The sequence below is a fragment of the Carcharhinus amblyrhynchos genome, chromosome 2 (assembly GCF_965287045.1).
Source record: "Carcharhinus amblyrhynchos chromosome 2, sCarAmb.v2.hapA, whole genome shotgun sequence".
In the NCBI taxonomy this organism is placed as follows: domain Eukaryota; kingdom Metazoa; phylum Chordata; class Chondrichthyes; order Carcharhiniformes; family Carcharhinidae; genus Carcharhinus; species Carcharhinus amblyrhynchos.
Genome location: NC_137325.1, coordinates 148,269,739 through 148,334,645, shown reverse-complemented (window position 1 = coordinate 148,334,645; position 64,907 = coordinate 148,269,739). Strand labels below are relative to the sequence as shown.

General features: G+C 50.5%; 1 protein-coding gene across 1 annotated transcript; it reads left to right on the top strand.

The window, feature by feature from the left end:
* Positions 1–4,178: 4,178 nt before the first annotated feature.
* tonsl (tonsoku-like, DNA repair protein) lies at positions 4,179–60,319 on the top strand. The gene is given in 27 exon segments (XM_080214906.1): positions 4,179–4,239; positions 6,022–6,117; positions 7,286–7,428; positions 9,131–9,314; positions 10,127–10,256; positions 12,019–12,190; positions 14,707–14,821; positions 18,376–18,524; positions 23,108–23,260; positions 25,115–25,240; positions 29,443–29,629; positions 30,926–30,984; positions 32,388–32,477; positions 34,050–34,122; positions 37,399–37,562; positions 43,811–43,931; positions 46,643–47,661; positions 48,428–48,534; positions 49,539–49,695; positions 50,068–50,146; positions 52,241–52,548; positions 53,715–53,886; positions 54,559–54,734; positions 54,877–54,963; positions 55,308–55,334; positions 59,599–59,701; positions 60,022–60,319. Coding segments are annotated over 27 exon segments (4,455 nt in total). The 3' UTR covers positions 60,219–60,319.
* Positions 60,320–64,907: the final 4,588 nt, after the last annotated feature.

Genomic DNA, 64,907 nt, shown 5'->3' with positions numbered 1-64,907 from the left:
AATGGTGTTCCACAGGGATCAGTGCTGGAACCTTTGTTGTTCATAGTATATATAAATGATTTGGAGGAAAATGTTGCTGGTCTGATTGGTAAGTTTGCAGACAACACAAAAATTAGTGGGGTTGTAGATAGTGAAGAGGATTGTCATTGGATACAACAGGTTATACATTGGTTGGAGACTTGAGTGGAGAGGTGGCAGATGGAGTTTAATCCAGACAAGTGTGAGGTAATGCGTTTTGGAAAGTCCAATGCATGTAGGAATTATACAGTAAATCGTACTCCAGGTTTCCTCCCATTGTCCAGAGATGTGCAGGCTAAGGGGATTAGTGGGTATGAAGTTAGCTGGGAGAGTCGGTGTGACAAAAACACTAATGGAGAAGGCATACAGCATGCTTGCCTTCATCAACTGGGGTATTGAGTATAAAAATTGGCAGGTCACGCTGCAGCTGTACAGAATCTTAGGCCTCATGAGAATACTGTGTACATTTCTGGTTGCCACACTACCAGAAGGATAGGTGGGTCAGAGAGGGTACAGAAGAGGTTTACCAGGATGTTGCCCTGGTATGGAGGGCATTAGCTATGAGGAGAGGTTGGAGAAACTTGGTTTGCTGTCGATGGAGTGACGGAGGTTGAGAGGTGAGCTGATAGAAGTCTACAAGATTATGAGGGGCATGGACAGAGTGGATAGTCAGAAGCTTTTTCCCAGGGTGGAAAAGTCAAGTTATAGGGGACACAGGTTTAAGATGCGAGGGGAAAAGTTTAGAGGAGATGTGTGAGGCACATTTTTTACACACAGTATGGTGAATGTCTGGGGAAGATGGAGGGAGCAGATACGATAGCGCCATTTACGGGGCATCTAGATGAATACATCAATAGGATGGGAATGGAAGGATATGGATTCTGTAGGTGCGTATGGTTTTAGTCTCGGCAGACATCATGATCGGTGCAGGCTTGGAGAGCTGAAGGGCCTGTTCCTGTGCTGTAATGTTCTTTATTGGAGGCCCGATTTCCTTGAAAAAAACCCAGCCGGATTTAACAAGAATAAGACCAATTCAGTGTAAAGAATTGACAGCATGGCTGATCAGAACAGCAGTCGTGAAGGCATAGTCCGTGAGGAGCTAGAGTTGATGTGTTTTTGGTGAAAGGTGAATCTCTGATTCTGGATAATCACCGCACTGAGTGAACAAGCTGCCAAACTGGAAGTTGATGCAGGTGATGCTGTGTCTTTAATCAAGAAGAAATTAAAACATCTTCCCTTAAGACCAGCAAACAGGCTCTTGAGAGTGTGTTCAGAAGAGATTGTGCCATTGAAGGTTACTTCATCGTCAGGATAGATTTGAGTAGCCAAATAGCGGAGTTACCTCTCCACGCGCTCCAATAAAACTTCTCAGCTCTCTTTGGTTGATCTTGGCTTGATTGGAGTGCTGTAAACAGATTGGCCAATGCAGAGTGAGAGAAGCGATGTATTTCATTGATAGAATCTAGACTTCCATCAGCATCCGTATAGTCACCATTTCACCTTATTGACAAATCGTCCAATATTAACAGCTATTGTTGGGACATAAATATATACCTTCACTCACTGTGACAACGGCCTCTCATCTTGTTGCCTGTTTTGAGCAAGGGGTCAGTGAGAGCGTGCCTCCCATGCTGGAAGCCTCGGGAAAACCTGTATCTGGGGTCACCATTGCAGATGTCAGAGCAGCTTTCTCAAAGTCAACCTGTGAAAAGTGACAGCGCAGATTGGGTACCTGGACGAGCACTCAGATCCTGCGTGGATCAGCTGGCGGGGATATTCACAGACATCTTCAACCTCTCTTTACAACAATCGGAGGTCTTTGTCTGCCTCAAGAAGATGACCATCATCCCGGTACCTAAGAAAAACCAAGCAGCCTTAATGACTGTCGGCCGTGGCTCTGACACCCATCATTATGGAATTCTTCGAAAGGTTAGTCATAGCACGAATCATTTCCAGCCTCCCGGACTACCTGGATCCACTACAGTTTGCCTATCATCGCAACAGGTCCACAAACAGCCATCATCTCCCTGGCCCTGCACTCAACCCTGGATCACCTAGATAACAAGGACACCTATGTCAGGCTCCTATTTATTGACTACAGCTCAGTTTTCGACCCATTATTCCCACGAAACACATCTCCAAACTCCATGCTCTGGGCCTCGGCACCTTCCTCTGCGACTGGATCCTGAACTTCCGAATTCACAGACCACAATCAGTAAGGATCGGCAACAACACCTCCTCCACGATCATCCTCAACACCAGTGCCCCACAAGGCTGTGTTCTCAGCCCCCTACTATACTCCTTATACACCTATGACTGTGCAGACAAGTTCCACTCCAATTTGATTTTCAAGTTTGCTGATGACACCACCGTAGTGGACCAGATCTCAAACAGAGTACAGGAATGAGATAGAGAATCTGGTGAACTGGTGCGACAACAATAATCCCTCCCTCAATGTCAGTAAAACAAAGGAGATTGTCATCGACTTCAGGAAGCATAAAGGAGAACATGTCCCTGTCTACATCAATGGGGATGAAGTAGAAAAGGTCGCTAACTTTAAGTTTTAAGATGTCCAGATCACCAACAACCTGTCCTGGTCCTCCCATGCTGACACTGTAATTAAGGAAGCCCACCTACTTTCTCAGGAGGTTAAGGAAATTTGGCATGTCTGCTACGACTTTCACCAACTTCGTGGAAAGCATTCTTTCTGGTTGTATCACAGCTTGGTATGGTTCCTGCTCTCTCCAAGACTGCAAGGAACTACAAAAGGACCGTGCAAAGATCTCACCCAGTTTCTCAATGCTTTGCTGAGTGGTGTTGGATTTCATCACAACTTCTAGCCACTTAGACTGCGCATTAATTATGACCAAGAACATGTGACCCACAAATGGACCAATGAATGGGTGAATGTAGCCCAATCCATCACGCAAACCAACCTCCCATCCATTGACTCTGTCTATACTTCCCACTGCAACCAGCATAACTAAGGACCCCACCTACCCTGGACATTCTCTGTTCCACCTTCAAAAGTCTAAGGTCACGTACCAACCGAATCAAGAACAGCTTCTTCCCTGCTGCTGTCAGACTTTTGAATGGACCTACCTCGCATTAAGTTGATTTTTCTCTACACCATAGCTATGACTGTAACACTACATTCTGCACCCTCTCCTTTCGTTTTCTCTGAATGGTATGCCTTGTCTGTATAGCGTGCAAGAAACAATACTTTTCACTGTATGTTAATACATGTGACAATAATAAATCAAAGCCAATCTTGTTTATGCCATAAAGTACCAGCAGTCAGAGAGCCACGTTAATACGTTATCGCATTTGTGTTTGCTGCTGGTCACATACCTCTCAGCAGTGTTCCCAACATCGTCTGTTTTCTCAAATAGATATCGTATCTGACATCGTTGCAAGTGTAAATAAACCCCAGGAATGATGCGGTGATGGAGAAGGTGCTAGAACTAGGGGGCACAGTCTCAAAATAAGGGGGGGGGGGTGCAGTTTAGAATGGAGTTGAGGAGGAACTTCTTCACTCAAAGGGTGGTGGATCTCTGGAATTCTCTGTCCGTTGAAGTGGTGGAGGCTGCCTCGCTAAATATATTTAAGTCACGGGTAGATAGGTTTTTGATAGACAGGGCAATTAAGGGTTATGGGGAGAAAGTGGGAAAGTGGAACTGATCCACTTCAGATCAGCCATGATCTTATTGAATGGCGGGGCAGGCTCGAAGGGCTAGATGACCTACTCCTGCTCCTATTTCTTATGTTCTTATGTGTTGGATATTGAAACGGATGTATCCTGATCTAAATCCATGTGAATAAAGAAAGCTGGAGCTGCCAGTCCAGGGAGGATTCTTGTGGGGAATCTGTGATCATTCCCCCTAACTTGTAACAGAAACTGCTGGAGCTATTGCACAAAGGGCAACCAGGCATCATCCAGTTGGAAAAATCTTCCTTGATTTTACTTTTGATGGCCAGATATTGACGCCCATGGAGGAAAAAGCAGCTCAGTGTCAGTCATGTGCTCGTGTGAGGAACTTACCACATGGGAATGACCTGAGGTGCCATGGCAACGCTTACAGACTGATTTTGCTTGTCCATTTGAGGGTCACATGTTCTTGGTCATAATTGATGCGCGCTCTGAGTGGCCAGAAGTTGTGATGAAATCCACCACCACTGAGCAAAGCATTGAGAAACTGGGTGAGATCTTTGCACGGTTTGGTAAGCTGGAACAAAGTAACAAAGGTTCACCGTTTATTTCACGAGTTTGAAGATGATCTCAGAGTGATATCCAACATATCAAAATCACGGTCCTATCATCCAGCTCCTAATGGGCCAGCCGAAAGACTTGTTCAATTCTTAAAACACTCAGTGAAAGCATCTCAAGGCTGAGGATCATTAACCCAATGTATTAATCACTTTCTGACATCCTACAGAAATACTACACGTGACACAGAATTCCCCCACATTGCAGAGAAAGCTGAGAATGACATTTTAATCCTTTCATTCCCCGAGAAACACCAGCGATAGAATAAAACCAATAATCCCAAATTTCCAGGAAACAGAGTACCGAACATTACTTGCTCCAGCAAGGAGAACAAGTGTTGGCGTGGAGCTAGACTGAGAGAAAAGTGGATACCTGTCTCTGTGAGAAATGATCCCATTTTGTATCCGGTTCAAAGTGAGAGTGAACTGGTTTGGAGACACCAGGCTGATCAGTTGCTGGTTCAAGCACTGGGTTGTTAGAATCACCTCGAGGTGAGCCCCTGTCTCCAGCTCTTGATGTTGGGCCTGTCACTACAGACAATCACCTGAGTCTGAAATAACTGATCCTATTGCAGCTGCTGCCCCCATTGGGAATGATATTGAGAGCCCTCCACAGTAATTCTGGAGAATATATCCAAAGTTGGACCCAGTCCAATTCTGCAACAGCACGTGAGGAATTGGTGTCCTGCACATCACTTTTCTCATTGATTGTATTATATAGAGTCATGATGCATAGCCTGATGTTTAGAGTGTTTTTGATGCTATGAACCTTGGTAATTTGTTGTTGTGGCCTTGAGGTAAAGAGGGAGTGATATTTTCTATCTGGGATGGTTATACTGTCCATTTTATGAGAAGAATTATTGGCCTTTCCGGAGGCTTGTAGGCAGTCTAAAACCTCACCCTGTACAGTAACCATCTTTACAATAAACCTGTTTTGCTGTGTTCTGTTCTAGCCCTCACATGGCATCTCTGTGTCACTTTTTATCACACCCCCCCCTCAACATCACACTCTGGAATATAGTCAGTGTAGGGTGGGAACCTGAACTGCCTTCAGTGTTAGCAGATGCTCTCCCTGCTCTTGAAGGAAGCACCATTCGCTCTGTGCCTTGCCCGATGGCAGGAAAACTTTCACCAAGGCTGAGGATTTGATCGGGAAAGAATTAGGAGAGCATTATGGCTCTACATAAGACTGTCTGAGATACAATCCCAGGCTGCAGACACACGGATTTGGGCTGCAGGATTTTGATTTGATTTGATTTATTACAGTCACATATTAGCATACGGTGAAAAGTATTGTTTCTTGCGCGCTCTACAGACTAAACATACCGTTCATAGAGAAGGAAAGGAGAGAGTGCAGAATGTAATCTTACAGTCATAGCTAGGGTGCAGAGAAAGATCAACTTAATGCGAGGTAGGTCCATTCAAAAGTCTGACAGCAGCAGGGAAGAAGCCGTTCTTGAGTCGGTTGGGATGTGACCTCACAGTGATGATGTAAGACAGCAGTGATCAGCGATGGCCTTTTCTGTGATTGACACACAGAGTGTAGCGGGGCTGCATGGTGAGCTCGGCCAGTAGGGGTGTCCAGGAATTGGGTCAGTGTGTTTAGATGCTGGGAGAATACGTGTGGGAGAGAGAGAGAACGCGCTGGTGGTCGTTTCTAAACGTCAGTCAGCAGAATTGAACCCCAATTTTAATCTTGTTTCAGGAATTGATGTTTAATTTTTCTTTCCTCTGCAGATCTTGAGAAAGCCAAGTTAAAAGCTCAGAAAAGCCACGACCTGAGACAGGAGGCGAGTCTCTGTAACCAGCTGGGAGAGGTCCTGGCTAAACATGGTATGTCAGATTTTAGAGTATCGGTGTATCACTGGCAAGTTTGTCCATCCCTAATTACCCCTGGATTGTCTCGCTTTCGGAGAGTATTTAAGAGTCAGCCACATTGCTGTGGCTCTAGACTCACGTGTAGGCCAGACCGGGTAAGGTTGGCAGATTTCCTTCCCTAGAAGGACGTTAGTGACCCAGATGGGTTTTTTCGAAAATAGTTTCATGATCATCGGCATTGTTTCACTCTCTGACGTGCTGGGATTTGAACCCAGGTCCCCAGAGCATTACCCTGGGTCTCTGGATTTCTAACCCAGTTATACTACTAGGCAACTGCTGCCCCACTCACTCCCAGCGTAGGGGTGGATTCAGTGTCTCAGTGTATTACTGTTTGTTCTCTCTCTCCCCTCCCCTCCCCTGCTGCCTCTCTCTTTCCCCTCATCACTCTCTTTTTCTCTCTCTCTCTCCCCCCACTCCCCCCCTCTCCTCCCTCCCCCTCTCTCCCTCCCCCTCTCTCCCTCCCCCTCTCTCCCTCCCCCTCTCTCCCTCCCCCTCTCTCCCTCTCTCTCTCTCCCCTCCCCGCTGCCTCTTTCTTCCCCCCATTACTCACACTCTCTCTCTCTTTTTCTCTCTTTCTCCCTTTCCCCCCTCTTTTTGCTCCATCACTCTCTCCCTCCTGCTCCTCTTTCCCTCCCCTGCTGCCCCTCTCTCTTTCCCCCCTCCCTCTCTCTCTCTCCCCCCGTTGCCTCTGTCTTCCCCCCCCCACTCTCTCTCTCCCCTGTTGCCCCTCTCTTTCCCCCCTCACTCTCTTCCCCCCCCCCGCTGCCCCTCTGTCTTCCCCCCCCACTCTCTCTCTCTCTCCCCTGCTGCCCCTCTCTCTTTCCCCCCTCACTCTCTCTCTCCCTTGTTGACTCTCTCTTTTCCCCCCTCACTCTCTCTCTCTGTCTCTCCCCTGCTGCCTCTCTCTCTCCCCTCCCCTGTTGCCTCTCTTTCCCCCCTCACTCTCTCTCTCCCCTGTTGCCTCTCTTTCTCCCCTCACTCTCTCCCCTGCTGCCTCTCTCTCTCCCCTCCCCGCTGCCTCTCTCTCTCACTCTCTCCCCTGCTGCCTCTCTCTCTCCCTTCCCCACTGCCTGTCTCACTCTCTCCCCCCTGTTGCCTCTCTTTCCCCCCTCACTGTCTCTAGGTGAGTTTCACGAGGCGATCAAGCAGCACAGGCTGGAGTTGCAGTTGTCGGAGGCGGTCAGTGATGTGATTGGCTGTGCGGTTGCTAACCGGAAGATTGGTGAATGCCTGGCAGAGATTGGGAATTACACGGGTGCTCTGAAGGTGAGGAGACAGTGTGGCCAATCAGGGGAATTCTGCCCGGAGTTGGTGAGCTAGCATTGCTGTTACTGCCCTGGGGAGTGGATTGTTCAAACCCAGCTCACATCACCTTGCTGAGCCCTGCAGTCCCAGTGCCACGGAGCAGCCTCCCCCACTGTTCTGCGTCCCAGAACTGCTGTATCGCAGCCCCCTCCACACTCCCACTCAATAACAAGCACTGTTTAAAGTTAAAGTTTGTTCATTAGTCACAAGGCTTACATTAACACTGCAATGAAGTTACTGTGAAAATCCCCTAGTCGCCACACTCCGGTACCTGTTTAGGTACGCTGGGGGAGAATTTAGCACGGCCGATGCACCTAACCTTTCAGACTGTGGGAGGAAACCGGAGGAAACCCACGCAGACACGGGGAGAATGTGCAGACTCCACGCTGACAGTGACCCGAGCCGGGAATCGAACCGGGGTCCCTGGCGCTAAGAGGCAGCAGTGCTAACCCCACTGTGCCACCGCCATTACTGGTATTTTGACAACAACATGCCAAGGAGTTTCACAGGAGTGAATATTAAACAAGTGAACTCATAACAGAAACATTCTCGGGACAGTTGATAAAAAATCTCACTCAAAGATGCAGGGTTCACACTCAGCAAATTGAAAGGGAGAGAGATCTAGACAAGCCCCTCTTGCTTACATTTCCTCTCCTTCCCTCCGCCTACCCTCGCTCTCTTTGTCCCCCTCTTCCCCCCTCCAGCACCCCTCTCTCTCTCTCTCTCTCTCTCTCTGTGTTTGCTGTCAGTGCCGCACATGCGCAGTTGTTCGCAGCTGCAGGGGACAGCATGCAGTCAGCACAGTTTCTGGGGATGGTAAATAACTCAATGCTGCCAGCGTGGTGATAACACTTGACCAATCCCCTCCATCCAGGGCTCCCTCAAAACCTCACCGACCGGCTCACAACAGGACTCTCACTGTCATAGAATCCCTGCAGAGCTGGAGAGGGCCATTCAGCCCATCGAGTCTGCACTGACCACAATCCCACCCAGGCCCTACTCCCATAACCCCAAGCATTTACCCTAGCTAGTCCCCCTGACACTAAGGGGCAATTTTGTACGGCCAATCCACCTAACCCGCACATCTTTGGACTTTGAGATGAAACCAGAACATCTGGAGGAAACCCACGCAGACACGGGGAGAACATGCAAACTCCACACAGACAGTGACCCAAGCCGGGAATCGAACCTGGGTCTCTGGAGCTGTGAGGCAGCAGTGCTAACCACTGTGCCATCATACCACCCCTAGTGTCTTTATAGAAATATATTTAAAGATAAAATATTGAAAGAAGTGGCTAGGGGTGGAGAGAGAGAAAACAGGAGAGACAGACTGGGGGATGGAGTGTCCCAGGTGCCGGGCCACTGGTTGGAGGACTCTGGAAGGATTTGCAATTTCAGACTAGTGTTTAATTGGCTCAGAGGGGCAGACCACCTGATTCATCGCGTTTTTCATTTGTGCAATTGATCATTTTTGGAACAATCGGGCAATACAATAAAATTAATAATTAAAAGCCTGAAGATTGCCAAAAAGAAGCTGTCAGTGTTTACGAGGGTGGATGTGTGTCTCCTGTAAATGGGGCTGGTTGATTGTGCGCCTGTGCTGGATATATTGTGTTGGTGGAGAGGCTGTGTTGGTGACACTGGGTCTGTCTTCCGTCTGCAGCACCAACGCAGGCACCTGGAACTGGCCCGTTCAGTCGACAATGACATTGAGCAGCAGCGAGCCTTGGCTACCATTGGTCGAACGTACCTGTACATCTATGAAACAGACCAATCGTGTGAGTCATTGAAGGAGGCAGAGAATGCGTTCAGGAAAAGCCTGAGCATCGTGGACGAGAGGCTGGAAGGTAGGAGCGGGGTGGGGGTCGGAAATTCCCTTGCTGCTCACTCTCTCTCACACACACGTCAGGGAAGATAGCCTTCCACTTCGATAACACCATTCACCCCTCAGCACTGACCCTCTGACAGTGCGGCGCTCCCTCAGCACTGACCCTCTGACAGTGCGGCACTCCCTCAGCACTGACCCTCTGACAGTGCGGCACTCCCTCAGCACTGACCCTCTGACAGTGCGGCACTCCCTCAGTACTGACCCTCTGACAGTGCGGCACTCCCTCAGCACTGACCCTCTGACAGTGCGGCACTCCCTCAGTACTGACCCTCTGACAGTGCGGCACTCCCTCAGTACTGACCCTCTGACAGTGCGGCACTCCCTCAGCACTGACCCTCTGACAGTGCGGCACTCCCTCAGCACTGACCCTCTGACAGTGCGGCGCTCCCTCGGCCCTGACCCTCTGAGGGTGCGGCGCTCCCTCGGCCCTGACCCTCTGAGGGTGCGGCGCTCCCTCAGTGCTCTGCAGTCTGAGTTACTGACAGTGGTCAGGTGCCAGGGTTTTGCTGATGTGGCCTCTTGCCCTCCCCAGGTGGGAGGAGTATCAGGACAGTCGCGAACAGCAAACTGCCATTGTCTCGGTCTGTGTAGCTGATTCCAGCACGGTGGGGAAGGGGCATGCTTGATAGAATAACACCATTCGGGCTGAGACCATTCAGCCTGCTATACCTGCACTGGCTCTTTGAAATAGTTATCTAATTGGGCCCACTCTGTCTCCATTTCAGCGATAGTCTCTGGATTCATTCAGTTGTTGTCTGTTCTATCTCCCAGGTAAGGTTTCCCGCCATGAGTTGAGTGAGATGCGAGCCAGACTCTACCTCAACCTGGGCTTCCTGTATGACAGCCTGAAGGACCCAGCCAAATGCAACCACTACATTCGCAAGAGTGTCTTCATTGCTGAGTAAGTACAGACTATGGAGCACGTAGCCGACCACAAACGCGCACCACCCACCCCTGCAACTGATTGCAGTGCTGACCAAGCCCCCCTCTCTATGTGGAATGCAGTGCTGACGAGCAGAACCCCCACCCCCATGAACTGCAATGCTGCCTGTCCCCGTCCCCACCCCAGTGTACTGAGTGTACTCACGCAGCCCAATAGACTAGCTGAAGTTATTTGTGGGTATTAGAAATAAGGTAGAACTTTAAGTAAGCTTCATTAATATTTCAATATTTGCGTACAAAAAAAGGATTAAAAGATCAGTTTAGGCTCATGTTAAACACAGGTGCCTGCAAGCCTATAGGTTTGAGTTTCACTTTAAACTTTACCTGCACTGTAATCAGTTTTTATGACCCTTAAAACAAATACAGGGTTAAAAAAGAACTAAACTGCTACTTAGCAACCAGTGAAAAGCAGAGACGCTTGGAACATAGTAACCCAGAAGCAAGAAACCTTTCACAAAACTGCTGGAACTGGGGCAATGCAGAGGGACAGAAACTTCCTCCCAGAAACTAAAATTTCCAGAAACCATGGAATAAAAAAGAAGAATGCCTTAGGAAGGCTGAAGTAAATGGGACAAAGAAGTGGAATCTAACAAGACTCTAATCATTGAAGTTAAAACAAAGGGCAGAGAAAGGGCTCCGAATTAAAATAACAGAGTGGAGATGTCAGTGAATGAGAAGCCAGATATCTGAAGGAACCCACAGGTAGTGACACCTCAATGCAGCTTGTGAAACAGTGGTGTTTGTTTGGCGTGGCTGGTACCTGAGAGGTGGCATGGAAGCTCGAATGTACATGATAATCCAGGGCAGAGGAACACTGAGAGGAGAGTTTGAAATCCTGAGTGTGGATCCTTCGTCAAGACATCCAAGAGAGAACAGCACCATGTACCAACTCAAGGACAGCTTCTTCCCTGTTGCTGTCAGACTTTTGAACAGACCTACCTTGCATTAAGTTGATCTTTCCCTACACCGTAGCTATGACTGTAACACTACATTCCGCACTCTCTCCTTTCCTGCCCTATGTATAATAAACTTTTAGCGCTAAAGAAACAACACTTTTCACTGTATACTAATACATGTGACAATAATAAATAACTAATGAATCCAGTGGGGAATCCAGGAGAAACCTCTTTACTCAGAGAGTGGGGAGAGTGTGGAACTCGCTCCCAGAGGAACTGGGGAGAATGTGGGCCCCGTTTGCGCGGGGAGCGGGGGAGAATGCAGGCCCCGCTCGTGTGAGGAATGGGGTGAGAATGCGGGACCTCACGCGAGGAGTCTGGGGGGAGGAGAATGTGGGACCTGCTCGCGCGGTGGTTGGGGGGGCATGTGGGACCCACTTGCACGGGGAGCGTTGAAGGTGAGTAGTGTCAATACATTGAAGGGTTGAGATGGCGTGGGTGGGAGGAGGTTTTGGTAAAGAATACATAAATACAGAATGGACTCAATGGGCTGAATGGCGCGGGCCTTTTGAACGTTTGCTCCCAGTTTTGCCGTGTGTGGTATTTAGTGAGGCCAGGTTCTGTGATTGTAACACAACCTCATGTTCTATTCAATATGACAACATTTGAGTGACTCCTCTGGATATTCTTACACTCACCATCTTTCCTATCGTCATATACTCAGCCAGCTGTAAGTCTCCTGGTGAAGCTGAGTGAGTGATAGTGATCTGTCCAGTGTGCCTCTCAGAACGAGCATCATTCCAGATATATTGTACTCTCTGACAGGCAGAATCATCTGTATGAGGATCTGTACCGAGCCAATTTCAACCTGGGCAGCATCCACTGGCGCAATGGTGAGCACTCCAAGGCTGTCCGCTGCCTCGAAGCTGCCAAGGAATGTGCCAAGAAAATGAAGGAGAAGTTCCTGGAAAGCGAGTGTTTCAGCAGCATTGGGCAGGTGAGTGACGGGGGGGTAGGTGGAGAGTGACGGGGAGAGTGTGAGGAAGGAGAGTGACGGAGACAGTGTGAGGGAGGAGTGTGTGACGGGGAGAGTGTGAGGGAGGAGAGTGACGGAGAGAGTGCGGAGGGGGGGAGGAGAGTGATGGAGAGAGTGCGGGAGGAGAGTGACGGAGAGTCCGGGGGGTAGAGTGGCGGAGAGAGTGCGAGGGAGGAAAGTGACGGAGAGAGTGCGGTGGGGGGAGGGGAGTGACAGAGAGAGTGCAGGGGAGGAGAGTGCTGGTGAGAGAGTGACGGAGAGTGCGGGGGGGAGAGTGACAGAGAGACTGCGGGGGGAGAGTGATAAGGAGAGTGGAGGAGAGAGTGCGGGGGGGGAGGAGAGTGATGGAGAGGGAGTGTGCACGCAAATACCTAGACAACATTCGACAGGTGAGTGATGGAGAGAGTGAGGGATAGCAGAGTGAAACGAGTGAGCTGCTATGTTGCTGCATTGAGCTGGTTGCTGAATGATGTGGGAAGGGGGAAGTTGTACAGGACATTGGTAAGGCCACATTTGGAATACTGTGTACAGTTCTGGTCATCCTATTATAGAAAGGATATTATTAAACTAGAAAGAGTGCAGAAAAGATTTACTAGGATGCTACTGGGACTTGATGGTTTGAGTTATAAGGAGAGGCTGGATAGACTGGGACTTTTTTCTCTGGAGCGTAGGAGGATGAGGGGTGATCTTATAGAGGTCTATAAAATAATGAGGGGCACAGATCAGCGAGATAGTCAATATCTTTTCCCAAAGGTAGGGGAGTCTAAAACTAGAGGGCATAGGTTTAAGTTGAGAGAGAGAGAGATACAGAAGGGTCCAGAGGGGCAATTTTGTCACACAGAGGGTGATGAGTGTCTGGAACAAGCTGCCAGAGGGTGTAGTAGAGGCAGGTACAATTTTATCTTTTAAAAAGCTTTTGGACAGTTACATGGGTACGATGAGTATAGAGGGATATGGGCCAAATGCAGGCAAGAGGGATTAGATTAGGGGTTTCTTAAAAAAAAGGGTGGCATGGACAATTTGGGCTGAGGGGCCTGTTTCCATGCTGTAAACCTCTATAACTCTGTGGTGGACAACTCCCCCTCACTCTCTCTCTCTCTCTCTCCCCCTCGCACTCTCTCTCTCGCTCTCTCCCCCTTGCACTCTCTCTCTCTCCCCATCGCACTCTCTCTTTCTCTCTCTCCCCCTTGCACTCTCTCTCTGTCTCCCTCCCTCCCTCGCACTGCCTCTCTCTCTCCCACGCCCCCCCCCCCTCTGAGGCGGAGAATGAGAGTGTTTTGTTGGGTAAAGGGATTGCTGATTATGGAAACGACACAGGTCAGTGGGATCACAATACTGGTCAGCCATGATCAGATTTCAGGTGGGATAGGCTGGAGGGGCTGAATGGTCTCCTTGTTAGAAGATTTTAAGTGTGTTATGGTTCAGATCAGAAACTCCAAATTGTTTTATGGAGCCCACCTGGGTCGTGTATTTTGAATTTGGCTAGAGTCAGCATGAGGTGGTTCACCTCATGTATGATTCAAATGATCCAGTAGGGAGCTTTTATCAAACAAAGTTTATTAAGGATATAGTTAACATGTACAGTAAGGAAATTAGCAAGAATGTTTATCAATTATAAACAAGAAACAAAGCAACCACAATGTATAACCCTTAACAAATATATCTAAGGTATTCCAATCAAACCTAAACCTTCCATTGACAAATTCCTTTAAACAAGTTCAGTATTGCAAAGACTACAGCTCATGTGATACTGGAATTGAGTTGCAAACTCTCAGTTTTGTGTGTTCTAGCAGTCCCCCTTGACAAACCCAGAACAGTTTGGAGTCAGAATTGCTTCCCAGAACCCCAAGTAGACTCTGGTCAAGCCACCAATAGCAGATTCTCCCCTTCAGAAAGCAAAGCTTTGTTTTCAGAATTTCTATATTACGTAGGAGAGAGAGTGAGAGAGAGACACTTCTTTCCAGCTTGCTGTCCCTTCTAAAACTAACCTGCAGCTCAGTACTGAAAATGAAAGTGCTCCTGTCACCTGACCTGCCAACATTCTTCCTCCTAACAATGCAGGATCATAAGCATCCCAGAGTAAAAACAAACTAAGTAGCAATAAATGGCAATACAAGAGTGAGGAGGAACCAATTCAGCACCTGAATTGAAGGGTGAAGAGGAACCAGAGTTGAGGAGGAACTTCTTCACTCAAAGGGTGGTGAATCTCTGGAATTCTCTGCCCGTTGAAGTGGTGGAGGCTGCCTCGCTAAATATTTTTAAGACGCGGGTTGATAGATTTCTGATCGACAGGGGAATTAAGAGTTATGGGGAGAGAGCGGGTAAGTGGAACTGATCCACTTCAGATCAGCCATGATCTTATTGAATGGCGGGGCAGGCTCGAAGGGCTAGATGGCCGACTCCTGCTCCTATTTCTTATGTTCTTATGAATGTTTATGACTTGATACAGCACTCTGGCATCTTTGTGCCCCTCACAGGTCCTGCTGCAGCTGGGAGATTTCGTGGCTGCTAAGCGCTCACTGAAGAAGGCGTTTATACTGGGCTCGCAGCAACAGTTAGAGCGTGACACAGTCAGGAAAAACCTCAAGAATGGTGAGCATCTCCTCCACTCTGTAACAGCCAGACAGGGAGTGGGAAATCGGGAAGGACAGCTAGTCACTCAGCCTCACTGAACAATGCTGTAAGGTGTGAGACCAGGAACCCCACATTTCACTTTGCATAGGGGCTGCCTGACCAGCTGTGTGCTCCCAGTGTCTCCTGCTGTCAGTTATAGAGTGTGTGAGGTTTATTATCTTAGTCTCTCCTCATATGACGGACCTGCCATCCCAGGAATCAGCCTGGTAAACCTTCACTGTGCTCCCTCTATAGCAAGGGCACCCTTCCTCAGATAAGGAGACCAAAACTGTACCCAATACTCCAGGTGTGGCCTCACCAACACCCTGTATAATTGCAGCAAAACATCCCTATCCCTATACTCAAATCCTCTGGCTATAAGACCTGCGCGCTTACTTTCAGTGACTAATGCACGAGGACACCAAGGTCTTGCTGAGTATCTCCCTCTCTCAATTACACCCATTCAAGTAATAATCTGTCTTCCTATTATTGCTCCCAAAGTGGATAAGCTCACTTTTATCCACATTATACTGCGTCTGCCATGCAGATACCCACACACTCAGCCTGTCCAAATCACACTGAAACATCCCTGCATCCTCCTCACAGCTCACCCTCCCACCCAACTTTGTATCATCTGCAGATTTGGAGATAATACATTCAGTTCCCTCTTCCAAATCATTAATATATAATGTGAATATAAAAGTAGGGAAGTCTTGCTGCAACTGTACGGGGTACTAGTGAGGCCGCAGCTGGAGTACTGTGTGCAGTTTTGATCGCCGCACTTGCGCAAGGATATATCAGCCTTGGAGGGAGTGCAGAGGAGGTTCACTAGGCTGATACCGGAGATGAGGGGATTGGACTATGAAGAGAGACTAAATAGACTGGGTCTGTACTAGTTGGAGTTTAGAAGGATGATGGGGGGATCTTATAGAGGCGTATAAGATAATGAAGGGGTTGGATAGGGTAAAGGTAGATTTTCCCACTTAGAAGGGATAGCAGGACTAGAGGGCACAGCCTCAAGATAAGGGGGGGGGTGCAGTTTAGATTGGTGTTGAGGAGGAACTTCTTCACTCAAAGGGTGGTGAATCTTTGGAATTCTTTGCCCGTTGAAGTGGTGGAGGCTGCCTCGTTGAATATAATTAAGTCACGGGTAGATAGGTTTTTGGTAGGCAAGGGAATTAAGGGTTATGGGGAGAAAGCGGGAAAGTGGAACTGATCCACTTCAGATCAGCCATGATCTTATTGAATGGCGGGGCAGGCTCGAAGGGTTAGATGGCCTACTCCTGCTCCTATTTCTTATGTTCTTATTATGTTCTTACATAGTAGTCTGTTATATGAGACCTTGTCGAAAGCTTCTGAAAGTCTAAATAAACCACATCCGCTGGTTCTCTTCGATCAACTCTAATAGTTACATCCTCAAAAAATTCCAATAGATTCATCAAGTATGATTTCCCTTTTGTAAATCCATGCTGATTTTGTCTGATTATCCCACTGCCTTCCAAATGCTGAGTTATGAAATCCTTGAGAATGGATTCTAGCAATTTCCCCTGTACTGACGTTAGGCTCACTGGTCTGTGGTTCCCTGTTTTCTCTCTACCTCCCTTTTTGAATAGTTTTGGATACGGGCTTACATTAGCTACCCTCCAATCTATAGGAACCTGTCCAACGAATTTTAGAAAGATGATCTATTATTTCTTGGGCCATTTCCTTAAGTACTCTGGGATGAAGATGATCAGGACCTGGAGATTTATACACCTTCAATCCCATCAATTTCCCCAAAACCATTTCTCTACTAATGCTGAGATGTTTCTCTGAGCACTTCTGGTACATTATTCATGTCTTCCTTTGTGAAGACTGAGGAAAAGTAGGAATTTGATTCCCAACCATTTCTTTATTCCCCATTATGAATTCTCCCGTTTCTGACTGTAATGGGCCTACATTCATTTTTGTCAATCTTTTTCTCTTTACACACCTATAGAAACGTTTAGTCAGTTTTCATGTTCCCCATGAGCTTATTTCAATACTCTTTTTCCTTCTTAATCTATCCTTGCTTCTTCTTTGCTGAACTTTAAACTGCTCCCAATCCTCAGGCCTATTGCTTTTTCTTGCTAATTTGTATGCTTCTTCCTTGAGTCTGATACTCTCTCTAATTTCCCTTGTGAGCCTTGGTTTGGCCACAATTCCCTTACCGCTCTTGCGCCAAACAGGAATAAACAACTTCTGGAGTTCACCTGTTCGTCCTTTAAATGCCTGCCATTGTCTGTCCGCTGTCCTTCCTCTCAGTAATCTATCCCAGTCCATCGTGGCCCATTTGTGCCTCATACCATCAGGACCCTGGTCTCACAATCAACTACATCACTATCCACCTAGGACCATCCCGGACAGGTCAGAATGTTGGAGATTACAGTCCCACTTCAGGGACTCAAACTTGTAATCTAGACAGCTGTTCCCCTGCAGTAACAAGAGAATGCCACACTGTCAGAGGGTCAGTGCTGAGGGAGTGCCGCACTGTCAGAGGGTCAGTGCTGAGGGAGCGCCGCACTGTCAGAGGGTCAGTGCTGAGGGAGCGCCGCACTGTCAGAGGGTCAGTGCTGAGGGAGCGCCGCACTGTCAGAGGGTCAGTGCTGAGGGAGCGCCGCACTGTCAGAGGGTCAGTGCTGAGGGAGCGCCGCACTGTCAGAGGGTCAGTGCTGAGGGAGCGCCGCACTGTCAGAGGGTCAGTGCTGAGGGAGCGCCGCACTGTCAGAGGGTCAGTGCTGAGGGAGCGCCGCACTGTCAGAGGGTCAGTGCTGAGGGAGCGCCGCACTGTCAGAGGGTCAGTGCTGAGGGAGCGCCGCACTGTCAGAGGGTCAGTGCTGAGGGAGCGCCGCACTGTCAGAGGGTCAGTGCTGAGGGAGCGCCGCACTGTCAGAGGGTCAGTGCTGAGGGAGCGCCGCACTGTCAGAGGGTCAGTGCTGAGGGAGCGCCGCACTGTCAGAGGGTCAGTGCTGAGGGAGCGCCGCACTGTCAGAGGGTCAGTGCTGAGGGAGCGCCGCACTGTCAGAGGGTCAGTGCTGAGGGAGCGCCGCACTGTCAGAGGGTCAGTGCTGAGGGAGCGCCGCACTGTCAGAGGGTCAGTGCTGAGGGAGCGCCGCACTGTCAGAGGGTCAGTGCTGAGGGAGCGCCGCACTGTCAGAGGGTCAGTGCTGAGGGAGCGCCGCACTGTCAGAGGGTCAGTGCTGAGGGAGCGCCGCACTGTCAGAGGGTCAGTGCTGAGGGAGCGCCGCACTGTCAGAGGGTCAGTGCTGAGGGAGCGCCGCACTGTCAGAGGGTCAGTGCTGAGGGAGCGCCGCACTGTCAGAGGGTCAGTGCTGAGGGAGCGCCGCACTGTCAGAGGGTCAGTGCTGAGGGAGCGCCGCACTGTCTGACCCGCTGTCCCCTCTTCTGAGTGTAGTGGGAAGGGTGGTTTTCTTTCTCATTGGGTGCTGACAGTTGCTCTGTGCTTGTTGTCGTTCACAATTAACTGCCTGTCTTCCTTACCGCCGCTCCCTCAGCTATGAAAGGGTGCCGACTGGAGGAGGCTTTATCTGATCTGCCCGATAAGGAGCAACAGCAGGATTCCCTGGGACTGTGTGAGCAGCTTGGTGATCTCTGCTGCAAGGTGGGATCGTATCGGAAAGCCATCGACTACTACACGATGCAGGTAAGCCGGCGACGGAGGGGGGGGATACAGGCTGAGACCCACAGCATCTCACCCTGCAGCCCAAACCCCTCAACACTGAATGCAGAGAGTGCAACTGGAGGCCATTCAGCCCGTTGACAGAGCAATGCTATTCACCCCACTCGGCCTCTGCTCTTCCCCAGTGGCCGTCTCAACACTTCCCAATGGAATGTTTCTCCAATTGCTGGATCGTTATGATCAGTCAGTGCAGAATTAGTTTGGGTTTTTAGAAAGACAATGCTTGGGACAACGGTGCATTTAAGAAAGATATTTGCCAATGCGGTAATTATTAAAAATTTGTTCACTGGATCACAGGCCAGCATTTGTTGTCCATCCCTAATTGCCCCGAGTATCCTGCTGGGTCATTTCCGTGTTGACCACATTACTTACAGACGGGATAAGGATGGCAGATTTCCTTCCCGAAAGGAACATCAGTGAAACAGATGGGATTTTACCACAATCGACAATCTCGTGGTCATCATTAAACTTCTAATTCCATGGCTTTGTTGAATTGAGATTTGAGCATCTGCCACGGTGGGATTTGAACCCGGGATCCCAGAGCATTAACACTGGGTTTCCGGATTACTAGACTGGTGATGATACCACCGCTCCGTCACCTCCCCTAGTGCTTCTGTGACTAGACAGTGGACTGGTCAGTATTTAAAAACTCTGCGACCAGTCTGACCGAGTACGCCACTGCAGTAACTGACTTCGTTAGTAAGTGTTTGGAAGGCTGTGTACCAAAGAAGCAAATCCGTGTTCCCCAACCGGAAACCATGGATGAACAGGGATATCCACTACTTGCTGAAGGTCAGTTCTGAGATGTTCAAGTCAGGTGACCCTGACCCATACAAGAAAGCTGAAAACTGGGCTGAAGTTAGAAATAGGAAAGGATCGGTCACGTTATTAGGAGTTTTCTATAGGCCCCCAAATAGTGATAGAGATGTGGAGGAGGAAATGGCAAAGCAGATTATGGATAGGTGTGGAAATCACAGGGTAGTTATCATGGGTGACTTTAACTTTCCAAATATTGATTGGACCCTTTATAGGTTGAATAGTTCGGATGGGACACTTTTTGTACAGTGTGTACAGGAGAGTTTCCTGACACAATATGTGGATAAGCCGACAAGAGGTGGGGCCACATTAGACTTGGTACTGGGTAATGAACCGGGCCAAGTGTTAGATTTGTTTGTGGGGGAGCACAATTCGGTGTCCTTCATTATTGCAATGGAGAGGGATAGGGTCACACAGCAGGGCAAGGTTTATAATTGGGGCAGGGGTAATTATGATGCAATTAGGCAAGAATTAGGGAGCATAAGATGGGAACAGAAACTGTCAGGTAAGGGCACAAATAAAAAGTAGAGCTTGTTCAAGGTTCAAATACTGCGTGTCCTTGATAGGTATGTCCCTGTCAGGCAGGGAGGAAATGGCCGAGTGAGGGAACCACAGTTCAGAAAGGAGGTTGAATATCTTGTCAAGAGGAAAAAGGAAGCGGATGTAAGGATGAGAAAACAAGGTTCAGTTGGGTCGCTTGAGGGTTGCAAGTTGGCAAGGAATGAGCTAAAAAAAAGGGCTTAGGAGAGCTAGGAGGGGGCATGAGAAGTCTTTGGCGGGTCGGATAAAGGAAAACCCCAAGGCTTTTTACTCTTATCTGAGAAATAAAAGAATGACCAGGGTGAGGTTAGGGCCAGTCAAGGATAGTCGTGGGAACTTGTGCATGGAGTCAGAACAGATAGGTGAGACGATGAATGAATATTTTTCTTCAGTGTTCACCAAGGAGAGAGGCCATGTTTTTGAGGATGAGAGTGTGATACAGGCTGATAGGATGGAGGAAGTAGATGTTCTGAGGGAAGATGTATTAGCAATTTTGAAAAACCTGAGGGTGGATAAGGGCCAGATGGGATTTATCCTAGGATTCTTTGGGAGGCAAAAGGGATGAGATTGCAGAGCCTTTGGCTTTGATCTTTGGGTCCTCGCTATCCACTACGGTGGTGTCATCAGCAAACTTGAAAATCGAATTGGAGGGGAATTTGTCTGCACAGTCATAGGTGTATAAGGAGTATAGTAGGGGGCTGAGAACACAGCCTTGTGGTGTTGAGGATGATTGTGGAGGATAGGCAGTAATGTTGCCTATCTTTACTGATTTACTGACACAAACCATGACCATGTCTACACTTCCCGCTACCTCGGCAAAGCAGCCAATATAATTAAGGACCCCACGCACCCCGGACATTCTCTCTTCCACCTTCCTTCAGGAAAAAGATACAAAAGTCTGAGGTCACGTACCAACCGACTCAAGAACAGCTTCCCTGCTGCTGTCAGACTTTTGAATGGACTTGCCTTGCGTTAAATTGATCTTTCTCTACACCTTAGCTATGACAATAACACCACATTTTGCACCCTCTCCTTTCCTTCTCTATGAACGGTATGCTTTGTTGAGTAGCGCACAAGAAACAATACTTTTCACTATGTTAATCCACCTGACAATAAATCAAACAACGGAGAGATTGAATCTCACCATTTTGTGAATTTGGTGACTTGAAAATAAAAGTGATTATGCCATTGTCAGAATGTTGTAGAAATGCAAGCAGTTCAGTCGTGTTCTTTAGGGAAAAAAATCAGCCCATCCTCGCACAGACTGGCGCCTGTGCCTGCCTCCCCACACACAGTGTGATCCACCACGCACCATCCTCTGTATCCAGCTGAAGGGTCGATCCATGGCAACCTTTCCAGCGTCAGTGGTAGTCATTGATGTGGAGATGCCAGCGTTGGACTGGGGTAAACACGGTCAGAAGTCTCTCAATACCAGGTTAAAGTCCAACAAGTTTATTTGGTAGCAAACGCCACTAGCTTTCAGAACGCTGTTCCTTCATCAGGTGAGCGGAGAGTTCTGATCACAAACAGGGCATATAAAGGCACACACAGTAGACAGAATACTGATTGGAATGCGAGTCTTTACAGCTAATCTGCTATTCAATTCTTAAAGGTGTAGACAATAGCATTAAGCATTGGTTAAAGAGTTGTATATTGTCTCCAGACAGTTCAGGCAAGTCATAGGGGTTACAGATAGTGTGACATGAACCCAAGATCCCTGTTGAGACCGTCCTCATGTGTGCGGAACTTGGCTATCAGTCTCTGTTCAGCGACTCTGCGCTGTCGTGTGTCGTGAAGGCTGCCTTGGAGAATGCTTACCCGAAGGTCAGAGGCCGAATGCCCGTGACCACTGAAGTGTTTGCCAACAGCAAGGGAACAGTCTTGCCAGGTGATTCTCGAGTCGTGTTCATCCTGGACCACAATGTTTTCACCTTCAACAACCAGTTCTTCATCCAGACATACGGAACAGCCATGGGGACCAAATTTGCACCTCAATATACCAACATCTTCATGCACAGGTTTGAACAAGACTTCTTCACCGCACAGGACCTGCAACCAATGCTGTACACTAGATACATCGATGACATTTTCTTCCTTTGGACTCATGGTGAACAGTCACTGAAACAACTATATGATGACATCAACAAGTTCCATCCCACCATCAGCGTATTGCAGGCGGCAGTGGGACAGTGGCATTGTCACTGGGCTAGTAATCTACGGAGCCAGGGTGATGCTCTGGGGACCCAGGTTCGAATCTCGCCACGGTAGATGGTGAAAGCTGAATTCAATACAAAATGCAATTAAGAATCTACTGATGGCAATGAAACCATTGTCGATTGTTGGAAAAACCCATCTGGTTCATTAATGCCCTTTAGGGAAGGAAACCTGCCCTCCTTACCTAATCTGGCCGATATGTGAAACCAGAGCCACAGCGATGTGGGTGATTGTTAAATACCCCTCAGTTTAAGGGCAGTAATAAATGTTGCCTCATCCAGCAACACCCACATCCTATTTTAATAAGACATTGTATTGGTGGGATAGCTGCCCCCTGTGGGTCAGTGAGTAAAGCTGTAACCTCAGTCCACTTGTGAATTTTTAATCCTGATAGACACTCCCTGCATACACTGCCCTGTCAGAGGGTCAGTGCTGAGGGAGTTCCGCACTGTCAGAGGGTCAGTGCTGAGGGAGTGCTGCCCTGTCAGAGGGTCAGTGCTGAGGGAGTGCCGCACTGTCAGAGGGTCAGTGCTGAGGGAGTGCCGCACTGTCAGAGGGTCAGTGCTGAGAGAGTGCCGCACTGTCAGAGGGTCAGTACTGAGGGAGTGCCGCACTGTCAGAGGGTCAGTGCTGAGGGAGTTCCCCTCTGTAGTGGGCTCCTGTGCATCTTCACCCTCAAAATGCTGTCTCACCATGTTTGTTTCTTTTGCCTCTCTCCCTTCCATACCCCCTCCCCCCACCACATACTGCATTCTGTCTTCCTTCCCATTCCCTGCCCATGACCTGCTCTCTCTGTCCCCATCTCCCCCCCACATCCCCCGTCTCTCCCCCCCGTCTCTTCTCCCTCCCGTGTCTCTCTCCCCGTGTCTCTCTCCCCGTGTCTCTCTCCCCGTGTCTCTCTCCCCGTGTCTCTCTCCCCGTGTCTCTCTCCCCGTGCCTCTCTCCCCGTGCCTCTCCCTCCTGCCTCCCTCCGTCAGTTGAAGTGTGCAGAATCGTTGGGGAAGTGTGACCGGGAGCTGGCTGTTATCCATGTCTCCCTGGCTGCCACCTTTGCTGATCTGAAGGAATACGGACATTCTGTGGAGCATTATGAGGCTGAGCTTTCTCTGCGCAAGGGGAATCCCAAAGAGGTGAGCTCAGCAACAGTCTGCACTCTCCCTGCCCCCAGACAGGGAGACAACTGCTATCGGGGCAGTGAGTTTAACACCAAGGAACATCCCTGGGGCTTCACAGGGAAAACATCTCACGTCAAACCACTGGGGACAGTTAGACAAGCAGGAGGGTTAAAGAGCACCTTAGGGAGGTAATTCCTGAGCTTGGAGTTGAGGTACGGTGGCAGAGTGGTTCGCCCTGCTGAATCACAGCACCAGGGACCCAGGTCCAATTCCCGCCTCGGGTCACTGTCTGTATGGAGTATGCACTTTCTCCCCATGTCTGCGTGGGTTTCCTCCCACAGTCCAAAGACGTGCGGGTTAGGTGGATTGCCCAGTTTGCCCAATCTCTCCTCATAGCATCCTGGTAAACCTCCTCTGCACTCTCTCTAAAGCCTAACCAAAATGGTTTGGTTTATCCGCAGTTACTGGTGAGAGGGATTGTGGTGGGTTTGGAAAATAATGGCTTCTGCCTTCCCAAGGTTTAACCGGAGGAAACCTCTGCTGATCCAGTTAATTAGAACAGTTCCCTGGAAGAGTCGTAGCCATTCGTAATGTTAGCTGAGCTTCTCTCTCCACAGACGCTGCCAGACCCGCTGAGGTTTTCCAGCATTTTCCGTTTCTGTTTGGATGTCACAGTATCTGGTGATGAACATGAGTTTGAGCTTTGTTAGAGAGAGACAGGATGTGATTCCGGAATGTGATCAGAATTCTGGCAGACTCAGAAACATGGAGTTACCTATTGGGCAGAGGAGGGGTACAGGTAACAGTGCAGGAGCAGGAAGAGACACCATTGTAACTGATACCCAGGCTGCAATTAGACAGGTTAGAATGGAACTGGATGAGAGCAGTCCCACCCAGCTGGGGGCGCGAGTGAAGGGAGGGTGGGGAAGGATGGTGCAACCAAATAGTGTCAACAGTTGTCAATCGGCTGAGATGGATGGCACAGTGGTTAGCGCTGCTGCCTCACAGCTCCAGGGATCTGGGTTTGATTCCCGTCTTGGATCGCAGTCTGTGTGGAGTTTGCACATTCTTCCCGTGTCTGCGTGGGTTTCCTCCAAGTGCTCCAGTTTCCTCCCATAGTCCAAAGATGTGCAGGTTAGGTGCATTGGCCATGCTAAGTTGCCTTTAGTCTCAGGGAGACTAGCTAGGGTAAATACACGGGGTTTATGGGGATAGGGTCTGGGTGGGATTGTGGTCAGTGCAGACTCGATGAACCAATGGCATTGCAGGATTCTATGATTTTATATGGGTAAGGAAGGGGAGATTACACTTGTCACAGTGTAGTGTTCCAGGATTCTGACCCAGTGACAGTGAAGGAACAGCCGATGTATTTCCAAATCAGGATAGTGAGTGACTCGGAGGGGAATCTCCAGGTGAGGGTGTTCCCAGGTATCTGCTGCTCCTGTCCTTCTAGATGGAAGTGGTGGTGGGTTTGGAAGGTGCTGCCTAAGGAGCCTTGGTGAGTTGCTGCGGTGCGTCTTGTAGATGCTCCTCTATATTGGGGCTGATAGTCTCAGCATCTCGAGGCTGGAACCTATTGCAGGATGCTGCTTCATTGAATGAAACAGTGGAGACGGAGTGTGTTTGGCTCATTGTGCTATCATCCGGTTAGTCCCATTCCCATAGCATTTTCCTCACTGGCCAGCAAGCATCTATCACCATTCTTAATCAGCCACCCAAACTGCTGCTTCCTGACAGGGTGGGAGTGGGGGATAGTGTTTATCACATCCAGTTAGTGAGCTGTCGCTGGGAGGATGGGGAATGCCTCAAGCACAAGGGCTGAGCTTCAGCTGGTCTCCAGCAGCTAGTAAATAACTGTGTGTGTTACAGGAGTGCGAGACCTGGATAAATATGGCATTGACCAAAGAAGAAGGCGGACAAGCGTACGGTGATCTGGAGGTGTGTTACCGCAACGCACTGCGATGTGCAGAGGAAGCTCAGCTACCCAGACTGCAGGTAAATTTCCACAACGCTCTATCAGGGCTTTGTTCTATTCAGGAGCAAGGAGAGAGCTCCCCTCCCATCACATTGGTTAGGCTGCTGGACCCGAACCCTAAGCTGTATTACAAAGTCCGATTAGACCTTGACTATTTGAATATAAATGTGAGGTTAGGATACTTCACCCGACACTAATTCCCCCAATTAATGTGGGATCGTTCATCTAAACAAACTTTACCCCTAACACAGTTTAAATATAACACTAACAAAATAAAACAGTTTAACTCTTTTAACTGTTGGACATTATTTAAAAATGAAAAGAAGCAACTGTGAACAGGCTGTGTGTCTGGGAAGGACAGTGAGATTGTTCCAGAGACTGGCAGCAGAAGATTTGGTCAGAACTGTTACAGTGAGGGGTGGCCAGATAACTCTCCCCTTGTCTGTGCCTTGATGTCTGCTACAGGATGTATGTTTTAGTGGGAGTGTTTTAAACCTTTTGACTGTTGGGACGTCAAAGAATAAACACTAAACAGGCTACCTGGTAAGGAGAGATAAATGTTTATTCACACAACACCCCAAAGTGTAACTGCAATGAAAACACCTTCACACACACGCTCACGCACACACGCATGCACCTACTCGCATGCACACACTTACTCTCACACATACACTCGCACACGCATTCACGCACACACACCCTCATGCACACATATACACCCTCACGCACACCTGCACGCACTCACTCGCGCACTCATATGCATGCGCTCACACACACACTCACTCATACACACGCACTCTCTCTCTCACATGTGCGCTGTCTCATGCGCACGCACAAAAATATGAATTCTGGAGATGAAGTATGCATTTCGACTCTTAACCAAATATCCCATGTCTAAAGCAGTCCTTTAAGACCCAAGTGTTGCAGGCTTTGTGGGTTCTCTCTTGAGGTTCTTTGCAAGCAAAAGGAAGTTGGAAGACCCTGGATTTTCCCCATAAAGCTATGGTTGAGCTTCTGTGGAGATGAGTCTTTATAGGTGGAGATAAGTTAGCCCCGTTCTCTGTCACTGTCTGAGTTGGCTAGTTGTATTAATTAGGATTCCTTGTTGCTGGAAGGTGATTCCTTCTTGTGTCCTGCTGGTCTCTGTACTAACCCCCTGGCTGCTCCTCTGAATAATGTTATCATTCAGTCAGTTTCACTCATATGACCACATGATGAATGCTCATATTACCCGTATTGATGATACGATGTTAGAAGACACTGCCACACAATGATGATGAATGGTGGCTGTTCACACCTCCTTGTGATGAACCACTCTTTGTTAGGTTTGGAGCTTGTAGACATGGAGCCAGCAGGGGAGGGGGCACTGAATGTGAGATTCTACAAATATCCAGACACTATGAGCTGTAAATTCACAGGTGGTTTTGTATTCAGAATGCCTTTACAGGGGAGGGTACCACACCCAAGGACTCGTACATCTTAATGGTGTCTTAGAGACACGAGTGAGTTCTTTGTGCTGAAATCACAAAGGTCACCTGACCCACCGTGTCCAGGTAAATTGTCCACACATCCATCGTATCTCTCTGTCATAGAATCATACAGTGCAGAAGAAGGCCACCCGGCCCATCAAGCCCACACTGACCGCAATCCCACCCCCACAACCCCATGCACCATGCGAATGGGATGCTGGCCTTTATAGCGAGGGGGATAGAATATAAAAGCAGGGGGGTCTTGCTGCAACTGTACAGGGCACTGGTGAGGCCGCAGCTGGAGTACTGTGTGCAGTTTTGGTCGCCGCACTTGCGCAAGGATATTTTGGCCTTGGAGGGAGTGCAGAGGAGGTTTACTAGGCTGAAACCGGAGATGAGGGGGTTGGACTACGAAGAGAGACTAAATAGACTGGGCCTGTGCTCGTTGGAGTTTAGAAGGATGAGGGGGGATCTTATAGAGACATATAAGATAATGAAAGGGATGGATAGGGTAGAGGTAGAGAGGTTCCTCCCGCTTAGAAAGGATAGCAGGACTAGAGGGCACAGCTTCAAGATAAGGGGGGGGGGTAGTTTAGAACGGAGTTGAGGAGGAACTTCTTCACTCAAAGGGTGGTGAACCTCTGGAATTCTCTACCTGTTGAAGTGGTGGAGGCTACCTCACTAAATATATTTAAGTCACGGGTAGATAGGTTTTTGATAGACAAGGGGAATTAAGGGTTATGGGGAGAAAGCGGGAAAGTGGAACTGAGCCACTTCAGATCAGCCATGATCTTATTGAATGGTGGGGCAGGCTCGAAGGGCTAGATGGCCTACTCCTGCTCCTATTTCTTATGTTCTTATCCCCGGCCGGTCCCTCTGACACTAGGGGGCAATTTAGCATGGCCAATCCACCCAACCCACACGTCCCCGGACCTCAATCATCACAAACAGCAGCTCTGATAGAAGGTCACCGATCTGAAACATTAACTCTGTTTCTCTCTCTGCAGATGCTGTCTGATCTGCTGAGTGTTTCCAGAATTTTCTGTTTGTGTTTCAGATTTCCAGCACTTGCAGTATTTTGCTTCTAGCTATTGTTTGATGGAGGATTACTTTTCCTGCTAGAGATTGCTCTCCCGGTCCCCCGTGCTCGCACCCCAGGTCTCCTGCCCCCCGTGCCCCACATCCCCCACACTCGCGCACCGGGTCTCGGGTCCCCCGCGCCCCGGGTCTCCCCTCCCGCCCAGCCCCGGGCCTCCGGCACACAGATACTGCTGGGCCATCCAGACTGAAAACATTGGCTCTATTCTCTCTCTGCCAAGGCTGTCAGACCTGCCGAGATTCTCCAGCATTTTCTGTCAGGGATCTTGGGGTAATTATTTACAGATTGCTGGAGTCAGCAGAGCACGTCAGTAGGATGGTTCAGAAGAATGATGGCACATTTGCTTTTATCAGGCGCGGTATAGATTATAAGCGCGAGGAGGTAATGTTAGAGTTGTGCAGAGCGTTGGTGAGGCCACAGCTGGAGTACTGTGAGCAGTCCTGGTCACCATGTTATCGGAAGGATAAGAACGTAAGAGATGGGAGCAGGAGTAGGCCATCTAGCCCTTCGAGCCTGCCCCGCCATTCAATAAGATCATGGCTGATCTGAAGTGGATCAGTTCCACTTTCCTGCTTTCTCCCCATAACCCTTAATTCCCCTTGTCTATCAGAAACCTATCTACCCATGTCTTAAATATATTCAGCGAGGCAGCCTCCACCACTTCAACGGGCAGAGAATTCCAGAGATTCACCACCCTTTGAGTGAAAAAGTTCCTCCTCAACTCCGTTCTGAACTGCCCCCCCCCATCTTGAGGCTGTGCCCTCTAGTCCTGCAGGATGTGATTGCAGAAGAAGGCCACCAAGCCCACACTGACCACAATCCCACCCAGACCCCACCCCCACAACCCCATGCATCATCCCTAGCCAGCCCCCCCAACACTAAGGGGCAATTTAGCATGGCCAACCCACACGTCCCCGGACCTCAATCATCACAAACAGCAGCTCTGATAGAAGGTCACCGATCTGAAACATTAACTCTGTTTCTCTCTCCGCAGGGAGTGGGTGCAGAGGAGATCCACCAGGATGCTGCCTGGGATGGAACATTTAAGTTATGAGAGAGGTTGGATAGGCTTGGGTTGTTTTCTCTGGAGCAGCGAAGACTGAGGGGTGACCTGATTGAGGTGTTCAAGATTATGGGGGGCATGGACAGGGTGGAGAGGGAGCTACCATCTAATAAGCTGATCTTTCTCTACTACCTAGCTGTGACTGTAACATGACATTCTGCTCTCTCTTCTTTCCTTCCCCCCGTGTACTCTATGAATGGTATGCTTTGTCTGTCTAGCACGCAAGAAACAATACTTTTCACTGTATGTTAATACATGTGACAATAATAAATCTAATCAAAAGACCTCTTCCCCTTGGTTAAGGGGTCAGTCATGAGGAGGCATGGTTTTAAGGTGAAGGCAGAAGATTCAGGGGGGGATTTGAGAAAACACTCAGTGGTGAGAATCTGGAGTGCATTGTCCAGGAGGTGGAGGCTGGAAACCTTACAGCCTTTTAAAAAATATCCTGATGAGCACTTGAAATACCAAAACATTCAAGGATATGGGAGAAGTGCAGGAAAGTGGGATTAGCACACCTTTAGTGGTAGATATTGTTGGGCCAAAGGACCTTTTGTTTTTGCACCGTATGACTCCGTGACTTCCCTCCTGCAGCTCCGAGTGATGAAGCTGCTTCACTCCGTCCAACAGAAGATGAGTCGTCCTGAGGCCAGCGTCACCCTGGGCCAGCTTGAGGAGCTGACAGAGACGGTGGGCAGCCAGAGTGGGGATGAGAGTGAGACTGAAGAACTGGAGAACAGTGAAGTTGTGGAAGATAGTGAGCTGGAGCTCTCTGAGAGTGGTACGTACAGCAGGTGGCATGGCTGAAACAGAGGGTTATGTAGATTCTGTCTCCACTGATCGGGTGTGTATCAGAGTAAGATCCTGATGGAGGGTCTCTGTGTATAGAGTATGATTCTTATTGGAGACATGTTTGTACAGATTATATTTTCTACAGTAACTGTGTGTGCTTTATGATATAGAGGGCCAAGGAGAGAGTCTAGAATATAGATATCTATGGAGTCGGGGATACGTATATAATCCAGTGGCGTCAGGCGGTGTGTGTGACCCACTGGAGTTGGGGGGGGGAGGTGGAGGGTAGGGGGGTGGGTGGGGGGGAGGTGGAGGGTAGGGGGGGTGGGTGGGGGGGTGGGTGGGGGGGCAGGTGGAGGGTAGGGGGGTGGGTGGGGGGGAGGTGGAGGGTAGGGGGGTGGGTGGGGGGGGAGGTGGAGGGTAGGGGGGTGGGTGGGGGGGGAGGTGGAGGGTAGGGGGGTGGGTGGGGGGGGAGGTGGAGGGTAGGGGGGTGGGTGGGGGGGGAGGTGGAGGGTAGGGGGGTGGGTGGGGGGGGAGGTGGAGGGTAGGGGGGTGGGTGGGGGGGCAGGTGGAGGGTAGGTGGGTGGGGGGGGGAGGTGGAGGGTAGGGGGGTGGGGGGGGAGGTGGAGGGTAGGGGGGGGGGTGGGGGGAGGCGTGTGTGACCCAGTGGCGTTGGGCGGTGCGTGTGTGATCCCGTGGAGCCGGCGGGCGTGTGTGTGACCCAGTGGAGTCGGGGTGGGGGAGCGTGTGTGACCCAGTGGAGTCGGGGTGGGGGGGGCGTGTGTGACCCAGTGGAGCCGGGGTGGGGGGGGGCGTGTGTGACCCAGTGGAGTCGGGGTGGGGGGCGTGTGTGACCCAGTGGAGCCGGGGTGGGGGGGGGGGCGTGTGTGACCCAGTGGAGTCAGGGTGGGGGGGCGTGTGTGACCCAGTGGAGTCGGGGTGGGGGGCGTGTGTGACCCAGTGGAGTCGGGGTGGGGGGGGCGTGTGTGACCCAGTGGAGCCGGGGTGGGGGGGGGGGCGTGTGTGACCCAGTGGAGCCGGGTATTTATCCAGTGCTAGAAGGCTGTCCGGAGGGTGCAATCAGGAGTAACACCCCTTGTCTTCCCCTCTCTCCAGCCTCTGGTTCCCTCACTAAGAGCCAGCGGTGGTGAGGTTTGTGATTTTTGTCCTGACGCGGTTTACAGTTTCCTCATTTCCCGCAGCACGTGCTGTGTGTAGCTAGCCAGCCTCGCTTTATCGAGTGGTGTGCCTTAGGCTGTCCTAACTGTCGCCCTATTTTTTTCAGATGACGATGAGATGGAAGGGTATGAGAAATCAGTCCCTGGGCGGAGGAAGACTAACCGGGTGAGTCATTGTGTCACTGCCCTCTGTACACTTCCTATTGGAGGCCCTATAACTTTATAGAAGCAAATTACTGCGGATGCTGGAATCTGAAACCAAAAGAGAAAATGCTGGAAAATCTCAGCATCTGTGAGGAGAGAAAAGAGCTTTGACAAGGGGTCATCGGACCCGAAACGTCAGCTCTTTCCTCTCCTTACAGATGCTGCCAGACCTGCTGAGAGTTCCCAGCCTTCTCTCTTTTGGCCCTGTAACTATAACTGGGCCAGGAGCAGGCCATTCGCTACTCTGAACATTCTCCGCCTGCTCCACGTTCCCACCACATTCCCTTAGCCTCCAAAAACCTATCAATCGCCAGGATCAACAGACTCAACAACTGCTTTCTAAGACTCACAGGAAGAAACCTCCCTGCATTTCACCGATATATTTCCAATCAGGATAGTGAGTGCTGTTTTCTGCCTCCACGACAGAGATGGAGTTTAAAAACAGGGAGGTTATGTTGCAGCTGTATAAGGTGCTGGTGAGGCCACACCTGGAGTACTGTGTACAGTTTTGGTCTCCTTACTTGAGAAAGGATATACTGGCACTGGAGGGGGTGCAGAGGAGATTCACTAGGTTGATTCTGGAGTTGAGAGGGTTGGCTTATGAGGAGAGGCTGAGTAGACTGAGGTTATATTCATTGGAATTCAGAAGAATGAGGGGAAATCTTATAGAAACATATAAGATTATGAAGGGAATAGATATGATAGAAGCAGGAAAGTTGTTTCCACTGGCGGGTGAAACTAGAACTAGGGAGCATGGTCTCAAAATAAGGGGGAGCAGATTTAGGACTGAGTTGAGGAGGAACTTCTTCACACAAAGGGTTGTGAATCTGTAGAATTCCCTGCCCAGTGAAGCAGTTGAGGCTCCCTCATTGAATGTTTTTAAGGCAAGGATAGATAAATTTTTGAACAGTAAAGGAATTAAGGGTTATGGTAAGCGGGCGGGTAAGTGGAGCTGAGTCCACAAAAAGATCAGCCATGATCTTATTGAATGGTGGAGCAGGCTCGAGAGGCCAGATGGCCCACTCCTGCTCCTAGATCTTATGTTAAGTTGTATTACCTCTGGCAGCTCATTCCAGACACTCACAACCATCTGTGTGAAAACCATACCCCTCTTCACCCTTTTGTATCAGTGTATCATCTCTCTGGAAACATAGAGAAAAGAAGCTGATGTAGGCCATTCGGCCCATCGAGCCTGCTGTGCCATTCACTTTGATCGTAGCTGTTTGTAATCATATTGGATTATTATTGCTGTGTGATGTTTGAGATTGAGTAGGCGTGTGTTTCTAACAGCCCAGTGTGTGTGATGGGCTATGCTGCTGTGGTGTGACTGTCCTGATGGGTATACTACTGCTTGTGTGTACACAGTGGAACCGCAGAAATGAGAAGGGGGAGACGGTGTTACACCGAGCGTGCATCGAGGGCAATCTCAAACATGTCCAGTGTCTGGTGGAGAAGGTAAAGAACTCAATTCCTGATGGTGGGGGGGGCCACGTGCTGAATGGATTCTCTGTTCACTGTGCCAAACTCTAGTTATACTGGCGCTGGTCCCTCACACTGGGTGTTGACTGTAGTTATACCGGCGTTGGTCCCTCATACTGGGTGTTGACTGTAGTTACGCCTGCGCTGGTCATTCACTGAATGTTGACTGTAGTTATACCGGCGCTGATCCCTCACACTGAATGTTGACAGTAGTTATATTGGCGCTGGTCCCTCACACTGAGTGTTGACTGTAGTTATACTGGCGCTGGTCCCTCACACTGGGTGTTGACTGTAGTTACACCTGCGCTGGTCCCTCACACTGGGTGTTGACTGTAGTTATACCGGCGCTGGTCCCTCACACTGAATGTTGACTGTAGTTATACTGGCGCTGGTCTCTCACACTGGGTGTTGACTGTAGTTATACCGGCGTTGGTCCCTCATACTGGGTGTTGACTGTAGTTATTCCAGCGCTGGTCCCTCACACTGAATGTTGACTGTAGTTGTACCGGCGTTGGTCCCTCACACTGAATGTTGACTGTAGTTACACCGGCGCTGGTCTCTCACATTGAGTGTTGACTGTAGTTACACCGGCGTTGGTCCCTCACACTGGGTGTTGACTGTAGTTACACCGGCGTTGGTCCCTCACACTGAATGTTGACTGTAGTTACACCGGCGCTGGTCCCTCACACTGAATGTTGACTGTAGTTACACCGGCGCTGGTCCCTCACACTGAATGTTGACTGTAGTTACACCGGCGCTGGTCCCTCACACTGAATGTTGACTGTAGTTACACCGGCGCTGGTCCCTCACACTGAGTGTTGACTGTAGTTACACTGGCGCTGGTCTCTTACACTGAGTGTTGACTGTAGTTATACCGGCACTGGTCCCTCACACTGGGTGTTGACTGTAGTTATACCGGCGCTGGTCCCTCACACTGGGTGTTGACTGTAGTTATACTGGCGCTGGTCCCTCACAGTGAATGTTGACTGTAGTTACACCGGCGCTGGTCCCTCACACTGGGTGTTGACTGTAGTTATACTGGCACTGGTCCCTCACACTGAATGTTGACTGTAGTTATACCGGCGCTGGTCCCTCACACTGGGTGTTGACTGTAGTTATACTGGCACTGGTCCCTCACACTGAATGTTGACTGTAGTTATACCAGCGCTGGTCCCTCACACTGAATGTTCGCATTGTTGTTACTCTGGGTCTCCAGCTGTGAATGGCTCCAACCAGCTTTCAGGATGGAGTGACCTCAGATCATCAAATCAACTGTAGGCAGCCGACCTGCCCTCCCTCATCACGCCTGTCCCCTCCCTCATGCCCGCACCTTCCTCACCCCTCCCTTTCCCCTCACCCTGCCTGCCTGGGGCCCAGTACCTCATCCCTCGGGTGCCCTCTGCCTCGTACCCTTTGTAATGCTGCATTGTGAAAAGTGCTGTGTCTTTCCACAGTCCCTTCACTAATTGTGCTGAGAGTGACCACGATGAGTGTGTGATTTGAGTGAGTTTGAGTTTCTAATTGCTGATTGGTTTCCTGTTGTATCAGGGCCACCCCCTCAATCTCCGGGATTACTGCGGCTGGACACCATTACACGAAGCCTGCAACCATGGCCACCTGGGTGAGTCTGTCCCTGTGGGACACAGAGTGAGGGGCAGTGAGCAGAGAAAGCTCAAAGCTGTGCTGGAGAGTTTCACTGAAGCATCCATTGCAGAGCCTGTCCAGTAACAGAGGACAGGTGAAGGGAAAGGTCCATCACCACAGCCAGTGACAGGATAGGCACACAGGGAGGGGAGATTTGAAATCCCACTACGGCAGAGAGAGGGAAAGGAGATCAGCTGAAGTGAGGTAGCTGCGAGGCCAAGAGGAAGTTGGAACGGTGAGGAGAGTCAGGAGCTGGGGTGGATCCCGGGGAGTGGGGTCAGGAGCTGGGATGGGTCCCGGGGAGGGTTGGGAGCTGGGGCGGGTCGCGGGCGTTGGGGGGGGGGTGGGTGGCGGTGGTCGGGAGCTGGGGTGGATCCCGGGGAGTGGGGGGTGTGGTCGGGAGCTGGGGCGAATCCTGGGGGGCAGGGAGGAGGGTCGGGAGCTGGGGCGGATCCCAGGGAGGGGTGGGGAGGGTCGGGAGCTGGGGCGGACCCTGGAGAAGGGGGGTGCACTGGAGTTTGAAACAGTAAGAAGTCTGACAACACCAGGTTTTAGTCCAACCGATTTATTTGATAGTAAACTCACTAGCTTTCGAGGTTTCCCTCTTCTTCAGGTGAATGGAGAATTCTGGCCTCAGACAGAGCATATAAAGCACAGACGGTTTAGAGATTACTGATTAGAATGCGAATCCTTACACCTAACCTGCTGTTCAAGACCTGAAGTGGCTGACAATGTGTGTGGAAGGAGCACTGATCACAGGTTACAGAGATGTGTATTGTCTCCAGACAGTACAGTAAGTGAGGTTTTGCAAACCCAGGCAAGTCACGGGGTCTCTGCTCAGCGACTCTGCGCTGTCGTGTGTCGTGAAGGCCACCTTGGAGAATGCTTACCCGAAGGTCAGAGGCCGAATGCCCGTGACCACTGAAGTGTTTGCCAACAGTCACAGGAAGGCCACAATTTGATTGGCTGCTGAGTACTGTAACTTTGATTTGATTTATGTTTGTCACAGGTATTAACATACAGTGAAAAGTATTGTTTCTTGCACGGTATACAGACAAAGCATACTGTTCATAGAGAAGGAAAGGAGAGAGTGCAGAATGTAATGTTACAGTCATAGCTAGGGTATAGAGAAAGGTCAACTTAATACAGGGTAGGTGCATTCAAAAGTCTGACAGCAGCAGGGAAGAAGCTGTTCTTGAGTCGGTCGGTACGGGACCTCAGACTTTTGTATCTTTTTCCCGCCGGAAGAAGGTGGAAGAGAGAATGTCTTTTGTTTCCGTTTTTTCAAAGTTAGGGAATTAGTCGAGGGAGAGCTGGGAAATTAAAACTGTAAAAATCTGCTTTCAGTAAAACCTGCCGTTGCCTTCCTTCTCTCTAAGTGACGTCAATCAAAGGGAAGGGAGTAAATCTTCCTGATCAGTTAGTAGTGGTGAGTACTTAGTTGCTTATTTACTTACCAGTTAGTAGTAGTAAGGTTTCCATTCTAAAACGCAAAGGAATGGCAGGGCTGCTCCAACCCATCGAGTACGTGTCCTGTTCCGTGTCGGAACTCTGGGACATTCCCCATGTCCTGGGTAACCACGGGAAGTCTGGCCAGTTACAACAGTCTAACTCCGGATTTGATGAGGTGACAGGTGAAGTTCAAGTAGAATATGTGCAGTGAATCATTTTGGAAGGAAAAGCACAGTGAGGTAATATAAAATAAAGGGTTCAGGAGCAGAGGGAGCTGGGTGTATGTATACATAATCATTGATAATGGCAGGACAGGTGGGGAGAGTGGTTAATGATAGTGTACAGTGTCCTGGGCTGCATTAATAGGGGCATTGGGCAGGGAGGTTATTTTGAAGCTGTCTAGGCCACTGACACAGCCTCAGCTGGAATAAGAACAACAAAGCACAGGAAACAGGCCGTTCGGCCCTACAAGCCCGCGCTGCCCGTTTTAACACTCAGTGAGTGCCTCATTCCAATCCTCCTCCTACCTACGACTTTTGTCTGCATCTTGTGGACTCCACAATAAAGGGGTGCAAATTTAGAGAATTATATGTGCGCCAGATTAAGGGAGGTCTACTTTAGGGACAATTTGCCTAAAAGCACATTTTTGGGGTGTGGGAGGAAACCGGAGCACCCGGAGAAAACCCACACCAGCACGGGGAGAATGTGCAAACTCTCACAGACACCGCCCCAAGTCGGAGATCTGACCCGGGTCCCTGTATCCGCACAGCAAACAGTGATAGTCACTGAGCTGTCGTGTTGCCCGTCAGTTGGTCCAGTTTAAGCGTACAGTAACGACGTGAAGCACTAGGCAACTCTCAAAGCAATATCCAAGAGCAGCCCTCACACGACCCACTGCATGCATGCCTTTTGAATATTATGTTCCTCTCTGGGCCCCACTGTATAGGAAGGATGTGAACCCATTGGAGAGAGCGCAGGAGAGGTTTACAAAAATGGTTCCAGGGATGAGAAACTCCAGCAATGAGGAGAGATTGGAGAGGTTGGGACTGTTCTCCTCAGAGAGGAGAGGCTGAGAGGAGATTTGATAGAGATGGTCAAAATCATGAGGGGTTTGGACAGAGTTGATCAGGAAAAACTGTTCCTGCTCGGAAAAGGATGGAGAATGAGGGGCACAGATTGAAAATGATTCGCAAAAGAAGCAATGGAGACATGAGGAGAAAGTTTTCACACGGCAAGAGGTTCAGGGTCTGTCTGAGAAGGTGCTGGAAGCAGGGTCAATGGAGGAATTCCAGAGGGAATGAGAGTTAACTGAAAATGAAGGATGAGCAGGATTACAGGGAAGAGGTGGGGAAATGGCACTGAGGGAACTGTTCCTTCAGCGGGCTGGCACAGACATGATGGCCTGAGTGGCCTCTGGACTGTAGCAGTTCTGTGGTATCTGACAGATTGGGTACAGGGTGATTGGGCTTCAATGGACTGGGATTTGTATTTTAACAGAGAATGTGTGGGATGGAGAAGAGTGCACAGAACAGGATGTTGGGACAGATGAGAGGGGAGTTGGGAGCTGTACTCATCATGGTGAGATAATGAGAGGGAAAGGAGAGAGGGATTCGAGAGCTGGCAACGATGGACTTACCCTGTGTCGGAGTGAGCCAGGGGTTTGAGGAGCTGTCATTGTTCTCTGACATTAATATGTTTGAATCAGTGCATTCGAGACAAGGAGAGTCAGTGAGGTGGGAATGGGAGCCAGACACTGCCCTGTATCTGTGGGAATTTAAACCACGGCTGTTACCTTCCCCAGAGATCGTACGACTGCTGCTAGATCACCGGGTGAATGTGAATGACCCTGGCGGACCTCATTGTGAAGGGATCACCCCCCTACACGATGCTCTGACCTGTGGAAACTTCGACGTTGCTGAGCTGCTCATTCAGAAAGGAGCGTCCACCACAGTCCGGAACGCCAAGGTAAGAGAGCAATGGACAGGAACACCAGGGTAAGGGAGCGATGGACGGGATGACCAGGGTAAGGGAGCGATGGACGGGATGACCAGGGTAAGGGAGCGATGGACGGGATGACCAGGGTAAGGGAGCGATGGACGGGATGACCAGGGTAAGGGAGCGATGGACGGGATGACCAGGGTAAGGGAGCGATGGACGGGGTGACCAGGGTAAGGGAGCGATGGACGGGATGACCAGGGTAAGGGAGCGATGGACGGGATGACCAGGGTAAGGGAGCGATGGACGGGATGACCAGGGTACGGGAGCGATGGACGGGATGACCAGGGTAAGGGAGCGATGGACGGGATGACCAGGGTAAGGGAGCGATGGACGGGATGACCAGGGTAAGGGAGCGATGGACGGGATGACCAGGGTAAGGGAGCGATGGACGGGATGACCAGGGTAAGGGAGCGATGGACGGGATGACCAGGGTAAGGGAGCGATGGACGGGATGACCAGGGTAAGGGAGCGATGGACGGGATGACCAGGGTAAGGGAGCGATGGACGGGATGACCAGGGTAAGGGAGCGATGGACGGGATGACCAGGGTAAGGGAGCGATGGACGGGATGACCAGGGTAAGGGAGCGATGGACGGGATGACCAGGGTAAGGGAGCGATGGACGGGATGACCAGGGTAAGGGAGCGATGGACGGGGTGACTAGGGTAAGGGAGCGATGGACGGGATGACCAGGGTAAGGGAGCGATGGACGGGATGACCAGGGTAAGGGAGCGATGGACGGGATGACCAGGGTAAGGGAGCGATGGACGGGGTGACCAGGGTAAGGGAGCGATGGACGGGGTGACCAGGGTAAGGGAGCGATGGACGGGGTGACCAGGGTAAGGGAGCGATGGACGGGGTGACCAGGGTAAGGGAGCGATGGACGGGGTGACCAGGGTAAGGGAGCGATGGACGGGATGACCAGGGTAAGGGAGCGATGGACGGGATGACCAGGGTAAGGGAGCGATGGACGGGATGACCAGGGTAAGGGAGCGATGGACAGGAACACCAGGGTAAGGGAGCGATGGACGGGATGACCAGGGTGAGGGAGCGATGGACGGGAACCCCAGGGTAAGGGAGCGATGGACGGGGTGACCAGGGTAAGGGAGCGATGGACGGGATGACCAGGGTAAGGGAGCGATGGACAGGATGACCAGGGTAAGGGAGCGATGGACAGGAACCCCAGGGTAAGGGAGCGATGGACGGGGTGACCAGGGTAAGGGAGCGATGGACAGGAACCCCAGGGTAAGGGAGCGATGGACGGGGTGACCAGGGTAAGGGAGCGATGGACGGGATGACCAGGGTAAGGGAGCGATGGACAGGAACCCCAGGGTAAGGGAGCGATGGACAGGATGACCAGGGTAAGGGAGCGATGGACAGGATGACCAGGGTAAGGGAGCGATGGACGGGATGACCAGGGTAAGGGAGCGATGGACGGGATGACCAGGGTAAGGGAGCGATGGACAGGAACCCCAGGGTAAGGGAGTGATGGACGGGGTGACCAGGGTGAGGGAGCGATGGATGGGATGACCAGGGTAAGGGAGCGATGGACGGGATGACCAGGGTAAGGGAGCGATGGACGGGATGACCAGGGTAAGGGAGCGATGGACGGGGTGACCAGGGTAAGGGAGCAGTGGACAGGAACCCCAGGGTAAGGGAGCGATGGATGGGATGACCAGGGTAAGGGAGCGATGGACAGGATGACCAGGGTAAGGGAGCGATGGACGGGATGACCAGGGTAAGGGAGCGATGGACGGGATGACCAGGGTAAGGGAGCGATGGACAGGAACCCCTGGGTAAGGGAGCGATGGACGGGATGACCAGGGTGAGGGAGCGATGGATGGGATGACCAGGGTAAGGGAGCGATGGACGGGATGACCAGGGTAAGGGAGCGATGGACGGGATGACCAGGGTAAGGGAGCGATGGACGGGGTGACCAGGGTAAGGGAGCGATGGACGGGGTGACCAGGGTAAGGGAGCAGTGGACAGGAACCCCAGGGTAAGGGAGCGATGGACAGGAACCCCAGGGTAAGGGAGCGATGGACGGGGTGACCAGGGTAAGGGAGCGATGGACGGGGTGACCAGGGTAAGGGAGCGATGGACAGGAACCCCAGGGTAAGGGAGCGATGGACGGGATGACCAGGGTAAGGGAGCGATGGACGGGATGACCAGGGTAAGGGAGCGATGGACGGGATGACCAGGGTAAGGGAGCGATGGACAGGATGACCAGGGTAAGGGAGCGATGGACGGGATGACCAGGGTAAGGGAGCGATGGACGGGATGACCAGGGTAAGGGAGCGATGGACGGGATGACCAGGGTAAGGGAGCGATGGACGGGATGACCAGGGTAAGGGAGCGATGGACGGGATGACCAGGGTAAGGGAGCGATGGACGGGATGACCAGGGTAAGGGAGCGATGGACGGGATGACCAGGGTAAGGGAGCGATGGACGGGGTGACCAGGGTAAGGGAGCGATGGACGGGATGACCAGGGTAAGGGAGCGATGGACAGGAACCCCAGGGTAAGGGAGCGATGGACGGGATGACCAGGGTAAGGGAGCGATGGACGGGATGACCAGGGTAAGGGAGCGATGGACGGGATGACCAGGGTAAGGGAGCGATGGACGGGATGACCAGGGTAAGGGAGCGATGGACGGGATGACCAGGGTAAGGGAGCGATGGACGGGATGACCAGGGTAAGGGAGCGATGGACGGGATGACCAGGGTAAGGGAGCGATGGACGGGATGACCAGGGTAAGGGAGCGATGGACGGGGTGACCAGGGTAAGGGAGCGATGGACGGGGTGACCAGGGTAAGGGAGCGATGGACGGGGTGACCAGGGTAAGGGAGCGATGGACGGGATGACCAGGGTAAGGGAGCGATGGACGGGATGACCAGGGTAAGGGAGCGATGGACGGGATGACCAGGGTAAGGGAGCGATGGACGGGATGACCAGGGTAAGGGAGCGATGGACGGGATGACCAGGGTAAGGGAGCGATGGACAGGAACACCAGGGTAAGGGAGCGATGGACGGGATGACCAGGGTAAGGGAGCGATGGACGGGAACCCCAGGGTAAGGGAGCGATGGACGGGATGACCAGGGTAAGGGAGCGATGGACGGGATGACCAGGGTAAGGGAGCGATGGAAGGGATGACCAGGGTAAGGGAGCGATGGACAGGAACACCAGGGTAAGGGAGCGATGGACGGGATGACCAGGGTGAGGGAGCGATGGACGGGAACCCCAGGGTAAGGGAGCGATGGACGGGGTGACCAGGGTAAGGGAGCGATGGACGGGATGACCAGGGTAAGGGAGCGATGGACAGGATGACCAGGGTAAGGGAGCGATGGACAGGAACCCCAGGGTAAGGGAGCGATGGACGGGGTGACCAGGGTAAGGGAGCGATGGACAGGATGACCAGGGTAAGGGAGCGATGGACAGGATGACCAGGGTAAGGGAGCGATGGACAGGAACCCCAGGGTAAGGGAGCGATGGACGGGGTGACCAGGGTAAGGGAGCGATGGACGGGATGACCAGGGTAAGGGAGCGATGGACAGGAACCCCAGGGTAAGGGAGCGATGGACAGGATGACCAGGGTAAGGGAGCGATGGACAGGATGACCAGGGTAAGGGAGCGATGGACGGGATGACCAGGGTAAGGGAGCGATGGACGGGATGACCAGGGTAAGGGAGCGATGGACAGGAACCCCAGGGTAAGGGAGTGATGGACGGGGTGACCAGGGTGAGGGAGCGATGGATGGGATGACCAGGGTAAGGGAGCGATGGACGGGATGACCAGGGTAAGGGAGCGATGGACGGGATGACCAGGGTAAGGGAGCGATGGACGGGGTGACCAGGGTAAGGGAGCAGTGGACAGGAACCCCAGGGTAAGGGAGCGATGGATGGGATGACCAGGGTAAGGGAGCGATGGACAGGATGACCAGGGTAAGGGAGCGATGGACGGGATGACCAGGGTAAGGGAGCGATGGACGGGATGACCAGGGTAAGGGAGCGATGGACAGGAACCCCAGGGTAAGGGAGCGATGGACGGGATGACCAGGGTGAGGGAGCGATGGATGGGATGACCAGGGTAAGGGAGCGATGGACGGGATGACCAGGGTAAGGGAGCGATGGACGGGATGACCAGGGTAAGGGAGCGATGGACGGGGTGACCAGGGTAAGGGAGCGATGGACGGGGTGACCAGGGTAAGGGAGCAGTGGACTGGAACCCCAGGGTAAGGGAGCGATGGACAGGAACCCCAGGGTAAGGGAGCGATGGACGGGGTGACCAGGGTAAGGGAGCGATGGACGGGGTGACCAGGGTAAGGGAGCGATGGACGGGATGACCAGGGTAAGGGAGCGATGGACGGGATGACCAGGGTAAGGGAGCGATGGACGGGATGACCAGGGTAAGGGAGCGATGGACAGGAACCCCAGGGTAAGGGAGCGATGGACAGGAACCCCAGGGTAAGGGAGCGATGGACGGGGTGACCAGGGTAAGGGAGCGATGGACGGGATGACCAGGGTAAGGGAGCGATGGACGGGGTGACCAGGGTAAGGGAGCGATGGACAGGATGACCAGGGTAAGGCAGCGATGGATAGGAACCCCAGGGTGAGGGAGCGATGGACAGGAACGCCTATATCTGGTATCCTGCTTTGCATTGCTGGACCTCCTTCTTGAGGTCCCATTGATCTGTTTGAAGAGCTGGGAGCCTTTGTTGGGATGTTGTCCTTTGTGCAGTTGGTGCCCGATTCAAGGCACCTTATGTCAGGTGAAGGTTTGTTGCTTTTTCAACCTTGTGTTGGTTTGCTATTGCATTTTATGGAGAGTGTGTCTCCAAACTGGCAACACTGGGATGAGGTCGCTGCTGGATTTTGGATCGTGTTGAGGATCTGTCACTCCGAGCGTGGGAAAAGCCTGGCAGGTAAACCAGTCAGTGTGTCAGCGCAGCACCAAGCAGAACAAGGCAGCAAGTTATTTTGCTCAAATAATTAAAATTCATGACTGGCAGCTTAATAGTCTTTTCTGCTAACGGTACCTATTTGTTAACAAGTCTTGTTGAAATGAGAAATAGTTTACATGACCGCTCGGAGTTGAATTTTACTGAGTACAACCTTGATCCCTTGAGTGAAGAATTGGCTACGGTGAACGGGGTCATTAGATGAAGAGGGAAGCGGGTAAATAAACACTCGGGGACATTTACAGAACCGATTCAAAACGTGCAACAAAAAATATATCCCACTCAGCAAGAAGGGCCCATCTGTGGCTCACTCAGCAAGTTACAGGTAACAGATTAAAATACAAAAACTTGCAATGTTGCTAAAAAAAAGTTGGGATTGTTTTGGAATCCTCCAAAGAGAACACTTTCGTGTAAAAGGTTGAAGAAGGAAAAGAGGATAAGGGTGTTTATTGATATATAAAAAGGAAGAGAATCACTAACGTGTGTGTGGGAACCTCACCAGCAGAGAGGGGAGAACGTTTCATGGGGAATAAGGAAATGGCAGAGGCTTTGAACAGATATTTTGTCCGTCTACACAGTAGAAGACATGTTCCATACCAGAAATATACAACTAGGGGCTAAAACGAGACAACATCGATATGAGCAGGGATAACAGTATTAGAAATTTAAAGGTTTAACGTTTAATGGGTGGTGCAGTGGTTAGCACTGCTGCACTGGGTTTGATTCCCAGCTCAGGTCACTGTGTGTGTGAAGTCTGCACGTTCTCCCCGTGTCTGCACGGGTTTCCTCCGGGTGCTCCGGTTTCCTCCCACAGTGTAAAGATGTGCAGGTGAGGTGGATTGGCCATGTTAAAATGCCTCTTAGAGTCCAAAGATGTGTAGGTTAGGGGGATCACTGGGGTAAATATACAGGGATAGGGCCTGTGTTAAATGCTCTGTTGGAGAGTCGGTACAGACTTGATGGGCTGAATGGCTTCCTGCACTGTAGGGATTCTATGAATATGAATCCACAGGGTTTGGGTGGGTTGGGTGAGGGCTCTGTCTTCATCCCTGTATGCCTGCCCTTGCTGGCTCCAATCACTAGTTTATGGCAGGTTTGACTGGAAGTTGTTTTCAAATTACATCTCGGATTACATTAAAGATTGAGTGGGTTATTAATTAATCCCAATCCAACTCCTGTCTGACTGGTATTCAGCTGGTGTTGGGAGGGTGAGAACCCATCTCAGTTCACATGTTTTGTTTCTGTTGTCTAATCCTCAGGGTCAGACCCCTCTGGACAGTCTGCATCAGTGGCGTCAGAATTACTACAAGCACCTTGACCAGGAGACTAAGCAGCAGTGTAAACACATGGAGAGGTTACTAAAGAGCTGCTCCAACAGAGGTGAGAGGGACACACAGCTCTGTCTGTTTCCAAGCCCGTTACTGCTTCACGGGCGAGGCGGGGTGTTCGCAGGCGAGGCGGGGAGTTGACAGGCGAGGCGGGGAGTTGACAGGCGAGGCGGGGAGTTGACGGGCGAGGCGGGGTGTTTGCAGGCAAGGCGGGGTGCTGACGGGCGAGGCGGGGAGTTGACGGGCGAGGCGGGGAGTTGACGGGCGAGGCGGGGAGTTGACGGGCGAGGCGGGGAGTTGACGGGCGAGGCGGGGAGTTGACGGGCGAGGCGGGGTGTTCGCAGGCGAGGCGGGGAGTTGACGGGCGAGGCGGGGAGTTGACGGGCGAGGCGGGGTGTTCGCGGGCGAGGTGGGATGCTCCATCTTCCCAATTCTCGAATCAGCTGAACTCCGATTACAGAGTATACACCATGCCGCAAAGGCCATTCAGCCCAACCAGCCCATACTGATGTTTAGCTCCAATCCAGGCTTCTTTCTCCATCTAAATCTACCCTTGTTAAACTCTATTCCCTTCTCCTGGTGAGGCCGCAGCTGGAGTACTGTGTGCAGTTTTGGGCACCGCACCTGCGCAAAGATATTTTGGCCTTGGAGGGAGTGCAGAGGAGGTTTACTAGGCTGATACCGGAGTTGAGGGGGTTGAGCTATGAGGAGAGGCTGAATAAGAACATAAGAAATAGGAGCAGGAGTAGGCCATCTGGCCCTTCGAGCCTGCCCCGCCATTCAATAAGATCATGGCTGATCTGTCGTGGCTCAGTTCCACTTTCCCGCCCTCTCCCCATAACCCTTAATCCCCTCTCTTATCAAAAACCCATCAACCCGCTTCTTAAAAATATTTAGCGAGGCAGCCTCCACCACTTCAACGGGCAGAGAATTCCAGAGATTCACCACCCTTTGAGTGAAGAAGTTCCTCCTCAACTCCGTTCTGAACTGCCCCCCCTTTATCTTGAGGCTGTGCCCCCTAGTCCTAACTGGGCTTGTACTCGTTAGAGTTTAGAAGAATGAGGGGAGATCTCATTGAGACGTATAAGATGATGAACGGGATGGATAGGATAGAGGTGGAGAGACTCTTCCCGCTCAAAAAAGACAGTAGGACTAGGGAGCACAGCCTCAAGATAAAAGGGGGGCGGTTTAGAACGGAGTTGAGGAGGAACTTCTTCACTCAAAGGGTGGTGAATCTCTGGAATTCTCTGCCCGTTGAAGTGGTGGAGGCTGCCTCGCTAAATATTTTTAAGACGCGGGTTGATGGGTTTTTGATAAGAGAGGGGATTAAGGGTTATGGGGAGAGGGCGGGAAAGTGGAACTGAGCCACGACAGATCAGCCATGATCTTATTGAATGGCGGGGCAGGCTCGAAGGGCCAGATGGCCTACTCCTGCTCCTATTTCTTATGTTCTTATGTTCTCCCTGGCATTTATCCAGATTCTCCTCAAATACCTCGATACCATTCACCTCCCTGTGGGGAATGAGTTCCACATTCTCCCCACACTCTAGGTTAGACATTTCTCCTGAATTCCCCATTGGATTGACTGGCAATACAGAATTGTTAAGGGCCATTCAGCCCATTGTGTCTGCACTAGCCCTCTGAATGAGACATTGATGACTAACTCATATCAATAGCCTCTTCCCTGAGAGAGGAAACAATCTGCCTGTACCCACCCCATCAAAAGCTTTCAGCATAGTGCCACAGTGGTTAGCACTGCAGCCTCACAGCGCCAGGGACCCAGGTTCAATTCCTGGCTTGAATCACTGTCTGTGTGGAGTCTGCATTGGTTTCCTCCGAGTGCTCCGGTTTCCTCCTACAATCCGAAGGATGTGGTAGCCATGCTAAATTCTCCCTCAGTGTACCCGAACTGGCGCTGGAGTGTGGCGACTAGGAGATTTTCACAGTAACTTAATTGCAGAGATAATGTAAGCCTACTTATGACGCTAATAAATAAGCTTTAAAAGGAGCTTTTCTCTCTATCTAACCCCGTGCTGTACCTGTCCTGGGAATGTTTGATGGGGGACAGCGTAGAGGGAGCTTTACTCTGTATCTAACCCCGTGCTGTCCCTGTCCTGGGAGTGTTTGATGAGGGACAGTGTAGAGGGAGCTTTACTCTGTATCTAACCCCGTGCTGTACCTGTCCTGGGAGTGTTTGATGGGGGACAGTGTAGATGGAGCTTTACTCTGTATCTAACCCCGTGCTGTACCTGTCCTGGGAGTGTTTGATGGGGACAGTGTAGAGGGAGCTTTACTCTGTATCTAACCCCATGCTGTACCTGTCCTGGGAGTGTTTGATGAGGGACAGTGTAGGGGGAGCTTTACTCTGTATCTAACCCTGTGCTGCACCTGACCTGGGAGTGTTTGATGGGGACAGTGTAGAGGCAGCTTTATTCTGTATCTAACCCAGTGCTGTACCTATCCTGGGAGTGTTTGATGGGGGGACAATGTGGAGGGAGCTTTACTCTGTATCTAACCCCGTGCTGTACCTGTCCTGGGAGTGTTTGATGGGGACAGTGTAGAGGGAGCTTTACTCTGTATCTAACCCCGTGCTGTACCTGTCCTGGGAGTGTTTGATGGGGACAGTGTAGAGGGAGCTTTACTCTGTATCTAACCCCGTGCTGTACCTGTCCTGGGAGTGTTTGATCGGGGACAGTGTAGAGGGAGCTTCACTCTGTTCCTATTTGTGAAAGATTATTGTTTGCTTTTATTTCCCATGTTCAGAAGTGCAGCCTGTTCAGGATCTTCGAGAAAGTGACCTGTTTGATTCGGAAAGTTCACAGTCACTTGACCCATTAGAATTGAGTATCCCTCCTTCCAGTTCTCATCCTGTTGTCGTGGAGAGCAGAAAAGATCCGGTGGATTCGGGACGTTTATGTCGGATCCGGCAGAAATTGGACACAGCTCCTGTACCCCAGGGCAGGGTGAACCGAGTGCCTTCTCAGAGCGGTGCCGATCTTTCTGGCACTTTTCCGGTGTGTAGTACCCAGGCAAGGACTCGAACCCAGCTGGATTGTCCCTCCCTCGGTGAGGAGGTATCCCCTGAAGAGGGTGTCACTGTTGACTCATTCCAGCCAGTGACAAAACGCCACAGGGCCATAGGGCAGAGGTCACCCGCTCACACTGGCGACCTGGCACCTCTGGTGACTGATGGGAGCTGGAGTCAGGAAGAGGAGAGTGAGTGGCATCCCCCCAGGACAGAGCAGGATCGTGATTTAGACATTCCTAGTGTTGGGATGTCCACCTATAGGAGGGCCATCCGGAATTTAGGGAGTGCAAGATCCAGGATTTTATCCCAAGCTTTAGCAGAGACTTCCCAAAATGCAGAAGCACCCACAGAAAAATCGGCACTGATCCCCACCAACGAGTATATGGAGGACAGCTGGCTGGAGGATGACCTGGGCAGCAACCGGACCAAGAAGCGAGCGCGGGAGCACAGCTGGCTGGACGGTGTCACTGAGCCAGAGGATAATGGACACAGCAGTGAGGATGAGCTGTGTCCAGGCCCTGAGCTCCCGGAATCCAGTCAGAGACTGTCACTGCAGAAGAAGAGATCGAGGCAGATGCGAATGACCCAGATAGTGGACAGGGCGATTGTGGGGAGGACCCGAACCAACACGGGCAAGGCAAAGACAGTCCCCAGCACATCTGTCCCTCGCACATCTGGTGCTCGCACATCTGTCCCTCACACCTCTGAGCTCATCCACACAGCCAGCCAACCAGCAGCACCTGCCAATTCACCGGTAATAAATCAAATTCTTCCCATTTCACAACCCTCACCTCATCACAATGATCCCGAGGAAACAACACATTCCTCCTGTCCCTCCCTCCACCCATCTCCCCCTCCTCCACCTGGTCTCTCCTTCCTCCCGGTCCCCCGCCCCACCCCAGCCCTCTGTTCACTCTGTCTCCTTGCTTGCTATTTCTCTGTTCAATAAACCTTCCATCCTATCCAGCACCTTTGGTAGTCAGTCTGTAATCCTTCAATCCTGTAGATCGCTGCTCAGTAATCTGTCGACCCTCTCCAATCTGCACAGTGGTTAGCACTGCTGCCTCACAACGCCAGGGACCCGGGTTCAATTCCCAGCTTGGGTCACTGTCTGTGTGGAGTTTGTATGTTCTCCCCGTATCTGTGTGGGTTTCCTCCAGGTGCTTCGGTTTCCTCCCACAGTCTGAAAGACGTGCTGATTGGGTGGATTGACTGTGCTAAATTCTCCCTCAGTGAACCCGAACAGGTACCAGAGAGTGGCGACTAGGGGATTTTCACAGTAACTTCATTGCAGCGTTAATATAAGCCTTACTTGTGACACTAATAAATAATCTATCGATCCACTCCGGTTCTCGGTAGTTAGTGGCTCTCTGCTCGGTAATCTATCGATCCACTCCGGTTCTCAGTAGTTAACAGCTCTCTGCTCGGTAATCTTTCGATCCACTCCGGTTCTCGGTAGTTAATGGCTCTCTGCTTTGTAATCTATGCTTTGTAATCTATGAATCCCTGTCTCTCAGCAGGTCCCAGCTGAACAGTTTACTCTGCCTGTCAACTCCGTGATGCCTCCATCAATCAGAGTGAGGGTCAGAGTTCAGGATAACATCTTCCTGATCCCGATACCACACAGGTACGTAGCAAGTTCAGGAGCGCAGTCTGTCTTGGAGAGCAATGTTTTTGTGTAGCTGATATTCCACAATAGCTTCTCATATCCTTCTATACTCCTTCATACCTTGTGTTTGTCCAGCTTTCCACTTCAATGCATCCACATTATTCACCTCGATACTCCCACAGGGAGTGAGCCCCTTCCTCTTGCCACTCCTCGTGGGAGTGAGTCCCCCCAGTCTCTCCACTCCTAGTGGGAGCGAGTTCCCCCTTCTCCCCATGAGTAAATCCCACATTCTCCCCCACTCCCTGTGGGAGCAAGTCCCACATTCTCCCCCATTCCCCGTGGGAGCAAGTCCAACGTTCTTCCCCCACTCCCCATGGGATCAAGTCCCACATTCTCCCCCAGCCCCTGTGGGAGTGAGTCGCCCATTCTCCCCATGAGCGAGTCCCACATTCTCCCCACACCCCGTGGGAGCAGGTCCTCCATTTTCCCCACTCTGAGTAAAGAAGTATCTCCTGAATTCCCTTTTGGGTTTATTAGTGACTGTCTGATATTTGTGACCCTAAGTTCTGTGTTCATACAAATGAGAAAGCATTCTCTCCGTCTGCCCGATCAAACTCTGTCTGAATGGTAAAGGCCTACAGCTGTGTTTTAGAGAAAACAGGCCTGGGTGTTTGTGTTAACACCTCTCCATCCCCAGTGTCTGTACATTCTGTCCCTGTGACAGAGACATGAACTGTGCACACTCTGGGTTAACCAGGTGCCTTTTTCTGGTTTGATGTGTGTGATGCACAAACAGGCTAGCGAACCTGAACTGGGGAACTGCAAAACTAACTTCAACACCAGCAAGAAATCACATTGGTGAAGAAGTTAGTTTTTTTGAAACACTGCCCTCGGGAATGGGGAAGCTGACTCTCTCCCCATAGGCTCTGGCCCACTTCTCATTCCAGTCCGACACCCTAATGACACCTGAAACCCTTTCAAAGTCTCCCCACTGTAACTGGACCCTCCTCTCCTCCCTACAGGGACAGTGAGTTGCGTACTGTGTCCTGGCTGGCTGAACAAGCTGCCCAGCGATATTACCAGACTTGTGGACTGCGGCCCAAACTCTCACTGAAGAAGGAGGGAGCACTGCTCGCCCCACAGGACCCAATCGTCCATGTTCTACAGAGCAACGAGGAGGTAAGAGCTAAGAACACTGTCTCAACACTGGGTTTACACTGTCCCCATCAAACACTCCCAGGACAGGTACAGCACGGGGTTAGATACAGAGTAAAGCTCCCTCTATACTGTCCCCCCCCCATCAAACACTCCCAGGACAGGTACAGCACGGGGTTAGATACAGAGTAAAGCTCCCTCTACACTGTCCCCATCAAACACTCCCAGGACAGGTACAGCACGGGGTTAGATACAGAGTAAAACTCCCTCTACACTGTCCCCCCATCAAACACTCCCAGGGCAGGTACAGCACGGGGTTCGATTTTGTTAGATACTGTTTCCTGTGCTGTGTGAGTTGATAGTGAAATGAAGCTTTGGCCCATTTCTCATTGCTAGGTCTTGGCGGAGGTGTTGTCCTGGGATCTGCCTCCTCTCACTGACAGATACAAGAGGGCCTGTGACAGCCTGGCACTGGGTAAGGAAGAAAAACCATACACTACCTGTTCCCATTTACTGATGATGGTCTCTGTAACTCTCCAGAAGGATCTGCAGTCATCTTTGTACCTCCAAATCTGGCTTCTTGTGTTTTCAATGATGTGGGAGCAAAAGTAGGCCATTCAGCCCATTGAGTGACTGCACCACTCAGTATGACCATGACTGATCTGAAATAATAATCCTCAACTTCACTTTCCCGTCTTACCCCTCGATTCCCTCACTGATTAAAAATTGTCTATCTCAGCCTTGAACATAATGAACCAGCCTCTGCAGCCCTTTACGGGAAAGATCCACTATACACTGAGAGAAGAAATTCCTCCTCGTTTCTGTATTAACTGGGTGATCTTTACTCTGACATTCTGCCCTCTGGTCCTAAACTGTTTCCCCTTGTGGGACAATCAGGATCGACCCTGTCAAGCCCCCCGAGAATTCTGTATGTCTAAATAAGGTCACCTCTCATTCTTCTAAACTCCAATGATTATAGGTCCAACCTACTCAACCTCTCCTCATAAGAAATTCTCTCCAAACCCAGGATCAGCCCAGTGAACCTTCCCTGGACTACCTCCAATACCAGTTTATCTTTCCTTCAATAAGGGGACCAGAACTGTTTACAGTATTCCAGGTGCAGTCTAACCAGTGCCTCATATAGCTTTAGGTATGAAATAAAGGCTGTTTCCTATTTCCCTCTGTTTTGGAATAAGGATGGTACTTGCTTCAGTGAGATTTCCCTATTTTTAAACTCCATTCCTTTTTGATATAAAGGCCATCATTCCATTTGCTTTCCCTATTACCTGCTGAACTTGCATGTTAGCATTTTGTGATTTATGCACGAGGACTCCCAAATCCCTCTCCACAACAGCTTCCTGAATCTTCCTCCTTTTAAATTACATTCAGCTCCTTTATCCTTCCGACCAAAGTGTATAACTTTACATTTAACTACGTTATATTCCACCTGTCAAGTTTTTACCCTGTCCGTATACATCTGTAAATTCTCTGGATGTCATCCTCACCACTTGCCTTCCCATTTATTTTTGTCTCGTCGCAAACTTAGCAATAGTACATTCACTTCCCTTGTCCAACTTTATTAATACACATAGCAAATAATTGTGGTCGCTGCAGTGATCCCTGTGCTATTCTGCTAGTTACAGGTTTCCATCCTGAAAATGCCCCTCTATCTTAACACTCTGTCTATTAGTTAGCCAATTCTCTATCTATGCTAATATATTACCCCCAACACCATGGGCTCTTATCTTATTAATTAGCCTATTTGTGTGGTTCCTTATCAAAATGCTTTTTGGAAATCTTAGTATATCACATCTACTGGTTCCCCTTTATCTATCCTGCTCCTTACCACCTTAAAGAATTTGAATGAATTTGTCAGGTGTGATTTCCCCCTCCATGAAGCCACACTGTCTCTGCTTGGTTATTTGATGTCTTTCTGCTATTACACCCCTTATAATTAACTCTCACATTTTCCCAGTGATAGATATTAGGCTAACTGGCCTATAGTTCCCTGTCTTTCCTCTCCCTTTTTGGATAGGGTGTTAGTTTGGCAGTTTTCCAATCCTCCGAGACTTTTGCAGAATTTAAGGATTTTTGGAAAATTATAACCATCCATTTTCTCTGTAGCTGCCTTCTTTAATATCCTCGGATGCAACCCATCAGGTCCAGGGGCATCTCACCCTTTGGCCCCACTAGTTTCCCTGGTACTTTTTCTCCCGTGATGATTATTGTAGTTATTTCTCCCTCCCCATTTGCCCCTTGATTATTTAGTATTTTTGGAATGTTATTGATGCTTTCCACCATGAAGACGGGTGCAAAGTTTATTTATTTATTAGTCGCAAGTAAGGCTGACATTAACACCTCAATGAAGTTACTGTGAAGATCCCCTAGTTGCCACAATCCCGCCCCCTCCCCCTCCCCCTCTGCCTCCCTGTCCTAAGAATCTTTGTGGTTATTGGGGTAAGCTGTCTGTTTAGCATTGCGGTGAGGATTGTTGTGATGGTTTATCAGTTGTTGTCTCTGTGTAATGTTCTATTGTTTGTATCTCTCTGGGATGTTTCCCTGTCTGTAGCTGTCAACGGGCTGGTGTTGAGGGCGTGTGAGACCCAGGAGAACAGTACCTGCTTCCGGTTATCCAACCTGTCCTTGAACAAGCAGCAGCTGACCCCCATCCTGCGGGCCCTCAAACTGCAGACCAGCACCCGGCAGCTCTGCCTCGCTGCCAACCGGCTTGGTGATGGTGCCATGGAGGAGCTCCTGGCCAGCCTGGTGACCATGCCCAAGCTGACCCTGCTCGACCTCTCATCCAATCAGATCACACACGAAGGCCTGAAGAAACTCAGTGAGGCCTGTGCCGTCTCCAGGGAACCCCCCTTTCCGGTGAGTGTACACACTGTCTGTGCCGCCTCCAGGGAACCCCCCTTTCCGGTGAGTGTACACACTGCCTGTGCCGCCTCCAGGGAACCCCCCTTTCCGGTGAGTGTACACACTGCCTGTGCCGCCTCCAGGGAACCCCCCTTTCCGGTGAGTGTACACACTGCCTGTGCCGCCTCCAGGGAGCCCCCCTTTCCGGTGAGTGTACACACTGCCTGTGCCGCCTCCAGGGAGCCCCCCTTTCCGGTGAGTGTACACACTGCCTGTGCCGCCTCCAGGGAACCCCCCTTTCCAGTGAGTGTACACACTGCCTGTGCCGCCTCCAGGGAACCCCCCTTTCCGGTGAGTGTACACACTGCCTGTGCCGCCTCCAGGGAACCCCCCTTTCCGGTGAGTGTACACACTGCCTGTGCCGCCTCCAGGGAACCCCCCTTTCCGGTGAGTGTACACACTGCCTGTGCCGTCTCCAGGGAACCCCCCTTTCCGGTGAGTGTACACACTGCCTGTTTGGAGTTAACTTGTCGATGCTGCTCACACCTGAACTGGAAGGTTATAGACTTGTCGTATAGTTTGAAGATTCTATGTCGAGTTTTACAGCAGTGGGAGGAAAGACGGAACTTTGATTGTAAAGCTTGGCCAGATACACCCCCTTCCCTGGACAAACTGCTTTCAGCGGGGTACCTGACAAGCGGAGAAACCTCCTGGATAATTTCTGTGGAGTGATTCCAGAGATGAGGGGTTTGTCGTATGAAGAGAGATTGAACAATTTAGGCCAATACTCTCTGGAATTTAGAAGAATGAGGGGAGATCAAATTGAGGTCTACAAGATGATAGAAGGTCTGGATAAAGTGGATGTGGAGCGGATGCTTCCTCGAGTGGGACATTCTAGTCTTAGGATAAAGGATAACAAATTTAAAACAGAGTTGAGGAGAAACTACTTCTCCCAAAGGGTTGTGAATCTGTGGAATTCACTGCCCCAAAGTGCGGTGGATGCTGGGAGTAAATTTAGGGAGGAGTTTGACAGATTTTTAATTGGCCATGTGTTGAAGGGTTACAGGGATGAGGGGCATATCAGCCATGATCGAATGATGGAGAGAACTCAATGGGCCCAATGGCCTCATTCAGCTGTATTTTACGAGCTTATGAATGACTCGATGGTTCTTGTGTTTCAGGGTTTGGAGGAGTTAAACCTCAGCCTCAATCCTTTGGGTGACGGCAGCTCGCAGCTCATCGCCTCCCTGATCAGATCCTGCCCTGTACTGAGCACACTCAAACTCCAGGCCTGTGGCCTCAGTGCCAGGTTCCTGCAGCAGCACCGCCTGCTACTGACAGACGCCATGAAAAGTAAGATCGGTTTAACCTGTCTGACAGTGCAGGGGGGAGAGGTTTAAAGTTTATTTATTAGTCACAAGTAGGCTTACATTAACACTGCAGTGAAGTTACTGTGAAAATCCCTGGGAGGAAACTGGAGCACCTGGAGGAAACCCACACAGACACGGGGGGAATGTGCAAACCCCACACAGACAGTGACCCAAGCCGGGAATCGAACCCAGGTCCCTGGTGCTGTGAGGCAGCAGTGCTAACCTGCTGTGCCACCCTGTGTAGCAGTGTATATGATTAATGTACACATTTCCTGCAGGCACCAATCCAGTGCTTCTGCTCTCTTGCCTGGGCAACCCACAGTGAGTGACGTTCATTTTGCAATGTGAAATCAACTGGAATAAAGACTGATCAGGAAATCTCGTGTCCAAGTTCCTTCTGCAGCAGCCCTAGAGAGGTGATGCTAGGTGATGTTGTTGGTGAGGATCGCTGCTTCCCAACTCTCACTGTGTTGCACTGCAAGAGTTATCATATGGTCCCTGCCCACCGTGTGTCTGTCTGTCTGTCTGTGTGTGCGCCTGCCTGGTGTCTGTGTGTGCGCCTGCCTGGTGCATGTGTGTGTTGTGTCTGTGTGCCTCTGCCTGCGTGCCTCCCCCCAAGGTTTGGCCTCACTGGTGTTTTCTATGTTTTGTCCAGGTGCTGTGCATCTGAAGGCGCTCTGCCTGTCTCACAATACTCTGGGTTCAGTAGGAGTGGAGCTGATTCTGCAGAGCCTGCCTCATTGCACTGTCACTCAGCTGGACATTGCAGCTGTCGCCGGTAACCGTGGTGACATAACAATAATGGAGCACCTTGCCAGGTACCTGTCCCAGGTGAGCCCTGAGCAGCTGAAGACAGACACACTCTTGCTAACATTATTTATTAGATTTTCTCACCTTTGTTCTGTTAAACTATCATTTATAAAATGCATCAGTCTATGATTGTTTAATATCTCTCTCTGATACCTGTGTTCAGGACGACTGCTGTCTGACTCACCTTAACCTCTCCGGCAATCACCTGACTGATGATTCTGTCCGGGATCTCTCCAGGTAACTTGTCTTTATGTTTCACACCTTCCCTCTCAGTTTGAGTGTCCTCATGTCTGCAAACAGATATTGATGAAGAACACCTCAGGGCTCTGTGAGGTAAAAGGTTTTGCGTTCTCTCTTCCCTGCCTTCATATCAGTGACCCAGTGTAATCTTGGTCAGAATGAGGATTGAAGCCATGCTGTTAGTGTTATTCTGTTCCAGTCTCTAACCAGCTAACCGATTCAGCTATCACTCACACTGTCTCCGTTACTGAGTTAATAATTTCTGAGGTTGAGAGTGTAGTTTCCACCCCAGCAGCTTGAGAATTGCAGTTTCAGCGTTGGGACATGGGCATCGCTGGCTGGGCCAGCATTTACTGTCCATCCCTAATTCCCTTGGACTGAGTGTCTCGCTCTGCCATTTCAGAGGGCAGTTAAGAGTCAACCACATTACTGTGGCTCTGGGGTCACGTGTAGGCCGGGCCAGCTAAGGATAATTTTTATTCTTCATTCATGGGGCATGGGCATCGCTGCCCCCAGCTGTCATGGTGGGATTTGAACCCGGGTCTCTAGGTTACTAATCCAGTGATAGTACCATTACCCCACTCACTCCTCTTCCTCTTCTTCCTCCTCCTCCCCCTCCCCCCCATTCCTCCTCCTCCCCCCCATTCCTCCTCCTCCCCCCCATTCCTCCTCCTCCCCCCATTCCTCCTCCTCCTCCTCCTCCCCCCCATTCCTCCTCCTCCTCCCCCTCCCCCCATTCCTCCCCCTCCCCCCCATTCCTCCCCTCCCCCCCATTCCTCCCCTCCCCCCATTCCTCCTCCTCCCCCCCATTCCTCCTCCCCCCCATTCCTCCTCCTCCCCCCCATTCCTCCTCCCCCCCCATTCCTCCTCCTCCCCCCCATTCCTCCTCCTCCCCCCCATTCCTCCCCCTCCCCCCATTCCTCCTCCCCCTCCCCCCCATTCCTCCTCCTCCCCCCATTCCTCCTCATCTCCCCCCATTCCTCCTCCTCCCCCCCATTCCTCCTCCTCCCCCCCATTCCTCCTCCTCCCCCCATTCCTCCTCCTCCTCCTCCTCCCCCCATTCCTCCTCATCTCCCCCCATTCCTCCTCATCCCCCCCGTTCCTCCCCCCCCATTCCTCCTCCTCCTCCTCCTCCCCCCATTCCTCCTCATCTCCCCCCATTCCTCCTCATCTCCCCCCATTCCTCCTCATCCCCCCCATTCCTCCTCATCTCCCCCCATTCCTCCTCATCTCCCCCCATTCCTCCTCATCTCCCCCCATTCCTCCTCATCTCCCCCCATTCCTCCTCATCCCCCCCATTCCTCCTCATCTCCCCCCATTCCTCCTCATCTCCCCCCATTCCTCCTCATCTCCCCCCATTCCTCCTCATCCCCCCCATTCCTCCTCATCTCCCCCCATTCCTCCTCATCCCCCCCATTCCTCCTCATCCCCCCCATTCCTCCTCATCCCCCCCATTCCTCCTCATCCCCCCCATTCCTCCTCATCCCCCCCATTGCTCCTCATCCCCCCCATTGCTCCTCCTCCTCCTCCTCCCCCCAATAATTTTTCTTCTTGATTCATGGGGCATGGGCATCGCTGTCGTGGTGGGATTTGAACCTGGGTCCCCAAAGTGTTAACCTGGGTCTCTGGGTTACTAATCCAGTGACAATACCATTACCCCACTAACACCACCACCACCGCCGCCCCCCCCCCCCCCCCCCACAAATCCAGTTCCGAAATACTGAGCTGATCTTGTTAGTGATGTCAGATTGTTGTAATCTGGTTCACTGACGTCCCGTGGAGAGAGTAAAACAGGAAAGGTGGCTTACCAGGGAAATTAGAGATAGTGTTAGAGCCAAGGAGAGGCAGACAAATTAACCAGGAAAAGAAACCTGAGGATTGGGAGCAGAATTCCACAATAGAGGAGCAAGGGATTGACTAAGAAGGGGAAATAGAGTATGAGAGTAAGCTTGTGGGGAACATAAAAACTGAATAAAAGTTTCTGTAGCTTTGTGAAGAGTATAAGAGTGCTTGTCAAAGCTACTAAAAATTCTTTGAGGATGTAACAAGTACGAGTTGGTGAGGGGGAGACAGTCGATGTGATTTATCTGGACTTTCAACAAAGAGCCACACAAGATTAGTGTGGAAAATTAACGTGCATGAGATTGAGGGAGTTATATAAAGATGGACAGAAAGCTGGTTAGCAGACAGGAAACAAAGAGTAGGAATAAACAGGTTTTTTTCCAAATAGCAGGCATTGATTAGTGGGATATTGTAGGAATCAGTGCTGGGATCCCAGCTATTCACGATATATATTAATGATTTAGATAAGGGAACTGAATGTAATATCTCCACATTTACAGCTGACACGATGCTGGGTGGGAGGGTGAGCTGTGAGGAGGATACAGAGTTGATTCAGTGTGATTTGAACAAGCTGAGTGAGTGGGTATACGATTGGCTGACGCAGTATAACGTGGATAAAAGTGAGGTTATCCATTTCAGGAGGGAGAACGGGAAGGCAGATTACTATCCCAACGGCTATTAATGAGGAAAGGGGAGTGTGCAGAGGGACCTGGGTGTCCTCGTACACCAGTCACTGAGGGGAAGCGTGCAGGTACAGCACGCAGTAAAAAAGGCAAATGGTGTATTGGTCTTCGGAGTGAGTGGATTCGAGTACAGGAGCAGGGATATCTTGCTGCAATTATACAGGGGCCTTGGTGAGACCACACCTGGAATATTGTGCACAGTTTTGGTCTCCTTATCTGTGGAAGGATGTCCTTGCTGTAGGGGGAGTGCAGAGACTGAGCAGACTGATCCCTGGGGTGGAACGACTGATGTATGAGGAGAGATTGACAAGGTTAGGATTGTTTTCTCTGAAATTCAGAAAGAGTGGGGGTGGATTTCATAGAGATTTATAAAATTCTAACAAGAAGGATGTTCCCGATGGTGGGGGTGTCCAGAATCAGGGCTCACAGCCTGAGGTTACAGGGCAGACCCGTTTAGGGCAGAGATGAGAAGAAATGTCTTCACCCAGAGAGTGGACAGACTGTGGAATTCACTACCACAGAAAGTAGCAGAGGCCACAAACATTGAATGTTTTTGAGAAGCAGTTGGAGGTAGCATTTGAGGTGAAAGAGATTGAAGGATATGGAGGGGGGGGGATCTGGTTATGGAGTTGGGTGATCAGCCATTATCAAAATGAATGGTGGAGCAGGCTGGAAGGACTGAATGGCCCCCTCCTCTTCCTGTTTTCCATGTTTCTGTGAAACATAGTGGAGCAAAGCATCCTATTGTCAAACTGAGGGCAGCAAATACAAGTTTGTTAGTGACCAGACCGACTCCTGGGAACCCCAGCACTAACAAATCTGTAATCGAGACGGGTACAGCACGGGGTTAGATACAGAGTAAAGCTCCCTCTACACAGTCCCCCATCAAACACTCCCAGGACAGGTACAGCACGGGGTTAGACACAGAGTAAAGCTCCCTCTACACTGTCCCCATCAAACACTCCCAGGACAGGTACAGCAAGGGGTTAGATACAGAGTAAAGCTCCCTCTACACTGTCCCCCATCAAACACTCCCAGGACAGGTACAGCAAGGGGTTAGATACAGAGTAAAGCTCCCTCAACTCTGTCCCCCATCAAACACTCCCAGGACAGGTACAGCACAGGGTTAGATACAGAGTAAAGCTCCCTCAACTCTGTCCCCATCAAACACTCCCAGGACAGGTACAGCACGGGGTTAGATACAGAGTAAAGCTCCCTCTACACTGTCCCCCATCAAACACTCCCAGGACAGGTACAGCACGGGGTTAGATACAGAGTAAAGCTCCCTCTGCACTGTCCCCATCAAACACTCCCAGGACAGGGACAGCACGGGGTTAGATACAGAGTAAAGCTCCCTCTACACTGTCCCCCCATCAAACACTCCCAGGACAGGTACCGCACGGGGTTAGACAAAGAGTAAAGCTCCCTCTACACTGTCCCCCATCAAACACTCCCAGGACAGGTACAGCACAGGGTTAGATACAGAGTAAAGCTCCCTCTACACTGTCCCTCCATCAAACACTCCCAGGACAGGTACAGCATGGGGTTAGATACAGAGTAAAGCTCCCTCTACACTGTCCCCCATCAAACACTCCCAGGACAGGTACAGCATGGGGTTAGATACAGAGTAAAGCTCCCTCTACACTGTCCCCCATCAAACACTCCCAGGACAGGTACAGCACGGGGTTAGATACAGAGTAAAGCTCCCTCTACACTGTCCCCCCATCAAACACTCCCAGGACAGGTACAGCACGGGGTTAGTTACAGAGTAAAGCTCCCTCTACCCTGTCCCCCATCAAACACTCCCAGGACAGGTACAGCACTGCGTTAGATACAGAGTAAAGCTCCCTCTACACTGTCCCCCATCAAACACTCCCAGGACAGGTACAGCACGGAGTTAGATACAGAGTAACGCTCCCTCTGCACTGTCCCCCCCATCAAACACTCCCAGGACAGGTACAGCACAGGGTTAGATACAGAGTAACGCTCCCTCTGCACTGTCCCCCCCATCAAACACTCCCAGGACAGGTACAGCACAGGGTTAGATACAGAGTAAAGCTCCCTCTACACTGTCCCCATCAAACACTCCCAGGACAGGTACAGCATGGGGTTAGATACAGAGGGATGTTTCAGCCAATCCCGGGATAACCACGGTTGGTGTGGAAATGCTGCTTGGAGCTGTGCGAGAGCGGAGTAGTGGGATGCAGTACCTCAATGTTTCAGGTGGGTTAGACAGCCATGCCCGGGTGTGTGGAACCTCGCTGTGTTATCATCAGGAAGTTTGGAATGCCCCAGGTACAGTGCTGAAACAGAGCTCTGTGACGCTGAGATACTCGGACCTGTACACTCAGTTCTTAAGTGTGCCTTGAACCCGTGAGCTCGGGGAGACTGGGTAACACCGGGCAGCCTTGCCCAGGGACACACTGGTCCTGTTAATCTATTTAAATTGATTCAGGAGGGTGGTGAGAATTGGCCTGCCTTGCTGGGTTAGTGGGGCTCTGGGAGAATGTTCTAATCAGCCGTTCACTCCCTCTGTCCTCCAGGTTCCTCAGTCCAGGGACCAGCAAACTCCTCAGCCATCGGAGTGAAGCTCAGGGAGCTGAGTCTCTGCAGCAACCTACTCAACAAGTACGACAAGGAGAGTTTGCTGAGTGGCTGGAAGGAGACAGGGCGTGAGCTCCACACTGTATCCTCTCTCTGCAAGTGTCTGATCAGAGCAGTTCCCAGCAGTCACCGCTGAGATCCTCTCACACGCGCCTGTCACTTTGTTCAGAGAGTATTTATGTAATTTTAGCTGTGCACTTTGTATTTGATGGTTGAATATATATTAAACCAGAGAGATCCATGGCTGGATTGTTTGCCCTGTTTCATGCCTGGTGCTGTCGCCTCCCATCAATGTTAACCTTCAACATTCTCCTGTCCTTCTCTGAACCGCTCACTCTCCTGGTTAGCTTACTGTAAAAGTCAGAGATTACTGGGGAACAGACTTCAGAAAACCAAAGATAGATCAGATTTAAGGTTTATTTATTAGGCACAGGTGCTCTTACGTTAACACTGCAGTGAAGTTGCTGTGAAAATCCCCTCGCTGCCACACCCTGGCGCCTGTTCAGTTACACTGAGGGAGAATTTAGTACGGCCAGTGCACGTCTTTCAGACAGTGATTCCAGACCCATGAACTCATCGTAAAACAGACCAGGAAACATGCTATACCCGTTCAGCTGGTAAATCATATTGAACAACACTTAGAGGAAGCACTGAGGGTGCTAAGGTGTACTTTGGGTCTCCATCACCAAGTTCCACTACAGTCTGAGCTGGTCAGTTCCTTAAACCAACAAAGTCTTATCTTCACATTGAGGCTGTCCTCCATCATGTAATATGGTGCCACCACCATGTTAAATTAGAGTGGGTTTGAGCAGCAGAACTGTACTCCAGCACAATCTGTAACCTCATGCCCGTTATATCCTCCACTCAACCATTACCACCAAGCCAGGGGATCAACTCTGGTTCAATGGAGAGTGCAGGAGGGCATGCCAGGAGCAGCACCAGGCAAACCTAAAAATGAGGCATCAACCTGGTGAAGCTACAACACAGGATTACTTGCATGGAAAACATTGGAAGCAGCAAGTGATAGAGCTAACCGATCCCACAACTAACAGATCAGATATAAGCTCTGCAGTCATTCGGTCGTGAATAATGGTGGACAATTAAACAACTCACTGGAGGAGGAGGCTCCAGAAATACCCCATCATCAGTGACAGAGGAGCCCAGCATATCAGTGCAAAAGATGAGGCTGAAGCATTCGCAGCAATCTTCAGCCAGAGTTCCGAGTGGATGATCCACCTTGGCCTCCTCCAGTGGTCTCCTGTTTCTCAGATGCCAGTCTCCAGCCACTTTGATTCACTCCATCTGATATTAAGAGACAGTTGGATGTACTGGACACTGAAAAGACAATGGGCTCTAATAACATTCCAGCAGTAGTGCTGAAGACTTGTGCTCTAGAACTTGCTGCTCCTATACCAAGCTCTTCCAGTACAGTTACAACACTGACATCTATGAGGCAATGTGGAAAGTTGCCCAGGTATGTCCGTACACAATAAGCAGGCAAATCCAACTCAGCTAGTTACCGCCCAATCAGTCTACTCTCGATTAAGGGCAATGTGATGGCACCTTCTACCACTTCACTATCAAGCAGCACCTGCGCAGCTATCACCTGCTCAGTGATACCCAGTTTGGGTTTTGCCAGGGTCACTCAGCTCCTGACCTCATTCCAGCCTTGATTCAAACATAGACAAAGCTGAATCCCAGAGACTAGGTCAGAGTAACTGGCCTTGTTGTGATGACAGTGTTTGCAGCAGTCGGTGGGAGCTGGTGGACACCTGTGAGAACCACAGCAAACAACACCTGCCGTAAACCTTTGCACCTCGAGGAACCTCAGCTTGGAGTCATCGAGCCGGAGGCTGAGCTGCAGACGCTGGTGCATCCGGGAGGGAGACTGCTCCCTGGACACTTTGTACCAGGAAGCAATCACACCCTCTTTGGCTCTTCTGATTGCTCCGTGGTGAGGGAGAGGAGGGTGCGACTGCGAGTGAGGCCGTTAGGAGATCGAGAAGGCAGCACTGGTGGAGTCTCAGTCCTTGCAGTTGTCTGGTTGAGGTTCTGTCAGCTTGTGTGACTGAGACAGGGGACTGGAGGGAGTATCAGCAAACTAACCGTGACACTGGTGTGTGGGAGCTATTCAAGTGGGGGGAGTGAAGGGTAATTAGTGTAATAGAGGACAGTGTAGCCAGAGATTGACACAAGTCTCCTCAGCCAAGGGCAGGAATTCAAAACCTTGTCGAAGGAGCAGGAGTGGAAACTAACGTGGGGGGGAAAGGGTACAGTTGTTGTGGTCCACTCCATTTATTTATTTAAAGTTTATTTATTAGGTTACATTAACAATGCAATGAAATAACTGTGAAACTCCCTGGTGGCCACACTCCAGTGCCTGTTTGGGTGCGCTGAGTGAGAATTTAGCATTGCCAATGCACCCTAACCAGTTTTGACAAAGGGTCGTTTGGACTGGAAACGTCAGCTCTTTTCTCTCCTTATAGATCTGCTGAGATCTTCCAGCGTTTTCTCTTTTGGTTTCACCTAACCCGCACGTCTTTCAGACTGTGGGAGGAAACCAGAGCACCCAGCGGAAATACACAGACACAGGAAGAATGTGCACACAGACAGTGACCCAAGCTGGGAATTGAACCCAGATCCCTGGTGCTGTGAGGCAGCAGTGCAACCCAAATGAATCCATATGGGTTCCAATGACAACATGAGTAAAACCAAAACTGAGGTTTAGAGAGTATCTGAGCTTGGTTTGGAATTAATTGTCAGAGCCTCAAAGGTTGTAATCTGTGGTTTGTGACCTCAGCTATGAGCAGGTTGCCGCAGGGTAAATCAGATCAGAGAGTGAAATGCGTGACTCCGAGATCAGTGTGGGAGAAATGGCCTTCAGTCCTTGGGACTGACTTCAATACAGGAGAAAATGAGAGCTGGATCGCTGGGACGAGCAGCGTAACAACATGAGGAGTGATAACTGGAGTGTGACAGGATGGAGCAGGGCTAACAAACAGAAGAGTACACCAGCAAATCAGCTCAGATCAGTGGGAAATGGTACACGAGAATTCCAGGTTCTCTCTCTGAATGTGTGTGGCATTTGTAACACGAGGAATGAAATGATAGACATTAATACACATGGTATCCTTTACTGAGATGTGGTTACAAGGTGACCAAAACTGGGACAATATTCAAGAGTGGTTGACAGTTCAGGAGAACAGGAAGGCAGGAGAATGATTTCAGTACTGAGATCTCATCGACCTAAGGAAATGGCAGAGGAGTTAAGCAGATGGTCTGCATCAGTCTTTATGATGAAAGATACTTCACATTTCCCATTAATACTAAAGAATATGGAAGGGGAAGTACTATTGGACAAACTAATGGAGCTAAAAAATGACCCTTATGACTTGCATCCCAGGATCTGAAAAGAAGCAGCTATAGAGATATTGGTTGCAATTTTCCGAAGTCCTTGGATTCTGGAAAAGTACTGGAGGATTGGAAACCTGTCAATGTGACATCCCTATTCAAAATAGGAGAGAGGCAAAAAGCAGGTAACTAAGTATAGGCTGATTAGCCTAACATCGAATAAAATAAATCTATTGTTGGAAAAATGTTGGAATCAATTACTAAGGAAGTAATAGCAGCACATTTGGAAAATCATGATCTAATCAGAGTCAGCATAGCTTCAGGAAAGGGAAATTGTGTCTGATTATTAGAATTTTTCAGAGTGGGTAGAGGGGAACCAGTAGATGTGTTGTATTTAGACTTCCAGAAGATGTTTAACAAGATATCTCACAGAATGGTAAGACACAAGATAAGAGCCCAGGTGGTATATTGCCATGGATAGAGCATTGTCTAATGGGCAGGAAACAGCAAATGGGGATAAGAGGTCCTTTTTCAGGTTGGTGACGTGTGAACAGTGGGGGTCTATAGGGATCAGAGCTGGGACCACAACTGTTTACAACATATACCAGGATGTTGCCTGGGATGGAGGGGAAGTCCTATGAGGAGAGACTGAGGGATTTGAGGTTGTTTTCGTTAGAAAGAAGGCGGCTAAGAGGGGACCTTATTGAAACATATAAGATGATTAGAGGTTTAGATAGGGTGGACAGTGATAGCCTTTTTCCTCGGATGGAGAAAGCTAGCACGAGGGGGCATAGCCTTAAATTAAGGGGTGGTAGTTATAGGACGGATGTCAGAGGCAGGTTCTTTACCCAGAGGGTGGTGAGGGATTGGAATGCCCTGCCTGCTGCAGTTGTAGATGCGCCTAGTTTGGGGGCGCTTAAGAGATCCGTGGATAGGTTTATGGATGGAAAGGGATTGGTTTCAGTTAGAGGGTCATTGCTTTTTAATTGGTCGGCACAACATCGTGGGCCGAAGGGCCTGTTCTGCGCTGTAATGTTCTATGTTCTATATTAATGATGAAGAGGAGGGAAATAAAATGGACTGTAGCCAAATTTACAGATGAGAAAAATAAAATTAATCAGTGTGTAGAAGACTGTGTGCCAAAGAAGCCAATCTGTGTGTTGCCCAACCGGAAACCATGGATGAACAGGGATAACCACTGCTTGCTCAAGTCCAGGTTTGAAGCATTCAAGTCAGGTGACCCTGACCTATACAAGAAAGCCAGATACAATCTGAGGAGATCCATTAAAGATGCCAAAAGACCGTATCAGACTAAGCTAGTCCCAGGCTAGCCACACCAACCCCCACCGACTATGGCAAGGTGTGCAAGACATAACAGGCTAGAAGATGAGGGCGTGTAAAATCGCCATCTCCAACGCACCCCTCCCTGATGACTTCAATGTATTCTACGCCCGTTTTGAGCAAGAGGTCAGTG